The sequence below is a fragment of the Borostomias antarcticus genome (genome assembly GCF_949987555.1).
Source record: "Borostomias antarcticus genome assembly, chromosome: 25".
Classification (NCBI taxonomy): Eukaryota; Metazoa; Chordata; class Actinopteri; order Stomiiformes; family Stomiidae; genus Borostomias; species Borostomias antarcticus.
This window is the reverse complement of record NC_140258.1, coordinates 8,463,912-8,535,501: the sequence shown is the minus strand read 5'-3', so window position 1 is coordinate 8,535,501 and position 71,590 is coordinate 8,463,912. Positions and strand designations below refer to the sequence as shown.

The following is a 71,590-nucleotide window of genomic DNA, read 5'->3' as shown; positions in this document are numbered from 1 at the left end:
GGTCTCAGCACTGTTGCTGGGTTTAACTAAAGTCACATCATAAGAACGGGCCGTATATCTTCCATGTAATAGCCGATCTATGGGGACCTATAAAAGATTGCTCAGCCATGTTGCCCAAAGCGTGCATGTTGCCACTCCCATCACACACATACACACACACACGCACACACACACACACACACACACACACACACACACACACATACAGTATATGCATGGACACATGCAAGCGCACACACACACACATACAAATGCACACACATGTACATGTATACATACACACACACATATGCATGGGCGCATGCATGCACACACACACACACAGATGCAGTAGAACACATCTCACATAAAATGAAACATGACACGTAGGGACACAGAAAATCTAGAGAAAAGAGAATGAGAATTAAGATAAAATGGGAATAAGACTGAGTGACATAATGCCACTTTCGTGATGGCAGCAGGCTGGAACAATGGACCGACTCTATACTCGGTACACACTCAAGTAGACATCTATATTTATATGTTCTACATGTTGTAGTCATATTTTCAACTTGACTATAAAGGCGTAAATTCAGCTGTTCAGTCCTTATTGCGTTTGATGCAGTGTGTGTGTCGGTGTGTGTGTGTGCATACAGTGTGTGTTTTTTTTGTTTGCGGCATGCGTGTGTTAGCCGGTCCAAATGGAGCCAGCCTCTCGTGGCAGGCGGTCCATTAATGAGCAAAACTTCCCAGCGTCTGTGGACATTTCCCATCATACCAGCAACCACCACCGCCACCACACCCTCCCAGCTGGACCGGGGGGGAGGAGGAGGGCTGTCAACAGAGCTTTGCTATAGCTATAGCACCACAGACACAACAAAGAGGCAGGCAACATTCAAAAAGACAGAGTGTAAACGTATTCTCGATACCTTGAGGCACTGGGGAGACTGTACAGTGGGTTGACTACAGATTTTTGGACACATGTAAGTGCTCAGACTGGTTGTGGTATAAAAAGCCCCTAGTGTGAGATTGGGAACAATGGGACCATTTATAGAATGAATGCAATAGTCTGTAAGCACAACCGTTAACATATTAGCCATGTGACCTACTTGAGCTCAGACAAGTGTTCAGCCCCCCACACACACACACACGCACGTTCGCACGCACGCACACACACACGCATGCACGCACACACACACACACACACACACACACACACACACAGACAAACATTCACATGCTGTCAAGCACAGATGACCACAGGGCACAGACTACAGTCACTATTGCAACTACTGTTGTCTGTTTAACCTTTTCTACAGAATGTTGAATTTTCTCAGAGCTGGCTTGAGTGCTTGTGTGTGTGTGTGTGTGTGTGTGTGTGTGTGTGTGTACATGTGTTTGTCTCTACTGTATGTACAGTACTATAAACTATATACAGTTGACAACATATCCACCTCTGACTAAACCAAATGACTAATTTGTGAGGCCTATAGCCCTGACTGGCACCCCAGCAACCCGTCAAACTGTTACAGTGTGTGTCTCTACTGTGTGTGTGTGTGTGTGTGTGTGTGTGTGTGTGTGTGTGTGTGTGCGTCCGTGTGTGTGTGTGTGTGTCCAGTGACCAGGTGACCCCTGAGCTGCAGGGCCTGAGACAGGCCCCTTAGGGCCCCTGCCCCACAGAAACAGGCCATGATGTCACCCTAAGCGGAGAACAGGCAGTGCTCGAAAAAAAAAGAGTCCAGCGGAATAATGATATGAGAGAGGGAGTGAATCAGGAAATAGCTTTTGGTTTGGGAAACTTAGGGAGAGGGAGCTCTGCCATATGCTAAATGAAAACAGGATTTCAAAATGAGAGAGAGAGAGAGAGAGGGAGAGACTAGGAGAGGGAGATTGAGAGTAAGAGAGAGAGAGAGAGAGAGAGAGAGAGAGAGAGACTAGGAGAGGGAGACCGAGAGTAAGAGAGAGAGAGAGAGAGAGAGAGAGAGAGAGAGAGAGAGAGAGAGAGAGAGAGAGAGACTAGGAAGGAGAGGGAGACCGAGAGTAAGAGAGAGAGAGAGAGACACACACACACACACAGAGTGCTGGCAGGGTAAGCAATGGTCACTCCGCGAGTATCCCTCTGCTTCCTTCCTGCATTCTCTCTCTCTCTCACTCGCTCTCCTCCTCTGTGTGCAGTTGGCTGGAACGCCTGCAGCTCTTTCCTCACACTTTTTAATGGGTATCTTCCCAATCAGGTTTTATTGCAGGAAATTTCAGCACACCACATTGCGTGAGCCGGAGGAGAGCTCCATTCTTAGCTTGGCGCTGCGGAGTGCCAGGCTGAACTTACGGGGTGGGGGGGTGGAGGATTGAGGAGGAGGAGTAGCAGAGGGGGTTAGAGGGGTAGTGGTGTCGGTTTGGTGCCAGGATTACAGTTCTGGGAGACTTTTTTTCCCCTCCTCTCCTCAAGAACAATACTGCAGTCAGGGAAGAAAGCTTGCTAGACCATTGAGAAAAGCAAAACAAACATGCCAGTCACAATACCACACACACGCAGACGGGCACTATGGCGTACACCCGCATGCGCTCACGCTGCTTCGCTAATGGTTGTCCCTCTGCGCTCCCCTACTTGGTCTGGTGGTCTTCGTGAGAGACGTCCAGGCCCTTTTCCTGTCGTTCTCACCTCCTCCTCCTCTCCCCCTCTGCTGCCTCCCTGGGGCTCCTCTCAAAGATGGCCATGTGGTAGGCCTGCGGTTTCATTGAAATAATATTTGCTGTACCTCAAAGCCTACCCCGGTCCTGCTCTCCGGTTCTCCCTCAACAACGGTCATTATTTTTAGCCTCGCCGCTGAGTTCTGTCATTTCCTGTTGGAGGTTCAGCGCCTAGCTCTCTCGGTTCAGCCCACAGGCAGACTGACACGTCAGACTGCACTGAGCTTTGACTAATGGTCTTAACACAAAACACTGCTCTCTCTACAGCCTTCAAGGAAAATGCCACACAAGACCGTTAAAACAACGCGCTACTGTGTATCACACCATGAAAATGGTGACAAAACACCCATCGTAATTCAATGTGATCTATTGTGTGGTTTAGTGTATCTACAGAGAGAAAGGGGAATGGGTGTCATCTTTCTTCATTCCTGGGGAGGGGGGGGGGGGGGGGTCCAAGATGAGATTGGCTAATGTGGAATCTGCTGGATTCTTCCTACAGGGCAGCTCGTTAGATTTCTGGGAACCAAAAACAAAGTGTTACATATTCCCACTCCGACAGACTAGAAAGAGTGGCCCCTCTCACCTCTAACCTCTGAGAAGTATTCAGATGGTGGCGGAGCTGGCGGGTCCTCTGCTGACAGCTGTGTGAGTCACAAAGACCCCTGGGGTGGGGGGGGGGGGTTCAATACTCCGGGGGGTCTGGGAGCGAGAACAGAACAGAGGATGAGAGGAGCAGGCTGGGCCACTCTGTGGTTTTGTCTCTCCCTCTCTCTCTATGATTCATCCTGGCTGCTGGGAAAAGAAAACGCAAGCAGCCTGGTCTCTCTTTGTCCTCTGTCTTTGTGCTCTCTTTTCGGCGCTTCACCGCCACAGGGCTCATCAGGTCCCACCCAACAGGCACCAGCACCGCAGGGCCCATAGCACCAGCTCACGGCCTACTCTCCTGTACCGCGTCTGCTCCACCACTGGGTCCACACAGCTCCGCCACAGGGCCCATAGCTCCGGCTCAGGGCCCTCACACAGCTCCACCACAGGGCCCATAGCTCCGGCTCAGGGCCCTCACACAGCTCCACCACAGGGCCCATAGCTCCAGCTCCGGGCCCTCACACAGCTCCACCACAGGGCCCATAGCTCCACCACTGGGTCCCCACAGCTCCACCACAGGGCCCATAGCTCCAGCTCCGGGACCTCACACAGCTCCACCACAGGGCCCATAGCTCCAGCTCCAGGCCCTCACACAGCTCCACCACAGGGCCCATAGCTCCCTCTCGGGCGCCCATATTGCCGCCGGGGGCCCGTGCTATCTCAGGAAAGAGGGATTAAATACAATGCTGGCATGTTAAGTCTGCAACGCGAGGGAGACGGAGCGATCGAGGAGGGAGGAATTTTGTCCGAACTCCAAAACACATGAGCAGGACGCCGATGCCAGCTCTGAGAGAGAGAGAGAACTTTCCAGAGCCCGCGAGAGGCGATGGGGCTGAGGGGTGAGAGTTAGCAGAGCTTCTGGGCCCTGGGTTTACAGGAAGGGCAGCCAAGCAACAATGACACAGTACACTCGGCGAGGAGACGGAGAGAGACAGAGACGGAGAGAGGGAGAGTGCAAAAGTGAAAAGGAGAGAGAGCTGAGGAGTAAGAGAGAAGTAAACGTATATAGTTTGCGGTGAGCCATTCAGAGCCTCGCGATCAGAATGAGTGGTTTGGACATGAGTGGTGTAAATGCTGGACCACTGTACTTGACAGGCAACAGGCCGTTAAGGAGAGATACCGAGGTAGACGGACAGAGGGGGAGGAGGAAGGTGGGATGATTGAGGGATTAATGGAAGGATATGCCCGCTGCAATTTTCCAGTCTCTCTGCCAGAAGCAGAAGAAAAAAAGAGGTCAGTCCAGATGCTCGCTGTTCACATGTGGCCCGGCTTTCCTTAGGATGCGGAGGATAGTGGAGAGAGAGAGAAAGGGAGCAGGGAGGGAGAGAGAGAACGGGGGGGGGGGGTGTCGAGGATGAAGATGAAGGAGGCGATGTGGGAGAGAGAGGCGACGGAGAGGGAGAGGAGCTGGCCGGGGGTTTCGCTCGCCTGACTTTGAGCCATGAGCGGAGCAGACACGGCGACTAGGGAGGTTTATGGGGGGCATTCGACTGCCAGATGTTCAACAGGTGGGAACCTCCTTTTCTCTCTGGGGGTCGTTAATGTGGGGGAATGGGGGTCACGACGCTAAGCTATTACAGTAGCTCCCTCTTCACTCTCAAGGGCGAAGGCCGCTGGAATCAGAATCGGGACAGATGATTGGCTATGGTCAACCTCTGAAAGGTTACAGGAAATATCCTTGATGCACAATGTGAAGTGACAGTGGTTAATGAAGAGAAATGTCATCTTGGATGTTCATCCATGCAGTCCCTGCCCGCTCTCCTCTTCTCCAGATGACCGTGCGATCGGTCTGTTGTTCTTGGCTCGGGGCGCCTCGTTGGCCCGCAGGGGAGCCGCTTTAGGCCCTGCCCCTTGGGCTCTCTCTCAGCCACTGAGAAGTGATCTCCGGAGCGGGTGTAAAATACTGTCGGGGGGGATATATTTCTGGTATGAAATATGGATGGGAGCCTGTGTGCATGTGTGTCTGTGTGAGGTGAGCGGGAGGTCAGTGCTCACTTTGCTGCCACAGACTTGGCTGTGGTCCAACGGCGGAGAAGCAGCAGCAGGGGTAGCGTTCCTCTCTTCTCCTCTCTCTCTCTCTCCGTCGTTCTCTCCTTTCTCTTTCCCTCCCCAGTTGTGTGCAGATGACATGCAAGCAACCATGTGGTGTGTATCGGTGCCTAGCCCTGGACTTGCTGTGTTCACACCGGGCGCGAATTTTTCCGGCGGCACGACTTTCTTACATAGAAAGTCAATACAATTCGCGTTAACTGGGAGGTGCGTGTGGTGTGCTGATGGTGTGTGTGTGTGTGTGTGTGTGTGTGGGGGCAGGGGGGGTATGGGCAAGAAATGTGAAGGGAAATGAAAAGCATACACAAACTGTTGCAGCAGGGGTGGGATAGGAGTCCCACAAACCACATAGTCTTCAGATTGTAATAACACAAAAAGAACAATTTGGACAAAGCAACAGTGCAATGGTACGTGACTTGGACACCAACCACATTGGATGGACAACCTGAAATTTTGGCCGGGCAATACCCCTGCCCTGTATCCTTCCAGAGACGGCCCTCCCTCCCGAGACCAAAACGAAAACAATTTATATGACAATTATTCAGCTAGTGCAGCTGGTTGTGACTTGCAAATGGCAGGCGTCATCTGCCGTCCAAACCCCTCAATCTCCTTGATAGCTGCCCTAATGTTCCTCTTGTCTAGCTCTTGTCTTTTGATGGCGCTGCCAACAATAACTGCTTATCCAAGCACAGTGTGCTGGGGAGAGATAGAACCATGTGTACCACGGAGGGCCGATAAGGAGGTGTCTCAGACTGAACAGAACCCAGCAGGCTGACAGGGCCGTGGCTCATCTGGCCGAGCAACAGCAGCCCTGCACAACCAGGACTGCAACCAGCTCCTCCCGGGGGAGTCTGGGTCCAACTCACAATTCCACAACTTAATAGAAAAATTCCCAGAATGCCTGGGTGTACGGTGGCTGTCTGTGGCTTTGGAGTGCCTGAAGGTTTGCAAGTGAACAGGGTTGTCAAACTGTGTTTGGTGGGTGGAGGTGGGGGGTAGGCTAATTGTAAGCGCTTCTAGTGTCGACATACGGACAATAATCAAACTTTTCGTCACCAGTTCCTGCTTTTGAGATACACCAGGCGAGCCCTATAGAACGCTTCCTGTCCCTGTGTTCTCGCTCGCTCGCCCTCCCTCTCGCTCTCTCACCCTCTCTTTCTCTCTCTGGACGTGCTTCAATTATTTATAAGCCTCGGGTAGTGTCTCAGTGTGTGTGTGTGTGTGTGTGTGTGTCAGTTAACTTGAAACCGATAACCCACACGCTATTTATACTTCATTTCAAAGGAACAAATACTAAACTCCAGTTGGTCCAAAATGTGGCCGCTAGACCAAGACACGACATAGGTCACACATGACAGTGGCCACTCTACATTGGTGACCCATTGACCACAGAATTTATTTTAAAATTCACTTAATCACCTACAATAAAATACGGAAGAGCATTAGGGCCAACAGTGGAGTTTTTTTTTTTTAAGATTCTGAGTTTAGTCAGAAATTCTGACTTTTTTTCTGAGAAATTCAGAGTTTTTCTCTCTGAAATTGTGACTTTAATCTCTGAAGTTATTTCTGACTTTAAAGTCAGAAATTCTGAGTTTTTTTCTCAGAAATTGTGACTTTAATCTCAGAAATTGTGACCTTAATCTCAGAAGTTATTTCTGACTTTTTTTCTCAGAAATTCTGACTTTAAACTCAGAAGCTTAAAAAAATAATAAACTCAGTTGTTGGCCCTAATGCTCTTCCGTAATAAAAAGAACTACACGGGCTGGCCCCACTTTATTTATCTAATTATGTCCCCTGGCCAGTGAGATCACCAAGATCTCTCAGTCTTCTCGGTCCTGAAGTCTAGGCTTAAAGACATGGGTGACCCACATCCATTGTATGACTAAAACGGTGGTAGAGCAATTATCAGACTTTCTCAAAAGTGCTAGTTTTGTCAACGTTTTGATCTGAACCATTGTATATGATCATAAATAACCTTAAAACAGGGCTAAACACCCATTTTCCCTTTACTACTCCTTTAAGCTTTTTGTGTTTGCCTTGCAGTTTTAATGCCTTTATATTGTTATTTACTATTTTTAACTTTCAATTTTCTTCTTTTCTTTAGTATTTTCACTGAACAGCACCTTGTGACTATGGTTTGGAAAGGCATTTTATAAAGTTGACTACTAAACTGTGTGGTTCCAGGGAGCTCGGCCGTGCCCTCAGCTCCAGCCTGCTCCGGGCCCAGGAGAGAAGCCTGGTCTGGCCAGACGGCAGGACAGATGAAAAGCCTCTCCAATCTGGTCCAGCCAGACCATAGGCCTACATCCCATCTCTAAATCAGCCTCAATTATATTGGCAAATAAATCAAAAGGATCCTTTGCCATATAGCTTCTACCTACAGTGTAATCAGATCTGCTCGGAGTGTCAAGGCCCTGTAGAGGGAAGGCAGTTGGTACAGATTTGGAATCCTGTGATGCGGAGCTAAGTGAAGAGGGGGCGGCTGCAAATGCTTCCACTGATCTCTCCCTGACTGACCCCTGTCCACTAAGCCCCCCACCAAGCCTCAGACCAGGCCCGTTCTGACTGGAGCCAGCGCACTCTCATCAATGCAGCCCAAAATAAGTATCAATGACAATTAATTATGGATATAAAGGAACATAGTTGGACAAGAGACGAGAGTGAGACTTGGAATCAAACAGCCTGACGTGGATTACACTTAACAGTTTTTTTTTTATTTGGAATATTAAGACAATGAAGCATAAGCCAAGCACCAAGAGTGACAGCTACACGTGTCGCATCATACGGCTCTTTTCAAATGAACAGGTTATACTGGAAAGAAACAAACTGTTTTCAATGGTGAAGCAGATGCACAGAACAAAGACTGAAATGTGAACATGTTTATGTCGTCGTACAACTCTCCAAATCCTTCCTGACAGCAGTAGAAAAAAAAGAAAAAGAGAAGAGAGAAAAAACGGAACAGCGATATTCGTCTGACGGGAGTTTGGTTAGCCTGTGGCAGTGGCTGCGGCCCCGGATTTGAGGGGCTCTTGTGATTGGTCAGAACAAATAAGGCAGTCTGGGAACACAACGGCACTGTAGAAATGACAACCATTAGTCCCCATCATTGTCAAGTCCTGTTGCCACGGCACCCACATCCACACAGCAACAAATGTGCACATACAGCATTAAAGTGACAGCATTAAAGTGACAGAGGGATTGCAACCATAGCTACAGTACACTCCATTGCATATTAGGGAGAATAATGAAAAATAATAATTTTAAGTCATACATCTTTTTTTGCGGTTTGCATATAGCACTGACTCAGCTTTCCGAACAAAATATGGGAAAGATGAGGATATAACTTTTTTTTTTAAAGATTTTTTTTTTATATTCCTCTGAAGAGCTGAAACCATGACCCTAAGTTATCATCTCGACCTTGGCGAGGGCGTCTCACTAGGGTGGACAGTCGGCTGGTGGTCTGACCCGCCTGTCTCAGGATTCATAAGAGACCCAGGGGATTTCTCTCCAAATCAGAGGTTCATAGTGCAGCTACTAGTGTGTAAGTTCTACCACTGATATAGTTCAAAATAGTTTAGTTTGACTTTTTCTTCTTCTTTGAACACAGAATATAATATACATGTAAACACCTGCCTTCGTTTCCCTTCCTGGGATCCAGAGAGGTGGCGCTGGCAAATATGTGGTCCTTGTTTAGACATCCTGGTATTGGGCAGGTGAGTGTATGTTCTTAGTGTGGAGCTGTGTGTTGGTGTCTAAGTGTGCAATGTGTGTGTGTGTGTGTGTGTGTGTGTGTTCCGAACGGTTAATGCACCACAGGAAAAAAAAAATCCTTTCTCTCCCGAGACTCCACATTCATACAATAGGGGGTTTATTCTACAGGTTCTATGGCAAAAGCGCTACTGTAACGGTCACAGATATTTCCCATGGGGAAAACGGGAGCGAGACGTGGATCCTGGAACTAGCTTCACCGTGGGCCTGCCTGAGAATAGGGGAACAAGAGGCTTTGTTCATAGGGGTCGCCACTGGACACCCCTCACAGCAAACTGTACATCCCCTCCACCAGACCCCTCAGCGGGACTCCGCACGCACACACCTGGCAGTCTGCAGCTAAGCATAAAATACGTCCGCAAGCCCGAATACAAATGAAATACTCCAGGACCACAGTCTCCAAAAACATGCACGCGTTTGCACACACACACACCAACCTCATCTTTTAACAAAAACACACAAAACTACACACAATTAAAGTGCCATTACTTTCACCTTTTCACGGATCCTTACCGCCTCTCCCCCCACCCACCCTCCCCCTCTCCACCCTGTTCAGCAGGAAGCCGGGCCACTCAATGGGACATTGTGTGTGACTGGAGCAAGAGCTTTCTTTAATGCTAACTTTAGCTTAGCCTCCGGAGGGTGTGTGTGTGTGTGTGTGTGTGTGTGTGTGGGGAGGGCGGGCGGGCACAAACAACAGGTCCTAAGTCCACCTAACCCAGCATCAGCAGGGTGATGTTGAGGATGTGGTTTGAGAAGAGAGAGTGAGAGAGAGACCATGACTCACACAGCACCCATTAGAAAACACAGAGTGGCCCTTCTAGTGCCCGGTAAATTTAGACCCCGGAGAGGTAAATTTAGACCATGATTAGCGCCCGCGGGTGGGGTGGGGCAATGCCAGGAGTAGCTCGCCAGCACTAGGAGCTAGCATGACAGACAGGTGGCATGGAGGGAGACGTGCGTCTGTGTGTAAGTACATGTATGTGGAAGTGCGTGTGCGTGCGTGTGTCTGTGCGAGTCTATGTTCGAAAAGATACCCCATACAAAATGTCAGGGTGTGAGAAAGACGTGAATGTGGATGTTTAAACATAAAAGTGCACATGCAAGCAACTTGTACGTCTCTTTTTTTCTTCTTCTATTCCGACAGTCCTCCAGCCCTGCTGTCACTCCATCATGGACGCAGACGGGGGCGGTCGACATGCGATATTCAAGCTTTCCAAAGAAAACAAAGTGCAGGCCAGAGGGGGATGGGGTGTGACTCGGCGTGGGTTCGGTTTGACCGGACTCGGCAGGTGAGGGAGCTGATTTGAACCATTACAACGCCACCAAGCCTCTTTCAGGATTGACCCGTCACCATGAGGATGCTGTCACTTTTTGCCGCCTTTCGAAAAAAACAAAAAACATCTCGTTCCCTAGCACACTGTCTGTGAGAGAAGCACTAACTAGGAGCTTGGCAAAGAAGGTTGGTTAGTAAAAACACTTCCTGGCTTGCAGAGCTGAGGAGGAGGGGGACATTTTATTGTCGGCTCCTTTCTTAAACCATTTAGAACCAACTGGGCGCAGCTTTCTGACCCTCCCAAATGGCCATTATTGAAATGTTTGTTCAGTTGCTTTGAAATCGATTTTGTCACGTGAATTAGAACACACATACAAAGCTTGGAGACAGTGGCAAGCGTCACTACTACATAATGGCCTATTGTGTGCAACGCCTTCCGACGACGGAGCTTTGGTCACAGACACTCAAGAGATGCTCGTGAATGAGCTGACATATGCATTGCACATTTCCATTCATAATTCTCTCTCTCATAGAGCTGAACACAGCCTGTCCTCAACAAACACACCATACACACACGCACAAAGCTTACACTGATGGTGGGGTAGTTACAATAAACATCTCTGTAAATCAGGGACAGGATTTGAGATTATGACTTTCCAAACCAGGGTTTCATCACCATCATCATCATCATCATCATGGACATCACATTAGTTAGAGCTATATTAATAATATACATTATTCTCAGACAGGATTCTCGTACACATTATCTTTGCAAGTTCCTCCATTATCTTGTGTTAAGTGTTACATAGAGTTTCTAGATGTGAGTGTTTGTTGTCTATAGGTGTCTGACATGGCTCTGCCTCCCCTCACCACAGCAGCTCAGTCCACAGTCCATCGCCCTTAGTTCAAACAGAAAAAAACCCAAAATGATGTCCTGGACAGTAGGGAAGATTAATGCCCGCCAACCTGCAGCTGTAATCAATGTTCTTGATAACATTGATATTTGGAGAAAAAAATGGACCGGGCCATAATCTCTGAGAGAGTTAACAAGCACCATGACAACTGGACATACTTTATGTGAAGGAGGAGATTACTAGTACAAACCGACTAACAGCCATGTCCATTTTCGAGCTAAATCAATCTATGCAGATGGGAAAATAGCACCACTGCCAAACTCGCCAACAGATGTCTTTAGGATTTGAATGTGCACCTTTAATGTTAGAGAGTGAGCTCAGAGCTCTTCACCTGATCCTTCATCCTCTTTAAAGAGTTACAGAGTACAGAGGGCTGGAACATTTCATGCACCACGCTCAAGACTGAACAGAAACATGCGTTTCCTTCTCAGATACAACAGGGGGCTCTCTAAAAGGCACAGCAATGTCAGTCACTCTTTGTCATCAACTTGTTCCTGCAACCTTTCACAATGTTGGCCTAGGCTTCCCGTTGTGGACATGGCTAGCAGTCTGTTAGAGTAGCTCTACATAAGAAATCACTCGGAGGGAGGGAGGGAAGGAGGGAGGGACAGTGGTGGTTTTGTTACGCAAGTTAAGGGAAGAGGGGAGGATTTTCAGATAACGGTGTGTGAAACATCAATGGAGGGTGCTGACTATGCACACACACACGCACGAACGGACAGGTACGCACACAGTGATCAGTGTGGAGTTTTTCTTAGATGTCACTGGGTGACAATAGTCATGAATCATTTACAGTGAGCTGCATAGAAGGTGCCACAGAGAAAGATTAGCACTGGAGGGAGAGAAGGGGGGGGGGGGGGTTACAGTCTCAAGACACCATAAAGTAGGTCCATAAAAAAACAGACGGTGAGAGATAACCCAGGGAACTTAATCACACACTTGAAGCATCATGTACTGTGGACTGAGTTCATGTGTGACGTGTGTGTGTGTGTGTAGCGTGTGTGTGCGTGTGTGTGTGTGTGTGTGTAGCGTGTGTGTGCGTGTTTGTGTGTGTGTTTGTGTGTGTGGAGAGGGTTCCACAACTGCATGCACAGAATTAAAGTGCCTGCTGTCAGTTTGGACCAACTGACAGACCGCTGTGAGCACATCAACAATAAGTATGGGTAAAATGATTCATGGCCTTTTAAAACTGTACCCCAGTGCCCCAGTCGTCGGTGGTGGACAGTAATTAGCCTACGGTCAGACGGTCAGTACCGTTCCTTCAGACCTAGGTAGGTCTCCCAGTGCCATCCCTGCCATGTGACTCCAGCCGCTATCCTCTCCTCTAACACGCTTTAGCCATGGCTGGTTATGCATATTTCAAACTGATCCGATGAAAAATAGCGTTGGCTAGGTAGGCGTTTGTACGACACTGAACCATCGACCAAGCCCCCTGACTGAGGTCCACTTTTACTTTCGTCAACACCGCCGCCCCAACACCCCTCCAGGGCCGTCTCCGATCTCACTCCCCCACACCTCAAACCTTTCAGAGTGGTCTTCTAGGTGCTTGGTGAAGTAAGAGAGAGAAGAGAGCAACAGAGCTCACGAGTGGACTGTACAACATGGCTGACTCTGTGGGCCTGAGTGGACACCGGGGGTGGGGGATGGGGGGCATGCAGGCAGGTCTACAGGCAAGGGGATGCTGTGGGATCAGGCAGACACTTAGCACAAAGAACCAGAGAGAGAGAGAGACAGTGAGCGAGAGAGAAAGGGAGACCAAGTGTGGAGACTTGTGTTTGCTCTCCCTTTCCTTAAAAACCTGTTCAACACTAAAAACATGTGCTTGCCAGACAGCGTTATACTGAATATAATCATACATATGTATTCCGTGTGATGTAAGTAATAACTAAAACAATAAAGAGATTAGAATGAATCTTGTATAGCTCATTTTCACCTAAACTCCTCCTCTATGCCTGACGGAGAGCCAATGCCGGTAACGGCCTCTCCTGGTGGCTGCTGGGAGGTTTCTTAGTTTCGGACTCCCTCCCGCTCCCAAGCGTGCGCCTGAGCAGGCCGCAGGGGAAGAGGCCCCGCCTCTATTTGACCTTGAGCGGTGGCTCCCTCTCCAGCCAGCGCACACGCACTTTCTGTTTGTAGTGATACTCCTTGAGGAAGTCCTGCAGAGCGGGCGGCAGCGGCAGGGCGCCGATGCCGTCGTACGTGGTCTGGCGGCAGATGGCGGCGCGCGCCAGGTGCTGCAGGCCGAACGGGAAGGTCCGGTGGAGCGGCGCCGTGAGCAGCGGCTCGAAGAACATGCAGGCGCTGGGGTCCTTGTAGTGCTCCAGCAGGCCCGTGACGGTGGACGAGTGGAACACGCATGGGTCGTGGGCGTCGAAGCTGAAGTTGTGGTTCCACTGCTCGATGCGGGCGTGCAGCGAGCGGTTGTAGCGGCGGAAGCTGACGGAGAAGAGGTAGTCCTCTTGGGCCGAGTCGCGCAGCAGGAAGGTGCCCTCGGGCCGGCCGTCCAGCAGCGCCTCGGCCTCGTAGCGGTCCATCACGCCCCAGTAGCAGGGCAGCGCCGTGATCCGCAGCAGGTCCGGCACCAGGCAGTGGATGTAGTCGATCTGGGTGTGCACCTTCCAGGGGCCCGGCTGGCCGCGGCCCGGGTGGCCCTCGCCGGAGGCGTGCCGCTGCTTGGGCCGCCGGGCCTGCAGGCAGAGGGTGGTGGAGTCCTCCTCCGAGTCGCAGTCCTGGGACGCTGCCGCCACCACCGGCCCGCCTGGCGCAGCCTGCGCCCCCGACGCCGAGGCCCCCCCCGAGCCGCTGGCGCCGCCCCCCCGCGCCGCCTCCCCACCGGAGGCCTCCGCCGCGCAGGAGGGGGCCATCTTTGGTCCCAGTTTGTACAGGGAGGAGGCGCCCTGCGCCGAGGCCTCCAGCGTGTGGATCTGGGCGTTGGGCGGCGGGTCCACGCCCTCCTCGATGCTGAGCCGGCGCCGCTCGCGCAGGCGCTCCTCCTCGTCCTCGGGGGAGGGGTGGGCCGGGTCGAAGGCGTCCAGCAGCGCGGTGGAGGAATGCGGGCTGACGGGTGCCGTGTGCTGCTTGATCAGGTGCCACTTGTGGGCCAGGTCGGAGCCCGGCGGGAAGGGGCAGGTCTCCAGCATCAGCTCCGTCAGGTGGATCTTCCGCTTGGAGGCGACGGGGGTCTTGGAGGAACGCGAGCGCCGGCGGGGGGGCAGGGGGAGGCACAAGCCAACCGTGTCGCTCAGCCGCTGGCGCAGGGAGCGAGCACTCAGGCTACGCCCCCCGCCCCCGGAGTCGCCCATCTCCTGGACGGAGCTCACCCCGTAGCGTCGCTCCCTGCGGCCGCCCGCCCCCCGGGAGCGCCCCGACCGCCGGTCAGTCTCCAGGGAGCTCTGGGTCTTAGTGGAACACGAGTGTTTTTTCTTGCCCCCCCAAGGTGCGTGGCGAGAGTATGAGTCTCTCCGGGCCAGAGGGACCCCCCTTACATCCTCGTTCTCCTTGTCTATAGTGATCTCCAAGATCTGAGGGATGTCCGACACGCAGTTTTGACGGCGGCCGGCGGACACCAGGGGGAGCGGCAAGAGGCTCCGCGACGGGCTGAGGGCCCCGGAAGCCTGGGCCTCCCCTGGACTGCCTCCCCGACCGAGGCTCACCACACAGTGCACACTGTCCACGCCGCTCTCGCTGCTGGGTCCCGCGCCATCGCTGTGGAAGAGTGTTTGGCATCTGCTCCTCAGGTTGCTCCACATCTTGCCCACTTTCTCCATGGATAGGAGGCCAAGACCTGCCAGAGAGAGACGCACAACGTGTCAGATTAAGCCACTGGTCAAGAAGACAGTCCACAGAGTCCATGGTACGGACTTATAATCTACATACAAAACACAAATCCACATGGTGGTTACACACTTCCATTTTCTTCAGCCGTTGTGATGAACCAAGTTCTAGATGAATGTAGATTAGAGTAAAAGGGGGGTATCATTGCCAACAGAATGCATGTATAAAAGAGAGAGAGAAAGAGAGATTAGAGAGAGAAAGAGAGAGAGAGAAAGAGAGAGGGAGAGAGTTGCCAGGCAGACGTGCAGGGACACAAGGCCATGGCTAAAAATGAACCCAGGGATCTGCTCCCAGCTGATGTGCTGGTATGTACTATATCGCAGAGCCAGTCTGGGCCTGACCAAGAACCTTCCCTGTCACGACAGGGAAGCAGAAAGCCAACACTCACACACTCACTCACATTCACTGAGGGAGCTTATTCATCCACCATGCGGAGGTTAAACAAGGATTGTAGGGGTAGGGGGCCCTTAGCCTTTAAAGTCTTCAGACTTACAGTAGCAGATCTCCTTCAGCCATGCAAAATACCGTTCCCAACACTGGTTCTTAAAACAGAATCCATCCAAATCATCTCATGCTGGAACAAGTATCTGTATATCTGTCGTGTATCATGCGCCTTAATGCCTCCCTGGATAGCCCTGGTAAACGCTAGATCGCTACCAAATAAGACATTTATATTGAAGGATTTTTTCATCTCCCGTGAACTTGACTTTTTATGTATGACTGAAACATGGGTGGGTGCTGGTGAGTCAAGCTCTTTCTCTGAACTTTTACCGCCTGACTGTTCATATTTCAACTCACCAAGGACCACGGATCAAGGCGGAGGGGTGGCGACTGTGTATAAAACCAGCTTTGAATGTCGACAACTTTCGTCTGCCTCCTTCTCTAGCTTTGAAATGAACATGTTCGAGCTTGGCCGCTCTCATCGTGTTCTGTGCGCGCTGATCTACCGTCCACCTAAATATAACAGGAACTTCATCAATGACTTTTCTGAGCTCTTGGCTGATATAATGCCAAAGTATGACCGTGTTTTAATCCTGGGCGATATGAACATTCACGTATGTTGTCCCACAAAGCCGCTGGCAAGGGACTTTTTAAATCTTATTGATGCTTTCAGTCTTGTGCAGTCTGACTCATCCCACCCAAGAACATGGACATACTCTTGATCTTGTCTTATGTGGTTTGCCAGTTTTTAATGTCGAAATATGTGATGCTTTTTTCTCTTATCACATGCCTGTTTTATTTGAGATCTGTATTCCATGTCATATAGGCCTTGGCCCACAAGGTGTACCGGCTCGTATTTGTCGCATGCTTAGGCCCTCGTCTGCTGCTCAGTTCTCTGCTCTCGACATTATTGAAAATAATTGTCATAAGCCCCGCGTTCTATTTAGCACTCTTAATTCTGCTCTTAACCCCCCCCCCCATCCAGCTGTACTAAAGTTCCTGCTGAAACCTGTGAAGCATTTTTACACTTTTTTGTTGACAAGATTGCAACTATTAGAGCATGTATTTCACCTCCTTCTTATGATCCTGAAAAGCCTGGTCTGGATACCTGTTTTTTCTCATTTCAGACCCATCTCTAAGCTCCCTTTTATTTCAAAATTTTTTGAGAAAGTGGTAGCCTTGCAGCTGCAGTCTTTTTTAGATACTTACTGCATTCTGGAGGTATTCCAGTCGGGTTTTAGGGCTCTTCACAGTACAGAGTCCGCCCTTCTGAGAGTGTTTAATGATATTTAATTGGCTGCCGACTCTGGGGACTCTGTCATTCTTGTACCTTACAGCTGCTTTTGACACAGTTGACCATCCTCATCCCTCGCCTAGAGCATTATGTGGGCATTGAAGGTACTGCTCTAGAGTGGTTCAGGTCATATCTGTCTGAGAGGAGTTTTTCTGTGAGTCATGGTGAATCTCCATCATCATTTGCGTGATGAATTTGTCCCTCCCATGTGGTGCACCCCAAGGTTCCATTCTGGGGCCCCTCCTTTTTACACTCCATCTGTTCCCCCTAGGGTCTATTATTAAAAAAACATGGCATCTCGTTCCATTTTTATGCAGACGACTCACAAATATACCTGCCTCAAGCCTGAAGACTTTTCTTTTTGCCACTGCTTTCTAAGAGGAGCTATGTTTATCAGTATACTGCACTGTAACTTTTATTCCTGTATTCTATTTGTCCTGCTTTTTGTTTAAATGTCTATAATGACTTGCTTTTTGTTTTAATGCTTTTAATTTGTCCTGCCTTTTGTTTTAAATGTCTATTATGTCTTGCTTTTTGTTTTAATGCTTTTAATGTCTCATGTAAAGCACCTTGAATTGCCCTGGGGCTGAAATGTGCTATATAAATAAACTTGCCTTGCCTTGCCTTGCCTTTAAAATGTGATGACCCTAACTCTCTTAAACCGATGTTGGAATGTCTCAGGGACATCAAAGCATGGCTGGCCTTGAATTTTCTAAACTGTAATGACAGTAAAACTGAGGTTATGTTTGGTCCTAGTGGTTCTGGTACTCTACCTCCAGACCCTGGCCCCCTTGAGTCATATGTCAAGCCCATAGTAACCAACCTGGGGGTGAAAACTGACAGTGAGATTTAAATGGACAAACAGATTATTGCTTTGGTCAGGTGCATCTTTTTACATATGAAGCAACTCTCTAAAGTCAAGTCTTTTCTTTCCTTTCGTGACTTTGAGAGTTTGTGTCCACCCACCTCGATTACTGCAATGCCCTTTATGTTGGTCTCGGCCAGGCCTCGCTGTCACGTCTCCAGCTAGTGAAAAATGCTAATGCCCGGCTACTGACAGGGACACGTAAACGAGAACACATTACTCCTGTTCTTGCCTCCCTCCATTGGCTTCCTGTGCAGTTTAGGATTAATTTTAAGATTTTATAGTTTGCTTGTAAAGCTTTGAATGGTCTGGCCCCACCCTATCTCACTGACACCCTACATCTATACATCCCACTACGGTCTCTCAGGTCGGCTGACCAGTCGCTCCTCATCGTCCCTAAATCTAGGCTAAAGCACAGGGGGGACTGAGCCTTTGTCGTTGTTGCCTCCAAATTCTGGAACAAGCTGCCCCGCCCCCACATTAGTCTGGGTTGGATAAATAGTTACACCCACCGTGGCACATCATTGTCTTAAGAGATAGGGGATCTGCCGAGCGGAGGGGATCTACCGAGCGGAGAGAAGCAGAGGCAGACAAGAACACGACTGATTAAGTTGAGGCTATCAAGACCTCTCCTTTCCTCCCCCAGTAGCAATGGCTCTCTAAACCAACTCATGACATCCTGGCCAGCCCCAGCAAGACCTGCTGCCACTCGACTCTTCCTTCTTGACCAGGGGCGTCATCACTGTACACAGGTCAGGTAATGAGTGGTGGTCATCATAGCTTAAAGCTGTAGTATGTAAGATTTCATGAGTTTTAAATATTTGATTATTGCTATGAGATGGGGGATAAGTGATTGAGCTTGAACCGCGTCTTTGTAGAATGCTGCTTGGCTCTGCTACAGCAATTAGAACTAGAAAGTACATTTCCTGGAGAAAATGTGAGGTAGGCTAGTTGCAGCAGCCGGACGTATCACCTGCTGGTAATACCAGCCTACTATAACTATTACTATAAAGATAAACTACTATAAAAACTACTGATACTACTAATGTAATACAACTACTGATAGTACTACTATGACTACTAACTATATAAAAACTACTATAAATATTACAGCTTGTACTACTCTGAGCAGGGACCCCCTCATACCATACTCCTGCAGAACCCTCCACAATATCTCTCGAGGGACCTGGTCATAAGCCTTCTTCAAATCCACAAAACACATGTAGACAGGTTGGACATCCTCCTAGATCTTTGCGAGAGTGAAAAGCTGGTCGGTGGTTCGACTATCGGCCGGACCTTCCTTTTCAGCACCTTAAGAGTACACTTTCCCTGGGAGGCTGAGTAATGTGATGCCTCAGTAGTTGGCACACACCCTTTAGTCCCCTTTTTTGAATAGGATGATCAAGGATGACCAGTGTAAAAAAGGATGCACCTGAGCTCAATTTTGAGTGTCATATCAAATGGAGTGAATACTTATGTGATATATATATATATTTATTTATTACAATACAGACGTGGACAAAATTGTTGGTACCCTTCCATTAAAGAAAGAAAAACCCACAATGGTCACTGAAATAACTTAAAACTGACAAAAGTAATAATAAATTAAAAAAAGAAATGCAAATTAACTAATGAAAATTAGTTAAATTGCTTTTGAATTGTGGTTCAACAGAAAAAAAAAACTAATGAAACTGGCCTGGACAAAAATGATGGTACCCTTAACTTAATATTTTGTTGCACAACCTTTTGAGGCAATTTACTGCAATCAAGCGATTTCTGTAACTCTCAATTAGACTTCTGCGCCTGTCAACAGGTATTTTGGCCCACTCCCCATGAGCAAACTGCTCCAGCTGTCTCAGGTTTGAAGGGTGCCTTCTCCAGACTGCATGTTTCAGCTCCTTCCACAGATGTTCAATAGGATTTAGATCAGGGCTTATAGAAGGCCACTTCAGAATAGTCCATGTTTTGCTCTTAGCCATTCTTGGGTGTTTTTAGCTGTGTGTTTTGGGTCATTATCCTGATGGAGGACCCATGACCTGCGACTCAGACAAAGCTTTCTGACACTGGGAAGTCGGTACAGAAGCCCTACTGTAGTGGCAAGTTTGTGCCTGCATGGATCTTGCATTTGGAGCATGGATCTTGCGTTTGGAGCGTGTGGCACACACACACACACACACACACTCATACACACACACACACACACACACACACATACTGTATGGGCTCTACACTCATTTTTAGAGTAGTAGCACCGAGCCAACCAACTTTTTCAGTAGGTCGCACCAGCACATTTTGTCACACTGGACAGGCGAATAGAGCGCGAGCCAGGCATTTTCACCACACGCAGCGCAAAAATCTACGGAATACTGATTTGGGCTTTACTTACAGTACAGCATAGCATTCACCTCATACTGCGACCACAGGTAGGCCTTGTACCAGGTAGGCCTAGGTAGCCATTGTGGTTTAAAGTAGTAGTCTACTTTTTCTTCTTCTCAGTGGGTCTCTCCCTACCTTCACCTGCACTCTCATCATCGACCCTCTATCCTCATTTGTTGATTCACCTCTCATTTTGTCTTTTGAAATAATACGCTAAAGACCGCTCTATCTTTGTAACACATAGCTAAATGGATAACAATCAACAGCGTTGTAGCCTGACAGTATTCACGGGGGGGCTTGATGTGCACTCTACCTGCTTGCACTTTCATAGTCTCGTGAATCTAGTACTTTCATGGTCAGTAAGCTACACGCACTGGTGGTGGGGGTGCAGGTTGGACGGGAGTGCATTATGCACTCGCACGAATGTGAACCCGTGAAATTTTAACTCGCGCACACTCAACAAACTGTCGCATATTTTGTTTTTTTGGGTTCATTTTGGTCGCAGTATCGAGTCCTGATATACACATACACACAGCTCGCTATAACATCATGCACTACAGTAGACTACATCATCTGTGTGTGTCCTGTGTATGTGCATTGTGTTTTTTGGAAGAGTTCCCTCTCTCTGTGTTCCCACCCCCCTGGAGCCCCATTGGCAGCAGATCGGTCTTCTCAGTTTGTAATTGTGAACTAAGTCAATAGAACGCTGCGGAAGGTATTGTGTATCATTTTCCATGTGTGTGCTGGAGACTGAAAATGTATACAGCAAGACAAGACAATTGATCATCAATGCCTGTAAGCAATCCCACCTTCATGGCCAGCAACACAACCCTCCAACCTACTGGGGACTTTTCTTCTGGTCCAATCACCAAGGACATTAAAACCATCATCTTATCTATGACACAACCACCTCTATCAATCACACTTTTAGGTAGACACTAGCAAGGATAAGTTAGACCATCCACACCCATCCAGACTAAGAGCAACAGAATAGCTAAGCAAGTGTACCGTGTACAACAGAGCAATTAATGAGCTACTAAACATTTATCCATTTATGTGTAAGCTGATGTTATATTGGAATAGGGTTTGCAGATTTATAACATATTTAATAAGAATACAATGTTGAATACAGTGTTGATAAATAATTTATTAATGTGTGCAACCCTCAAAATGATAGGTATGATGAATTTGCAGGAACCAGATCAGTGCAAAAAATACAAGAATATTCTGAAGGGGAAATAAAGTAATACCATGACATTTTTTAATTACTTACATAACCTTACTTGTGTGATTAGCACCTCTGCAGCAAAATCATGTTTTAGGGGATCAATATTATAGGCTACTTCAAAAGCACAGTATTATGCTTCGATCTGAGCAATTTTGCAAGACCAAATTCAGGCCCATAACCTACTGTTCCCCATGAGTTCCACGGTGAGTGAGTACTACACTTGACTGTGTAGTAGCCTATGCCGCATATTTTGAGTGACTATTCTGTGTGTTTGTAAATGGTTTTAATCTATACAGAAACTCAACACAACCTCAGCCTGGCCTTTCACATGAGCATAGTGGGGGATATAAAAGACCTGTCCAGTCCACCTGCTCCCTTTTGAAACAATGCAGTGTATGGCCAACACAATATAAACTAGGCAACAGAAACGTGTGAGAAGAACTAGGCTAAAGCCTTATCATTTTCCATATGTTCACAAACGCACCACCTTTTGTCTTTCCAGTAGATGGACTGTAATATGAGGCCATATCAGGACCATCTTGGGAGGCTGTATTTTTCCATGTGGGTTGGTGCGTTTTATCCTCCTTCTGCTTGCTAATCACCTCCACAAAAAACAAACAAAAGAAAAGCTCCAGTTTACAAGAAAAGGGGGAGAAGAGGGCTAGCTGTCCAATTCGTTAAATTGTGCCCAAGAATAACTCTTATAACACACAACATGTGGTCCATGTTGTAAATAGGGGATAAGAAAATGTGTCTACAAATTCTAACATTGGGGCAGCAAAGTGAGGAATCAAGAATACAACTACTTAGTGCCTACTGCCTACATTAAAATGCATAGCCTACATTTCTAAAGAGCATTGCTATCAAATACAAAGTTGTCAGTATCTAGGTAGGTAGGAACCTCTTCAACCTACCAGGCCTGTGTGAGTTGGGCCGTCTTGTAGCTCTCCAACTATGTCCTGCTCTGAAGGAATGGACCAGGGTGAAATAACAAGCACTGCCAGCAAGCGCTGTGGGGTCAGTTAGCTAATCTACCCCCATCCTGTGTCCTCATTAGCATGGCTTCATTCTGATTAGGCATCAAAGGGACTCGGTGAACACTCCAAAAGCGGCACCCAAAATAATACAGCAGATGAGAGGCTGGCATAGAGGCCGCCCCCTAGAATATGCACATCTCTGCCTTGAATGTCAGTGCACTCAATGCACAGCTAACAAGACAAGGTACAGGCTGTAGTGCAGGGGAGAGAAAGAGAGAGAGACACTGCTGCCAAGAGCAACAAATTCAACACAGACCTACGCCTTGATACCACAACCACTATCTTTTCAGTTTTAAACTGCTGAAACTGCCAATTATAGCTATGGATGTAAAAGTGGAGCATTAGAAGTAATTGCACTCAGTACAGCTTAGTACGAGCAATGCAACGGCAATCTCAAATAGAATGATTCACCACTACGACTTACATGGCTAACAATGCCTCCCCAGCCCATTTTGAGACCTGCCTTGAAACAGAACTGTGCTACTTCTGCTCCTCAACAGCCTCACACACCCATCCTCTAGGGACCCCAGTGATCTAAGCGAGGGCTGGAGAGCGGACAAGATTAAGGGAGGAAGACTTCTCTCTGCCCAGAGTGGGCTAAATGAGATGTGTATGGTGTTTCGCTTTTAGAAAGATGTGTGCGGGATGACAGGGAGCCATAAGGCCTTCACCAAGGAACTGAGTCTTTCGTCATGTCCATCAGGCAAACGCTTTTGTCCATCATTTGAACCATATCAGCAGAACTAGTAGGCTAACTGATACCATAGACTTGTTAATAGACTTGTGATCATGCAACTTATAAGTCACCACATTAAAGCAGTGAGACAGTGGGAGACCAGGAAAATATTGCAGACACGTCTCAACATTATACAGCCTAACTTTAAGACTGGGAATTAGTTATCTACGGCGGTAAGGATGAACAATATACCCGTCTGTGGTAAACCAGTTAAGGTTATAGCCTGTTTAATGAGGTTCTGGCCTGTTTAATGAATGATAGCCCATAATACATTAATCAGGATCAAAGTAATAAATGCATAATAGAAGTTTACAAATGCGAATTACAATGTGACACATAGCAGGCATGTGCATGTGACGGGCCATCCATTCACACATTCATCTGACAACACTTTGGTCAGACAACTCTTTGCTAAATATGTTCGACCAGTACTCGTTTGTAAGACCTTTAATATCACACGCCAATATACGAGCCCGTCTACAAGGGCTATTTAAACTGATGTAGAACAGGCCTAGTGATATGATTCGAAGGCCTTATCCTCCTCGGTCAGGCTGCATGCATAGTTAGCCCATGCTAGCGTTAGCTAACTCCCACTGCACTGGACATAGTCCAGCTAGCTAGTAGCATAGTTAGCTAGCTAGTCTCGCTAGCATTACATCATGGCCGGAGAGCGAAGATCTGTCGGATCTATCGGAGAACAAAAGGTTTAGCCAGCTATGATAGTGTCTATGTATATTAAATAATAACTTGATTCGATTTAAACACTGTGAAAATATAGCTAGTTAGTGAGAAATCGGCTCTGAATCTAACGTTAGCTTGCAGGCTAGGCTACATCAGGTTCACGCGTTTTGGTTCATATGGGCGATGGACTATCATGAGGCCAGCGGTGTCCAGAGCTGCCCGCTCAGATTTGACATGTTAATGTTATATAAAATATTTTATGATGCACCTCTTGAAAGCATTTTAATTCATGTGGAGATTAATCCCATGTCAGATTCTTGCAATAACTTAATTCAGGACAGTCAAAAGCTCGGTCATTTTGTATGCCATTTACTTAAGCTAGCTAAGTTAATTTATCCATCTCTAATCTGCTAAATAGCGATCTTATTTACTACGCGCACCTTACTAGCTAACTTACGTTAATGCTACACCCATTTGCTTATCTAGGTTGCGAGTCGAGGACGTAGCAGTCACTCCGCTACTCCTCATTCGAAACAGTGACAACTCCGTGCACCGTTGGGCTGCAATGGAGTCGTAAACGAACAGCCCCATTGAGTTGGTGGTAGCATTGTAATCTATCTGGATAGCAATCTAGCCGTGGCTGACTAGCGGCAGCTAGCTAACGTTAGGTATGAGCTAGCCAGCTAGCTATCCTGAAACTAAATTACAAAGACAGTGGTACTTTACTCCTAAATAGCCATATAAAGTAGCAAACTAGAATGTAATTAATAATAAATTGATGGTGCTAAGTATTTACAGCAGCTTACCCTTTTGTCTTTTGGAACCGCTACTGAACAGCTCTCTTTCTTTGTCTGCAAAAAATGGCTATGAAGAGAAGTCAGGCACATATCCCCCTTGCGGTCCACGGTGTCAGACGAATATGCGGGTGGTTTTCAATATCATTCCGAAACTTTCTCATTTTCCAAGTCCCTAACGACAACATATACGTTTAAGTTACAGTCCTAAAAGTACCACTAGAACGAGAGTAAAGATTTCTTTCGCATGGCCGACACTTCTCCCTGCCCGTGGTCGGTCCTGTTCCTGACAGCCAATATGACGGTCGCTTAGCAAAGCCGAGAAAAGAATTGAAGAGGCGTTCGTTCGGTGGATTGCAAGCGGGTAGTGGTGGCAACATTGAAGTCCAATGGGGAAAGCAGGACGGGGGCGAATTTCTGATGTTGGATACGGATAGGGAAAGCCTGGACAAGAGGGGCATGATAGGCACCACATGTCTCCAATGACAGTAGAGAAGAAAACCAAGGTCTGTTGGCAGCTAGGCTACTTCGTGGAGAGGTTAAAATGATGCTGTCCGAGATGAGCTTTCAGTTGATCTATGTCAAGACTCACTCATTGGCCTGGTTTATGCAATGATGGATGCCCAGGCAGCATATGGCACCCTTTTTATTTTTTATTTTTACGGCCCTTCTTAATTAAACAATATGGTACTCATTGAAAGTTATGTCTAACAAAACCCAAACAAGGTCTGCATTCACACCATCCCTAGAAAGGCTGCAGGTGATTGCTTGTTAGGTTTTAAGATATAAAGTGCCATGAAGTGTCTGCAATCATGTGTGGTCTATGCAAGGTGTTGGGATGGAGATGTCATGGTCAGAGGCCATTGCTCTTGCCTAAGACAAGGCCAACTATTTTGGGTCAACAATGACTTATTACATTACCCTACAGTCATTAGCAGATGCTTATTTTATCCCAAGTGACTTAGCCTACAATAATTTATTTTAACATACAGTAGGTAGTCAGTGTAGTACTACTCACCCGAAGTCACAAGTGCATCTCCTTTCTAAACGTGACTAAAGAGCAAATAAAAGGTCAAATAAAAGGCCACACTAACCACATGTTGTATATCAATTTTAAACCTATGGAGAAACTCAATCAGCAAAGCAGAAGGTGAATATACCCAACTATTCCCTTATGGCCTCTCGGGTATAACTAGCCCACACACCACATCCTCATAGGGTTACAATCAAAGCTCTCAGTGGAGCATTCATAGCTTACTCACACCCACAGCTGATATCATCTGTTTGTGTCAGAGCATGGCAATGAGATATTGGACATATATGAACAGGAAGTGTTAGTGTTAGAAAGTTATTAAGCACAATACACATTACATTTCAGAATATAATACCACTGGTATAATTCATATATCTTCAACAAAGGAAGTGATGCACACAGCAAAGCCCCAGGAGACACTGGTCATATTAATCTGTGTGAGCCAACTGTCTTTGACAAGCTAACAATTACATGGTGTCTTGTCTTTCTCTTTCAATCCAATCTGCTTCCATATGTGGCTGTGATTCAATCAGCCCTGCATTATAAAACTAGAAATTGTGCTCAGAGAGCACAGACCTCTGCCCATGAAGGCATTTCGTGGCTCTGTGCATGCCAAAATTGAACAGGTTCTAAAGTGGTCCATGCTACACCCCTCTGGCGAATTTCATGAAAAGCTTTCGGGTAGTCTTTGTGTAATTCTAGTAAAAAAAACGAATGGAGGTGAATGGCCAGCCCGGCCATGTTTGGGAAGCTCGTGGACCCGCCCCGTGATTTAGATCTGCTCCAGGATTTAATGGGTTGTTAAGTGACCCATTAGAGTGTCCGCCCTGAGATTGGGAGGTTGGGGGTTCGATCCCTGGCACAGTCATACCAAAGACTCTAAAAAATGGTAACCAATGCCTCCCTGTTTGGCACTCAGCATCAAAGCTTCGATTGAGGGTAAGTCCCTGCGACATACTAGCGTCATGTCCAGGGGGTGTACTTGTACATCAAGCTGCCTCACGCAAAGGAATCAGGAGATAGGCTCTTGTCCTATGGGCCACAAGGATCGAGAACCGTTGGTTCAAAAGGCTACTTAGTTTACTTACTTAGGTAGGGTATGGTAAATGGACTGCACTTATATAGCGCTTTTATCCAATGCCCTCTCATTCACACACACATACCAATGGTGGCAGCTGCCTTGCAAGGTGCTAGCCTGCTCATTGGGAGCAATTTGGGGTTCAGTGTCTTGCCCAAGGACACTTACATACATGTGGACAGGAGGAGGCGGGATTGGAACCGCCGACCCTACGATCATTGGAGGACCTGCTCTACCACTGAGCCACAGCCGCCCCACTGCTACACCCCTCCTCCGAGTTACATGAAAATCAGTCTGGTAGTTTTTACGTAATCCTGGTTCAAAAAATGAATGGCAATGAATGGCCAGCTGTGTTTGGGCGGCTTGTGGACCTGCCCCGTGATTCTGATCCACTCCAAAATGTATTGGGTTCTAAGTTGGACCATGCTATACCATTCCACAGGGTTTTGTGAAAATATGTCCAGTAGTTCTTAATCCTGCTAGTGCTAACAGACAAACACGCACAAACGCCACCAAAACTTGAATTTATAGGTACCTGTACTTGTATATTGTTTGTTTGTGTGATGATGCACACGGCAGTGTGATATTTTGTGTCCAGAGGAAGGATCAGATACAAACTGTAGCTTGGCTTATGATGGCTGCAGGAACAACAGTTGAAAATTTGCCATTAAGCTAACCTTTACCCTGTGGTTGTGTACTGTTCCTGATAAATAAATAAAAAGAAGAAAAAGGCACCAGGTTATACAGTTACCTTCTCAAAACCGTTATCGAAAGTAAGATGCAATGCTATAATCATGCTATAATCAAGTCAACTAGTTGAATGAAATACAAGTTTCCACATGCGAACAACAGTACAATAGGCTTCACATAGTCACAAGAAAGCTTTTAGATACAGTTGCCTCGCTGTGCTGGGTAAGTGAATAATTAGATATTTTTTGATTCCTGCTTTGTGTACTGTAACAGTAACAACAGTATCAATCTTTCACGTGGTACACATCCTTAAGTAGAGGCCGGTGTTTGAATGTTACACAATGTCAAAACGTTATGCAGTATGTCTTGTTTTAAAGGATTTTATATACTGTAGTACAGTAGATCCCTTATTACAAGTTTTGTACACTGATGTTCTGTTTAGTTACTTTTTCACTTAAATTTGCAATCTTTACAAACAGCCACATGTCCACATATTTTGTCATTTTATCTTTGCTTTTTAATATCCTTAGCAAATACAGAATGAGATGAATGGTTATCATTGCATTAGTACCGTAGATGTGCATAGTGCTTTCAATCAAAGACGGCCAACAGAGACTGGATTTGCACGTCAGCCTCTCTGTGGTGGAAGCCCCCCTCCATTAACTGTAATAAGTTGGAGGTATAGCTCAGTTGTGTATTACTGATCTACAAGAAGGCTGTGTTGAGCTTCCTACTCTCCAATTTGTTCAGGCTTTGATTTGTTCCCATGTTTGTGGTTGCTGTGCATGTGCTCAGCCCCAAGAGAACCCGGGAAAAGAGGGGAGGTTGCCATCTTGTGGGATTAAAACAAAAGTACATTAGAACCCAGAATTTTATTTCCCAAAACTGCTTTCAACACCATCCTCCCACCCACTCTGGAGGGCGTGCTCTCTCAGCTGCACGTGCCCACCACCACCTGCAGGTGGATCACAGACTTCCTGTCTGACAGGAAGCAACACGTGAAACTGGGCGAGCACGTCTCTGAGTCCAGGACCATCAGCACAGGCTCCCCCCCAGGGCTGTGTTCTTTCCTCTCTACTCTTCTCCCTGTACACCAACAGCTGCACCTCCAACCACTAGTCTGTCAAGCCCCTGAAGTTTATGGGCAACACCACCCTCATCGGTCTCATCTCTGAGGGCGACAAGTCCGCCAGATGAATGTTCTGGGAGGATGTTTTCTTGGCATTTAGCTGAAGGCCAACCTTGGCACACTCTGTCTCCACTCTGAATTACATGCTGTCTTACTTGTGAATGATGAACAGTGAAAACTGTCCTCACCTAAAATCACACTCTACATCCAGAATAGAAACCTTCAATGCCATTTTTATTATATGCTCATAACAGCAAAAACATGTAATAATATGTGAAGCTATATTAGCCGACAGTATTTTTATAGACTATAATTTAAGTGAACATAGGCCTAAAGTAGCCTATACAATAATATGGTAGTAGTAGGCCCTCTACTGGTGTGGGCGTATTGGTGTAGGCCTCAAAATCAACAAGAATACTGACATCAAGCATATTTTGAACTAGCATTATAACATTTTATATTTATGGCAAATTGTGGTTGATGTACTAGTGTAATTACACCTTTATTGGCATTTATTTCCTCCCACTGATTATCTAATCCGTTTATGGGCACAGTACTTGTGGCGGACAATAACCTACCTTTTTTTCCTCCATAATGAACTGACTTCACACTAACGGGTCAACAAATGGAAATATCAAGTTTAACTGCATTACAAGGATCTTACTTATCCAATTGATAAGTTATCTATGCTGCTGTTTAACTAATTGATAAATGGTAAATGGTTGGAAAATGGTAAATGGTAAAATAGTAATGGTAAAAATAATTCCTAATATAATCTATAACTACCACTAAAACTGATCATAATGATATTTCTGACATCAATATAAAACGACATTTCTCTATGTTCTTAAAGATGGGTTGCTGAGTTCAGTATGTGCCCTGGCTGGGAGCCAGACAGCTGAGGGGCATGCTTGATCACTGTATATTATACTATCAGAGTCTGACACTCATGTGATCCACTCAGTAGAGATAAAAGATTTCCACTAGCCCCCACCCCAGCTATGGCAAGATGCACATCGTCAAAGAGGAGACCTTTGTTAATCCCCCTCCTGACTCTAAATCCAGAAAAAAACATTTTTCACATTTTTACAAAACAAAAGATAATCTTGGCAGAAACATACAAGGAGATTCTGTTACAGGATAGCCATCTAATTCTAGCCCAAAATATCCAGGACTTCCCTTTGGTATGCGTGATGATCTAGGTTACACATTCAGCACCAGAACACTGGAACAAACGGTGAGACTTCTCTGATAAGGATCGTCCACATCAGACCCTGCTTAACTCACTGGAGTTAGGATCAGTCTGCCTGGTGGGGACTGCCAAGCTTTCAGTCTTGACCTGCACGCTCTTTAAATTGTATATGTTTCTGTACTGTATGACCCCGGGCCCTCCAGACCAGTGGTGTCACATCCTTATGTGTTTGAGTAATGTTTCTATCCCTGTATCGACTGTATGTGTATGAGTGCATGACACATCCCTGTGAGTGTATGTCACATGAGTGGGTATGAGTGTGTATGTAATTTTTCTATCCCGCAGTGTCTGAGTGTATGTAATGTGTCTATGTTTATGAGTGTATCAGTCACATCCATACATGTCTGAGTACATTGTGTCTGAGTACATTATGTCTCAGTGTAATGTTTCTATCAGTTTTGTCGATCCTACCTATGCTGCCATAGGCAACCCATCGGGACAAATTCTGTGTTTACATGATACAGTTTATCAGAGATCCCTTGCTGGCCTTTGGTCTTTCATTTGGGTAAATTGGTGTGTGTGTGTGTGTGTGTGAGAGAGAGAGAGAGAGAGAGAGAGAGAGAGAGAGAGAGAGAGAGAGAGAGAGAGAGAGAGAGAAAGAGGGAGAGAGAAAGAAAGATAGAGAGAGAAAGAGAGAAAACCCTGCAGCCCAATCATGTTAAAAATAAAAGATGAGAAAGGTAGGGGATAATGGGTGATGAGCCATACGTAGATCGGTTTGATTGGTTTGGTCTATTAGTACTGTAGATGATGTCAAGAGCCTTTGTAATCAGTGGAATTAAGCCCCCATTATTCATAGCCACAAATGGTTCCTAGATTTGTAGATTTACTCTCGGTTAAGTAGACAAAGAAATTATGTGTTACTGTTTCAGGCTAGGAGGACATCAGAGGTTGAGGAAGTTCACATTACAAGACCTCATTTAAAGTTCAGTGAAGGGTCACACATTACCCCCCCACCCCCTCACAGAACTGATCCTGATCTCAAACCTTTGGTGCTGATGAGAAGATATCATATTGTATTTGTGACTAGGAAAGACTCATTGCACAGTGCATTGTCCATCATGTTCAGGTGAGTTTTAAAGGAGTAGTAAATGGAAAATTCATGTTTAGCCCTGTATTAAGGTTACTTATGATAATATACAATGGTTCAGATCAAAACGTTGACAAAACTAACACTTTTGAGAATGTCTGATAATTGCCCTACCACCATTTAGGTCATACAATGGATGTGGGTGGGCACCTTGAAAAATCATTCAAAAACATGTTAAAATCTCGATTTCAAAGATAAGAAGCTCACCGAGGGGATAATTGGTGTCCTTTGGTGTTCTGACATCAAATTCGCCGCAAAGTATGAATCCTGTAGGGTTTTATTGATCATTTTATGAAATCCATTGACTTGTATTGAAGCGACCATTGTAGATGTGTAGATCAATCCGCAAAGGGGATTCAGGAAGCGGAACTACTTACGGTAGCTATTGTTATTGTTTATGTTCCTAGGCTACCTACTTTGTGGAAGTTTACACACGTATGTGCTGCGACTAAATAGTTCTATACTAAATATTTAAAAAAGCCTTGCCAGATGAACTAGAACCTTACTTTATGGCGAATTATATGTCAGAAGGCCAACTAACACCTCTGTGAGTTTCTTGTCTTTGAAATTGAGAGTTTAACATGTTATTTTTTTAATGATTTTTCACGGTGCCCACCCACATCCATTGTATGACCAAAACGGTGGTAGAGCAATTATCAGACTTTCTCAAAAGTGCTAGTTTTGTCAACGTTTTGATCTGAACCATTGTATATGATCATAAGTAACCTTAAAACAGGGCTAAACATGCATTTTCCCTTTACTATTCCTTTAAGAAGTTTCTTGAAGCAGTCCAGAGTTGGGGCGTTGCGGAGTTCTACAGGGAGGGAGTTCCAGAGGGTGGGAGATGCCACGCTAAAAGCTCTGTCCCCAAAGGTCCGCAGTCTGGTTTGGGGGATGGAGAGCTGACCGGTGTCTGAGGATCACAGGGACCGTGACTGAGTGTAGGGGTGGAGGAGGTCGGTGAGGTACTGAGGTGCCAGAGCATGGAGGGACTTGTAAGTGATGAGGAGGGTTTTGTAGGTGATGCGGGATTTGATGGGGAGCCAGTGAAGGTGGATGAGGTGGGGGTGATGTGCTGCCAGCGTTTGGTGCCTGTTGAGCTGTGCCTGTTACTATGGAATACCCTTATCCTTTCATGAATGAACTGAAAGAGGACGGGAAGATATAGTAGCATACATAACGCAATGCTAAATGTGCAGGAATCCTCATCTGTGCCAGGTAAAATAAGGTGTATGAGCTAACAGAGAGCTATAATGTATGTAGTCTAGGTATTAGTTATGGTCGAACTTGTATCATGTGCATGTGTAACTGAATCGTGAGTCCTCATTAGCCCTTGTGGAGTGAGTCCGAGGTAGTGAGTAGTAGCCTAAACTCACTCCTCAAACGAGCGCTGACAGTCCCTCCAAGAGGGATGTACCTATTGGCGCAACTGCCAGCGTGTCCGCCTCGTAACTGGAAGAGCGTGAATTCGAATCCTGCCTTGGGCAAGCCCTTAACATGGGTCGAACTGTAAGAACACAACGCAGACCTACCTAGTACTACCGTTACACATACAGTAGGCTATGTTTGTTATTAGCTGTTACAAAACGATTTTTTTCAGTTCTCGAGATAGGTATTCTAAAAATCGATTATATGTGATTAGCCTATGCCTCAATTGGTGCCGCATTCCCTAGGAACCTTTCTAGCGAGCGAACTGAGGGAAAAGTCACTCTATCCTGAGAAACTAGGCACGGGCCAACTGCGTGACAACGTGGTTAGAGCTGATATGCTATGGCTATGGTCAATGGTGGAAGGTAGCCTACTCCCATAAATAGGGCCCTTAGATAAGTCCAGGCCAAGAGTCTGTCTGTCAGTGAAAACCATTTCATTTTTCCGGCAAATATCAGCAGCGTGCTCGCACATCTTTCCATCACTCAACTGAGAAGAAGTGACTTTAGATATACTCCGTTTCAGTAAGATGGAGTACCAGAAGGCTAAAGAAACCAACGGTGACTGCAATGGAAAAACTGTCACTGAATATCTCAAAGGTTTTGGTGAAATGCGCATTGAGTCAAAGAAAGCAGAACTGCGCAAACCAGAGAAATCCCACAAGGAGTCAGGGAAGGTGTCAACGCTCTCTGCCATTGAAGGGGCTTACAGGACCGTCCTCAGAGAGCTGGGCCAGGACACCGAGCGTGAGGGCCTTTTACGCACACCACTGCGCGCGGCCAGGGCTATGCAGTACTTTACCAAAGGCTACAACGAGACAGTACAAGGTGAGAACAATTCAATTTAGCCAATATAATAAGCTATGTCAATAGATGGGTTATTGTCCCTCGCCCAATGAAATCGAGGGGGACGTTAGATTGACCTGTGTACATTAGTGCGTGTGGGACTGTGTGTGCGTTCGTTCGTACCAGAGCCCACCACCTGGGGGTGCTTGCCACAATTCATTTTCCCATTGCCAAGTAAATTTTGTTTTGTACATTAAAAAAAAAAGAAGCCACCCAGGTGGTGAAGTAAGAGGTGCAGGTTTATGAGCAATCTCTACTGCCCTCTGCTGTTATGCAACAGTATTGGCTACTTTTAATTGGTCTAAATCTCATGTTACCGACACACATGTCACGAAAAATCACATCCAGGTGGTTAAGTAAGTGGTGCTGGTTTATGAGCCACCTCTACTGCCCTCTGCTGGTATGCAACGGTATTGGCTACTCCTGATTGGTCTAAATCTCATGCTATGAATGGACACACAGACAGATGGACAAAATGTCACGTATAGAAGCGGCTGCACTGCTTAAAAACTATGCTTGGTGTCTCAGTAAAAGTATAGTCTACTCAGGAGCCCGCTACTTTCTAAATCCAGAGTTCAGTGCTTGAGGTGTTTAGCTCTTTTGGTGTTTCTTTTAAATGTTAGGATCCTCATAGTTTAGTATCGGTACAAGGTTCAGAGGAGAAATGAAACACATCGGGTATAAACCACCAGTTCATTACTGTTCACCTAGTCCCCCCAGTCTCAATTGAATGGCTATCAATGGGAGGTGATTCTCTGTGCTAACCTAAGCTAACGTGTTATCATACTATAACGGAAGGAGTCTCTGTATATTTGTCTGTTTCCATTTTCTCAAGAACCAGACACTGTATTAAATTGAAATTTGTCAGGCATATTGCTCAGGACCCAAGGAAGTGTAGTGTCGGGTGTGAAGTTGTTGGAACAGGTACTGCACTAGTAAAATCAATTAACACTAAAATAGTTTTATATATTTTCATGAAGAAAATGTCACATTTCTACTCCTTTACCATAAAGGAACATGCATCATGGGTGGGGACAACATGTTTACTGTTGCATCTGGCTTGTTTCAATCACGCTGTCTTGCCTGTGTACTTTTGCCTGTTACATCTATCATTTTCATTATCAGGCAGTAGTCTAGTTTTCACATGTACCACAGCTTTGCTGTGAACGTTAATTCTGTACACTTTCAAAATCATTGTAAACATTAATACTGTTTGCTTTCTGCGAAGCAAGATTCCATCTGAGATCAGTGAGCTTCAGTCAAATTTCAGTCTACAAACTAATTATTTTCTTAAAAGAAAATAGTTATTCACACACTCAAGCTGTCAGGAATAGATAGACCCCCTTGGGCCACATTAGACTATATGAGTCATGTTCAACATACCTTATCTCTCCTCTCAGACATCCTGAATGATGCCATCTTTGATGAGAACCACAATGAGATGGTAATTGTGAAGGACATCGAAATCTTCTCCCTGTGTGAACATCACCTGGTGCCCTTCTTTGGCAAAGTAAAACTATATTTATTTTATTTTTTATAAATATTAGACATTCTTCAGCACAAAACCTTGCATGAATGCAATGACTTTGAAAGTGCATGAAACGGCAAATGTTAATAAATAGTGATATTTGATCATGAATGAAGTCTTTTGAAAATAGGCTGCCAATAACCAATCCATTTTATTGGAACTGAAAAGTATGCTTTTTCACTATATCAGGTTCACATAGGATACATTCCAAACAATAAAGTGGTCGGTCTCAGTAAGTTGGCAAGAATTGTTGAGATCTTCAGCAGAAGACTTCAAGGTGAGTTTGCTCTTGCGCCATGTTCCATAAAACTTTTTGTGCCCATATGTGAAATGATTCCTTTCAGTTATATATCTACATTTGTTTTTGTTTAATTGTTGACTTTACAGTTCAGGAGCGTCTAACTAAGCAGATTGCCACTGCCATCTCAGAGGCCTTGGAACCAGCAGGAGTGGCAGTGGTGATTGAGGCAGCGTAGGTTCCTATTACAGTACACCAGATGGAAACATATTTCTGTACAGCTACAGTGTGAGCCCTTGATGGAAGATGATCGCTTGACCTCCTCACTTGTGTATTTCAGTCATATGTGCATGATGATGAGAGGCGTTCAGAAGATGAACAGCCAGACTGTGACCAGCGCCATGATCGGCCTGTTCCAAGAGGACCCCAAGACCCGAGAGGAGTTCCTGTCCCTGACCAGGAAGAACTGATGCTGGAGGACAAGAAAACATCACCTCTGTGGGGGTTTCTAAGCAATGCAGTAGATTTTTCTTCACTACTTCCCTACTATCTCAGTGACAGTCTTCAGTCGATCGCAAGTATTTTCTTGATCATATACAGTATTGAGACAGTCCTCTTGCCCAAAAGAATTAATTATAAAGCACTTTTCATTAATGAGACAACTGTGAGACAAACTCAAAGTGTCTAGACTCGGCTGGTTGCTCGGCTGCATTTAGGGAGTTTTTCTCCTGATTAGTGAAACTGCAGCAAAAATGAACAGGGACTAAATGAACAGGGACTAAATGAACAGGGACTAAATGAACAGGGACTAAATGAACAGGGACCAAACGAACAGGGACCAATCACCATACTTGTGTGTATGGCTACTGTATGCTGTCCTGGGATTGTGTTGTGTTGATACTGTTGTCATATAAACTTACGTCATGAAGTATTTGCTTGTATTGTACATTACTTTCACAAATTAATAAATATATTTAACCTGATTTGACATTAAACTTTTGATTAGCCACTTGTACTAGGCTATTACTAATTACTGCTACTCGGCTTAAATGTACAAAATCAATATATTGTTTGTCGCTTTCACTAGTGACACCGTGTTCAGTTATAAGCAAACCTGCTGGCCCTATAGTCAGTGTTTTTGGTAGACCGCTGGCACATTTACTGTATGTCTCGCTATCTATGGAATTTACAATTCAGGCGTAGTTTACAGGATGTACAGTACATCATCAGTCATTGTCAAGAAAACGAACTAGCTAGCACTTTTTAGCTAGCACATTTTATAGTAGCTAGCAAGAGTCCTTCTGTTTTCATTTCATTTGGGTAAGGAGTGAATGCCACAAATAGGAATTCATAGAAAATGCATATGAATTGTATAGCTTTTAACATTTTAACTTCTTTATCAGAGGAAAACTGAAAATCTTGCAGGAGGCTTGCGACATCACAAGTTACACAAGACACACTGTTCTTGCAAAGACCTCATGATCTTGGTTCTGAGACTACTCAAAACCCCATTGACGCACACATGGATACCCATTCATATTATAAGTGGAAAGAATAAGGGATCCCATTGTAATTACAATAATATATAACACAGTTTATGTAGTAAATTGATTTATGTAAATTTAATTCACAGAATGAATGCAATAGTTTATTTTACAGTATTTGTTGTTTTTTTTGGGGGGGGGGCCTGCAGAGGGTGCTCAAGCACCAGAAATAGATATTTCAGCAGGACACAGTGATAAGAGCTGATTAGGTGCTCTGTTCCAAGTGCAGTCTAATGTTTTCTCTCAGTGGTAGACCTGTTCATCTCCAAATAAGATCCCAAAGCAAAACTCATTAAGACAGTAAACACATTTATTCAGAAGAGAGGAGGAGCGGGAGGAGGCTACACTGTTGTCTGTTAAGTACAAGAGAACCCGTAGCTGTGCCTCCACAGCCTGTGTTCAGGTTCAACCTCCCTGTTAGAGAGAGAACGTTAGTTCTGTACTGTCCACTCTGCTCCTCTGGGAAATAAAGGGGTCAAACGCAGGCTTGGACTGAGAAGAGAGGAGCACCGTTTGTTTACAGTAAAGCTTTGATAAAGACGTCTGATCAAACGAAAACTAAAGACCTGCAAGATCAGTCGCTTAGCAAGGAGTTGGCACATTCCATAATTCAAGATGAATAAATGCAGGGGGGAAAAACCTGGCAGGAATAAAGAACAAGGATCATCCTGATAGCTGACATACATTTTTGTTTGGCTGGCAAATATTCCACGTTTTCCTTCAAACTTGGATTGGAGGTGCCTGCAGGGCTTGTAGGAGAGGGATTGCGTGGTGATTGGGGTTGGGGAGTTGTGCTTAGGGGGTGCAATGAGACAGGCTTCCATATTTGTGGAAAGGGAACTGTGCTCAAGCTTATACTCTGTGCTCCAACCCATGGCATTACAGGCCAGAGTGAGTGGGGAGGTTGTATAGAGACTGTGCTTGAATGGGGAATGGGGATTGGAAATGTTCTGTGCTTCATGATGTGCACATTGTTGTCTCACACAATATCAATTTCCTTCAAGATTCACATGTATTTTATCCTGCAACTGGCCTAAAACCAGGTTGGACACAGCTACTCTACTGTGTCTCACACCCACCCATACCCCCTTGCGCTCCATACAGACATGGGCATTCAATTCCTTGGACATCAATTATGAATTCCTGACTTACATAAGCCCCAGTCATGTTATATTAGCACTGCAAGTCAAACTATACAGAGTGTATAGGGTTTTCTTAGTAAAGGATAGGTAGACAAAGAATTCTCAAGGCATAAAAATATGACATACTAAAGGAATTGGTTTCCAAAACAGTAACTACATTTTTTGGGATGAGTTGCATGTCCCAACACAAGAAATGTCAAGCGCTTGGATCTCAGAATGCAATTTAAACACAATTCATCTATCCATTGCAATTACAAAATAATCTTACCAGAACACAAAGTATACCTCCATTTGGGCTTTCTTACAGTTTACATTGTAAGTTTGCACAGGTAAAATGATTAAAAAACGGTTTAAAAAGAAGGTACTTTTGGGAGGCATATATAGTCTACTGAAGAGATCGAGTTGGGTTTGTGCTGCTTTGGTTGTAAAACTGCATCCTAACCTCACAGGTAGACGCAGGAGAGAAACCGAGCCATCGAGGAGCCCAAATCTAAAATGGCCCCCTCTTTTGTCCATTTCCGTCCATCAGTCACTCTCTCCTCTGTCTATGACTTCTGTCTCCGCCCTCGGACCAGGTGTGTATTCTGGTTGGTTGTTAGGATGTTTTTGCGCCTCCCATCACGTTATGAGGCAGCAGTTGATGCAGCGCGGCCCCAGTCTTCTCTTTAGGGCTCCTTTCTTCCTCTTGGGGGTGAGGATGGCGATGATGGCCTCGTCAAACACAGTCTTCAGTCCCTTCTGCGTCAGGGCCGAGCACTCCACGTAACAACATGCTCCAATCTGGAAAGAGATAAGAACGAGATAGATGGGATATGCCGTCAATCAAAACAATACACCAATGATCGATCGGCAGAGGAATTAATCCAAATGCTAACTTGACAGAAGGGAAAATTGACATTATTTGTCAGTTATCCGCTACGCCCCTCGGCCACCCACTCTTTACCTCTTTGGCCAGCTTCTGGCCCTGCTCATTGGTGATTGGCTTCTCCTTCATGTCATTCAGTTTGGCTATGGTCTTTGGGTCATCACGGAGGTCAATCTGAAAGAGATGGAGATAAAAGCTTCCTGTCAGCAGTAGCCTAGCCTACAACTTACAGTTTCATGTAACTGTGACGGAACAAAGATAAGCTGCATCTTTAAGCAATGCACTCTAGTACTTTCAGTAGTTCTTGACACATGTGTCATGGTGGCCTGCTTGCTGTGTGTTTCTTTAATCCCAAAAATCAACCACCTTTAGCTTTCTAATATTCCTCCCCTTTGTTCTCATGTAATCTAACTATAGCTAGCCTGCTACTACTAGGCACTAGCTAGACATGAGTTCATGTGGCGGCACATTGGTTTGACCAGCTACGCCTCCCTGCTCCAGGCTACTTGGTGATGCCAATATTGAGCCATTAACTGTCACATTTATTTGCACATGAAACATCTGCCAGGAACTGGACTACACAGCTGGCAGAAGTACAGTAACATTCGGCGCAAAAGTTAGGCCTACGTCAGCTAGCTAACCAGCTAACATTAGCTAACCTAGGTTAACGTATTATCATACTATAGCCTAATGGAAGGTAGCCTGTAGCCTACTGTATGTCTATCTGTATTTCAATTTTCTCGAGAACCCGGCAATGTATTAAGTTGAAATTCGTCAGACTTCATCTATGTTCATTTGAATGCAAAGCACACGCATGCGGCACATGCACAGCGCCTCACTGTATCACTAAAACCCAATTAAAGCACAGACCCTGCTTCCCTGACTAAAATGCATGGTAACACATGCTAGCAACTCGCAATGAGGCTAGCACTTTAACTTCCGTCCATCTATGAATTGATTGATCCCACATTAGCATGCAGCTCAGAGAGGAGATTGATATATCGGCAGACTGATGAAAGAGTAGTAAATATCAGCGGACAGGACAGTAAATCAAACGCCTACTCCGGTACGCTCACCACCACTGTGCCCATGCTCGACGGGTGATTTCCAGGGAATACAGACAGAAGAACACCTATGAGGAAGTGTGTGGTTTCGAAGTGTAGACTGGTCAATGCTCAGTTCAGAGTCATTCAATCTTAACATACAGTATCTTGAAGCTTTAATTAACAATGGTATTGTCAGCACTGCGCCATAGTGTCCCAAGATGTCCAGCAGATGGCGGCAGAGTGCACCGTACTTGGATTTTGTGGACTGATTTGGGCTTGGCTCACCCTAAGTGGGTTCACCTGTTTGGTTGCTGATTGCATGCACCTGTATTTAAGACGTGTCTGTGTTTTGCCATGCATTCGAGCCTCATATGTTTCTAGGATACACCTGTACCTTTGTTACCCTTTGTGGGACCTTCTTTTGGATTAAAGCAAGTTTGTTTTTGGCTCCTATGCTCAGCGTCCTGTACTTAAACTCAGTACTTTTAAGTTAGCATCGTGACAGTAGGCTCGAATCATCAACATGAGTTTAACAGGCGCTGAAGGAGCGGACATCAGCCTATCCCAAGTGCTCGGAGCTTTGAAGACCCAAGGATCCTCAATCCAGCAGATCCAGACCTGGATAACACAGCAAATGCATCAACAGAACCCCCCAGGCGGCAAGACATTCCTTCAGAAACCGGAGCGGTATGATGGCATCCCAGAGACCTGTCAGGGATTTTTGACTCAATGTGACCTGTTTTTTGTTATGCAGCCAGATCAGTTCCCCTCAGAAAGAGCTAAGGTCGCTTTTATGATTTCTCTGCTCTCAGGTAAAGCTCTAGTGTGGGCTACTGCCCTGTGGGAGGCTAGTTCCCCACTTTGTGCTAATGCAGCAGAGTTCTCTAAAGCACTACGCCAGGTTTTCAACCATCCTGTGAGTGGCAGAGAAGCAGCACGCCGCATCAGCACGCTCCGCCAAGGGGCCAGAGCCGTTTCTGAGTATGCTATAGAATTCCGCACCTTGGCAGCTGAGAGTAAATGGAACAATGAAGCACTTTTGACCACTTTTTATAACGGCCTGTCTGAGGCGGTCAAAGATGATTTGGCTAGTCGGGAGTGGGGTGCCACTTTAGATGAGCTCATTACCACCTCTATCTGCCTCGATCAGCGCATACGCGAAAGGAGGCGTGAGCGCAGGCTTCCCAACTCCGCACAGCCCCAAGTGTGTTCGCCACAGAGCGCGTCAGCTCCCGCTGCTCAGCCCACTCAAGCGGAGGCTATGGAGATAGGCAGGTACCGCATCACACCTGCTGAAAGAGAGCGTCGCCGCAGAGAGAGATGCTGTCTTTACTGCGGTGAGGCTGGTCATTACAGAGACCGATGCCCCCAGCTGCAGGGAAACGAAAACGCTCATTAGGGGAAGGGGACAGCTTAGTGAGCAGTTTGGTCCGATCTCAGTCCCCCAACCCAGCTAAGCGCCTATCCCTGAGTGCTCAACTCACCTGGACCCCAGAGAACCCTGAGAACATCCCAATCACTGTGCTGATCGATTCCGGTTCAGAGGAGAATCTGATGAACTCTGCTCTGGTCACACGCCTCGGTCTACCGGTCATGGCTCTTCCCAATCCTGTGAGAATACAGGCACTCGACGGACGACCCCTAGGCTCCGGTAAGATCAACTACATGACGCGCCCCTTATCGCTACAGATTGGTTCACATAAAGAGACTATCTCTTTGGCTTTAGTCGAATCCCACCATGACATGGTGGTACTAGGGTTTCCCTGGCTCCGGAAGCACAACCCCCTAATCAATTGGTCCACTGGGGCAATTTTGTCATGGAGCTCAGAGTGTGTTTCGGCCAATCATTTTACACCTGTGATGGAGTGTTCCGCTGCCTGTTCATCTCCTGAGCTCACTTCAGTCCCTGCCGAGTATCATGACTTAGCTGAAGTGTTTAGTAAGACTAGAGCTACAGAACTACCCCCTCACAGATCTTATGACTGTGCCATTGACCTGTTGCCTAACACTATTCCCCCCCGGGGACGACTGTACCCTCTCTCCGTCCCAGAGACTCAGGCCATGGAGGATTACATTAGTGAGTCCCTTACCAATGGGCTTATTAAGCCCTCGACATCACCCGTGTCAGCAGGATTCTTCTTTGTACCCAAGAAAGATGGTGGTCTACGACCATGCATAGACTACCGAGCACTGAACAACATCACAGTGAAAAACAAATATCCGTTGCCACTCATGTCTTCTGCTTTTGACCTCCTTGGAGGAGCTACAGTGTTCACCAAACTAGACCTGCGGAACGCTTACCATTTGGTCCGCATCAGAGAGAATGATGAGTGGAAGACTGCATTTAGCACCCCTAGTGGACATTATGAATACTATGTGATGCCGTTTGGTCTGACTAATGCACCCGCTGTGTTCCAAGCCTTTTTAAACGACGTGCTCAGAGACTTCCTCAACCGCAGTGTGTTTGTTTACCTCGATGATGTGCTCATCTTCTCCAAGTCCCTTACAGAACATCGTCAGCACGTCCGGCAGGTCCTACAGCGGTTACTGGACAATCAGCTGTTTGTCAAACTAGAGAAGTGTGAGTTCCATGTTACACGCACCTCCTTTTTGGGGTATGTCATCTCCCCTGACGGTGTGATCATGGACCAATCCAGGGTGCAAGCAGTACTGGACTGGCCGGTTCCTACCACTCTCAAACAGGTACAACGTTTTGTGGGATTTGCTAACTTCTATCGTCGTTTCATCCGAGGTTTCAGCTCCATTGTAGCACCCATCACAGCAGTGACCCGTGGAGCACCGACCAGACTCAGATGGACCCCAGAGGCACAAGCGGCATTCGAGCACCTCAAGGCTCAGTTCACGTCGGCTCCCCTGCTGAGGCATCCTGACCCTACCCTACCGTTTGTATTGGAGGTGGACGCGTCCGGTTCTGGAGTTGGAGCCGTGCTTTCCCAGAAGTCAGGTATGGACAATAAGACTCACCCGTGTGCCTTTTTCTCTCGCAAGCTCAGTGACGCTGAAAGGAACTACGACGCCGGTGACAGGGAGCTGTTGGCCATCCTACGGGCGCTTGAGGAATGGAGACACTGGCTAGAAGGAGCACGCCACCCATTCACTGTCATCACGGATCATAAAAACCTCCAGTACATCCGTGGAGCCAAACGCCTGAACCCCCGACAAGCCAGGTGGGCTCTGTTTTTCACCCGATTCAGGTTTATCATCACGTTTCGCCCCGGAACCAAGAACGCCAAGGCTGATGCCTTATCACGACAGTATGACATTGATGTTACTGACCCTGTCCCCGAGTGCATCATTCCCCCCAGCTGTGTGGTGGGACAGGTGACGCTTGCCCTGGAGGACGCCATCCGGCGTGCGCAAGAGGAGGATCCGGGTCCTGGTGGAGTACCCCTGGGCCATCTGTATGTCCCACTCAACGCCCGCTCTGATGTTCTACAGTGGGGGCATGACTCACCAGTGACGGGGCATCCGGGGACTGCCCGCACGGTAGAGCTAGTTAGCCGCCACTTTTGGTGGCCGCGCATGAGAAGCGACATTGAGGAATATGTCCACGCATGTACAGTCTGTGCTACACAGAAGTCAGGGAACCAAGCCCCGGCAGGCCTGCTTCACCCCCTGCCGGTCCCATATCGACCATGGTCCCACATTTCGATGGATTTCATCACAGGCCTACCACCTTCTGATGGCAACACTGTGATTTTTGTAATCGTGGACCGGTTCTCTAAAGCTGCCCACTTTGTCCCTTTACCTAAGCTGCCTTCAGCGAAGGAAACCGCCGATGTGGTGGTCCGGGAGGTGGTGCGTTACCATGGCATCCCAAGTGACATTGTCTCTGATAGAGGCCCCCAATTCATGTCCAAGTATTGGTGTGCATTTTGGTCCTTGTTTGAAACATCTGTCAGTCTTTCTTCAGGCTATCATCCCGAGAGTAATGGACAGACGGAACGTGTGAACCAGGAACTGGAGAAATACTTGCGCTGTATGGTCTCATCCAATCCGGGTGCCTGGAGTCGGAAGCTGGTGTGGGCTGAAATCGCCCACAACCAACTGAGTGGGTCATCCACCGGTATGTCCCCTTTTGAGGTTCAGTATGGATTTGTCCCACCGTTTTTTCCCTCTCAACAGTCCGAGTCTGCGGTCCCCTCTGCGGATGCTGCTGTGGCCAGGTGCCGCCAGGCCTGGAAAAAGGCCCGTGCTGCGCTTACGCGCACCACCGAACGCCATCGAATCCAGGCCAATCGCAGGAGACGGCCTACCCCGACGTTCCGCCCTGGACAGAAAGTGTGGCTCTCCACCAAGAACCTGCCTCTGCGCACAGCCACCAAGTTCACTCCCCGGTTCATCGGCCCGTTTCCTGTGGAGAGGAGGGTTAACCCGGTGGCTTACAAACTCAAACTTCCTAGGACTCTCCGGGTGAGACCGGTGTTCCATGTCTCCTTATTGAAACCTCTATTCTCCTCACCCTTGTCCAGGCCTGCCCCGCTGCCGCCCCCTCCGCGGGTCATCGCTGGTGGCCCGGTCTACACCGTCCGGAGGCTGCTGGATTCCCGGCGGTGGGGGCGGGGCCTCCAGTACCTGATAGACTGGGAGGGCTACGGCCCGGAGGAGCGCTCATGGGTGCCCTCCCGGCACGTCCTGGATCCTGGCCTCATCCGCGCCTTTCACCGCGCCCACCCTCTCAAACCTGGCCCACCTGGAGGTGGTCGTCGGGAGGGGGGCACTGTCAGCACTGCGCCATAGTGTCCCAAGATGTCCAGCAGATGGCGGCAGAGTGCACCGTACTTGGATTTTGTGGACTGATTTGGGCTTGGCTCACCCTAAGTGGGTTCACCTGTTTGGTTGCTGATTGCATGCACCTGTATTTAAGACGTGTCTGTGTTTTGCCATGCATTCGAGCCTCATATGTTTCTAGGATACACCTGTACCTTTGTTACCCTTTGTGGGACCTTCTTTTGGATTAAAGCAAGTTTGTTTTTGGCTCCTATGCTCAGCGTCCTGTACTTAAACTCAGTACTTTTAAGTTAGCATCGTGACAGGTATAGGCTAAAGAGTAAAAAAGTTGAAAGTTGGTGTGAAAGGTTGGTGGTGGTACAGTTTTACACCCACCAGTGGTATCAAACAGGTTGACTAGTATGAATGCACCACATATTTGGCTGGCCAGGCTCACCCGATGAGTATGTAGGGTACTACACACACCTGGGTGCCTACGAGGAGGTAGGGAACACTCACCTGGGTGCCTGAGGAGGTAGGGAACACTGGGTGCATACTACACTCACCTGGGTGCCTATGAGGAGCTAGGGAACACTGGGTGCTTACTGCACTCATCTGGGTGCCTATGAGGAGGCAGGGAACACCGAGTGCATACTACACTCACTGGGGTGCCTTAAAGCAGACAGGGAACATTGGATACATACTACTGTACACTCACCTGAGTACTTTAGAACAGATAGGGACACTGGGTGCATACTACACCTACCTGGGTGCCTATGAGTATGTACTGTAGGGAACACTGGATGCATACTACACTCACCTGGGTGCCTATGAGTATGTAGGGAATACTGAATGCATACTACACTCACCTGGGTGCCTATGAGGAGGTAGGGGACACTGGGTGCATACTCCTGCAGTTCCGGCACCCACTCCTCCCTAACGTTCTGGAAGCTGGCCGGGTTGACCACAGAGAAGCAGATGAGGAAGACATCGGTCATGGGGTACGACAGCGGACGCAGGCGGTCATAGTCCTCCTGGAAAGGGGTGGCGAGAGAAAGGAACAGACTTGATCATAGTGCAGCTTCCCTCCATCACATCCACCAAGAACTATGATTCATGAATTATTAAAACCATATGAAAAATGAGCCTGGTGAGTGTGCAGCCATCCTTTTACTCCTCCTCCTCATTGGTGAGGAGACAGAGAGACAGAGAGAGAGAGAGAGCGGCAGAGGAGGGCTAACTAACATTACTATGCTTTCAGTATCTACTGGGTTCATCTGTGCACACAGTGCACACACCATAAAGCTACAAGGCTGTTTTATGAGAATAATGAACTGTTTTATGATAATAAGCATTAAAAACTAAACAGATTCTACCCGATGACCTTCATCTGAGTTACTCGTCTTTCTTTCCCTCTCTCCCTCTCTGTCTGTCTGTCACAACTAGCCTCTGGAGACTACTTCATATTTGCAGTACATTACACAATCCATGGAGAAAGCATCACCGCAAGACGTTTGAAACCATAACTGCCATCTCAACTGCCATGACTCAGCCTATTGTGTGGCGTTAATGGAAAATTCACATAACACCAGATCGTCCTTTGTAACCGAGATCAAGCATCCCCTTGCCTCTCCCTGATGAACATGTCTGACAGGCTATTCTGTGTCATCATTCCCACTTATGAATATTCATAACCTGGCCGTCCCATGTTTTTTTTCAGGGGGAACATCCACACTGGCCGAATAATCGGGGTGTGAAAGTGATGCATGCGCACACACCAGGGTTAGGTTGAGATGGAGGACTTGGAGGCATGAAGAGATCAATGGGTCAACCAAGTCATGGAAGGTGACTCATTTGATCAACCTAACTTAATCAACCTCCCTGCAATATCCAGGAAATCAAACTAAATCCAATGCTGTGGCAGATCAACCTGGGCTGGGACAACCGTTGGAACTCAGTCTGTATCATCCCTGTCCTCTCTCACTCTCACTCTCCAGTGTTGGTACTGGCATGTGTGTGTGGAGAGGCATCTCGGACTCATTCCCATACAAATCCAATGAGGGACATGTGTATGAATGCTAACGTAGTTATACAATTTATATAGAGAGGTTTATATTGTGTGTATTAGATTAGGGTGTCAAGGGTATCTCATCTTCTTTAGCTGGCCTCACGTGTACAAGTATACATTGCTAGCACTAGCTAGGATCGGTGTATATTTGTCAGTGTATTCATCCCATGTTTATGCTGTTGTGAGCACATCAACCTCTCTGTTCTGTGATTTGAGCGGCAGACTGTTCGTGACGGAGCGAAGCTCCGCAAATGGCCGTCATGGAAACTTTACCAAATCAAGGAGAAAATACGCTGAAACTTCTACTTTACAGCTCATTTCAAGATAGAGCGTGTAAGCATACGTGCAGTGAGAAAGTGTGTGTGTGTGTGTGGCAGGGGGGGTCTGTGAGAGTTGTGTATTTGTGATGCATGCGTGTGTGACCTGTTCCCAAAGTGAACAGGAGAAACATTCATTCCCCAACGTACCATACAGGACTGCACAGTCCTGTAGTACACTCAGTAGTTTACTATAAACACAGTCCTGTAGTACACTACTGTGTTTAAAGTAGTTTACTGTAAAAACAGCACAGCTCTGAGCTTCTGCTATACAGGTAACATGAAGGTGGCTGATCATCTATGCTGATTCCTAGACTACCTAGTCTCTTCAGTACATCTTCACCACATACCTGCTTGTACACTAAATATAATGAAGGAGAGATAAGGAGAGAGACAGGGTTGGAATGCCAGAGAGAAGCCAGTAGATCAGCATGACAAAGAGGGAGAAGAAAGTTAGAGAGAAAGAGAGAGCGCTGAGGGTGTGTATGGTATGGGGTGCTAATAGGCAGAGCATGCACACCCCCTCCTCTCTCCATACGTGTCCATACATTTCCTTAAGGGTGAGGCTCTGCATGGCATTTCCACTTGGTCTGGTGTGTGTGTGTTTGTGTGTGTGTGATCTCAGCTGTGAGTGTGTGCTGTTGAGTCAGTGACATACGAGAGCTTTGATATCAGTGAGTCACCCCTCCTCCTCCTCCTCCTCCTCTTCCCAGAGACACAGACGCCTGTTCAAACATGGCCGCCGGCTAGGAAAACAAGCGCGAGGAGATGCTTCCAGTTGCCATCGAGGAATGATAATTAAAGACAATGCCTTGGGGGGGGGGGTCTACAACAAGGACGCTGTTCGATGTTCCGAGGAAATTCATGTACTTTCTTCTGTTTGCTGTAATGGTCCGTGGCGAACAAGCTCCAGCGCTCGTCAACAGCCTGCAGGGTTTAAAAGGGACATAACTCGTGCTCTTATTGCTCCAGCAGCTCCAGAAGGCTACAGATCAGTGGAGTCGGACCCAGTGGTAGAGTAAAACCCCGTTTATGCCCCCCACCCTGCTGGGATGTCTGGGGGTCACTGGGTAAAATAAAAAATAGGAATGGGTTGCACACTCTGATACTCCAAAACTTGAACATTTTATTAAGCCAACGTTTCAGACAAACCTTCTTCAGGGCTTTGCAAATTCATCTTAAAAACAAACAGGGGATGAGCTATTGATGAGTCGTAATCATAACTATAACCAGCTGATCACTATTGACAATAACCATTTCAATCAGTAGGCTATTTACAATAATCAAGTCAACATGCATCAGAAACTGATTAGGTAGGACTTGATTCTTGTAAATAGCCTACTGATTGAAATGGTTATTGTCAATAGTGATCAGCTGGTTGTACTTATGATTACGACAGGTGTAGCTCATCCCCTGTTTGTTTTTAGCTGTTGAAACAGATGAATTTGCAAAGCCCTGAAGAAGGTTTGTCTCAAACATTGGCTTAATACAATTTTCAAGTTTTGGAGTATCAGAGTGTGCGACCCATACCTATTTTTTATTTAAGCTATCTCTCCCGGATCAGCACCTCACCAAACAGGTGTGCGTTATCCTTTTGGTTTTTGGTCGTCACTGGGATCCCATTAGGGCGGTGAGCGTCAAGGACTGTACCAAGCACAAAATGGGGAGGGAGGGTGCTGAAGAGTGAGGAAGGGATGTCTTACTGAGTGTGAGTATGAGAGAGAGAGAGAGATAGGGGGGAGAGTAAATGAGGAACTCAGTAAAAGAGGTGAGACGGCAGCGAAGAAAGAAATGAGTAAGAGACGTATCCCAAGGGGTGCAGTATGGAGCCCCGTGTTGCCATGGGTACAGTAGCACTTAACATCCACTTCCTGTTTCCTCCTCCAGAGCACTGATGCTGCTAGATTTCCATGAGAGCGACTTCGTCCCTGTCCCTCTTCTATAGAGTCAAGAGCTAATAAAATAGGCTATGTCTGGCTACATATAGAATTCTTATGTGTCGAATTACAGTAGGTACAGATTGGGGCAATAGGAAAACGCAATCGGAGCACAATCACATACTGTATGCCTCTGTTGTGATCAGGTGACCCCAGCATGTTGTACTGATGTCATCACTACCATGAGTCACATGTAGGAGGCATGGTCACTCTCCCTCCCTCTTGAGCGTGTTCCATTATGAAACAGGCAAAGGATTGTGGGAGCCCCCCTGGCCCAAGCCCCCAGGGATATAAATATGAAAGGGTCCTTGGAGCCAATATAACATGTGTAGCACAGAGCCAGAGATGGGGACTGTGTGGAGGGGCGGGGTGGGGAGGGGAGGGGGGGAGTGAGCGCTGTGGGTGGGTGACTTTGAGAGAAAGGGGGGGGGTATTAGGATTTGATTTACCCACATTTCTGGGCCACTGCAATGGGTAGAATAAGCACCTTCAAAAAGGAGATTTGCTGCTTTCGTTCTCGCGCTCCTCACCCTCTGTAAACCCCCCCCCACCGACCACCTCTCTGTCTTCCTCTTCCCCTCATCTCTCCTTCTTCCTCTCCCTCTCTCGGTCTCTCCGGTGCTCGCTCTTTGATCAGATGCTGAAGCTATAAACATTACCAGCTGGCCTTGCGCTCCGTATAAAGAGGTCAGACGAGGCGGGGGCGGAGGGGGCCGCAGCGCCGGGAGAGAAGTAACTCTACTCTCTGTGGCCTCGGCGCCCACACTCGACATCTGGGAAGCTTCTCCATTTCACTCAGACGCTCTGAATCAGCTATAAACAAAACGCGCCGACTCTCTTGGCACACATTCGCGAGCTGTGCGCGCAGGAATAAACACAAGGGTTGTACGGCCGCACTGGGGCAGGCCTCCTATCGCCCCACAGGGCCTCGAACCACATGTCTGATGGTTGGAGGTGGTGATTCAGCGCTGATCCAGTGGGGGTCCGAGGTTTGTTTTTCAAGAAATTCCATTTTCCAGCCGTGAATGAACAATGGGGCCGCCTGAAATATTTCAGAGCCGACCTCTCGGTGCTTGTCAACTTTCCAGCCAGCGGGTCGTGTTTCGGCTCAGCACACATTTGGACTTCGCGCGGTTAAATCTGGTTGTGAGCAAAGTGCTAACTGTTCCTCGCCAGGCGCCGCGTGTGACTTGATACAGTCTTAGGTCGTGGAGAAAGCGACCGTGTTTATGCGCGAGCCGTGCGCACCAAGTGAGAAACATTATTGAGATGTACACATTCCACTGTGGGAGTGTGTGCACGGCGGGAGCTGGACTGTACTCCTGAAACTGAATGCTACATTGTAAAGGAGTGGACATTGGCCAGTCGCATTAACAAGACGTGACATCACTACTGGACATAGAACCCCTGTTCTCCACATAATAGACCTATTGAGACCCCTCACTACCAGCACTGTCTATCACATACACCAGGCCCTGGCCCTAAACTAATGTGTGAAAAACATCACCTGTTGCAGCTTAGAGTCCAAACTGAATTGGAAGCCTGAGGGTGTGTGGAGAGCACCATTGGTTGCTTACCAGTCCCTGAAGCCATGGGGGAACAGGCAGGGAGAGAGAGAGAGAGAGAGAGAGAGAGAGAGAAAGAGAGACAGAGAGAAAGAGAGGGGGGGGTTGTCCTTGGACGTGGCATGCCTGGAACTCAGCCAGGGAGTTATAATAAACTGTACCTGACCAGCTGTGTCGTACAGTCCCAATAAGTACTGCTTCCCGCCAACGTTGACACTCACTGCAAAGCAATCACAAAGGCTTGTTGAGAGAGAGAGAGAGAGAGAGAGAGAGAGAGAGAGAGAGAGAGAATGTGTGTAGGTGTGTGTCTGTGTGTGAGTGAGTGAAAAAGAAAGAATGTGTGTGTGAGTGTGTGTGTGAGAGAGAGAGAGAGAGAGAGAAAGAGAAAGAGAGAGAGATGTTGGGAGGGAGGGGGTTGTGTAATCCTGTCCTCCCCTAATAAGAGGAAGACTAACAAGTGGTTTTGATAAAAAGCAAGCCACTGCAATTTATGAAAGAGAAAGGAACTAGCCCTCTATTCAAGTCAAACTATTAGACTATACATCAGACATGGTTCTAGTACTGCTAAAGCATTTTAACAACTTTTTTTTGACAATTTATCATCACGCAATCTGAATACTAATATTGGAGGCATGTGAATGGTGATGGTCATACATGAAAAAATAGATGAACATGTCGATTAAAAGTAAAAACGACTCATACCTGCATAATGGTCAAACACAGTGGGGACATACTCCTCGGGAAAGGCGTCATTGGCATAGCTCATCAACAGACACGTTTTGCCCACAGCGCCGTCTCCAACCACAACGCATTTCAACATAATAGTACCGGTTCCGTTTGCCATGATCCCGGCACAACCATCATCCTCCGACGCCCTGTTTTCCTGAGCTGCACGGTGATCCCCAAACGACAGGCATCACCAGAGTCCGAGTCCGACTGCGCGACGCACCGAGACCAACTGGAATTGCATATCTCTCTCTCTCCTCCACACAACACACACACACACACACACACACACACACACAGTCCACGGTTTCCAAATTTGGCCGGGAAGGGGTTTCCTCTCGCCCCGCACACACAGTGCAGGTTTCGCTACCTGTGACTCAGCAAGTCGATCAACTCTCTCGGCGATGAGGCGAGCTTTCCTCCAAAATCCCCCGCCCAGATCTGTACTGTATGAAGCCTACAGTCTCGGGTAGACGCGTGTGGAGGAAGCCTGTTCCCCAGCTCGACCCTTGGCTCTCGGTCCCACTCCCTACCTCGCTGATTTACTAGGCTGTACGGACAAGGCGGGTTCGCTTGCTGGAGAGGCGGGGCTATAGGATTTGAGACCAAGGGGCTTTGGTTAAACTCCACAAGTAGTGTCATTGTTGCTATATTGAGTACATTTCCATATGTGTGGACGGGTTATGTAAAATGTTTCCATTCACTCTTGATCACATTTTCACTAATCTCATAATCTACACTGGGCCTACTTGCTTAGGAGTTGCAGGCAGCATTACTTAAAAAAACAAACAAACAAAAAAACATTCTTTACAGTGTAGATCTGCAGTTAATTTTACAAGGATAATAATGTGAACTTTAAGTTTCAAATGCATAAGGGCAGTTGTTTACCACTCCGTTGGTGGTCGTTATGCCAGCAGATGGATGAGGGCTGAGTGGAGAGCAGTGTGAAGACCTGCAGATGGAAGCACCACAGGAGAGGATAGATGCTGAGACGAGTAGCCTACGACTGAATCTGACCTCTGGATTGCACTTGAGCAGGTGTGAGCTGTCTCCTCGAATTAGCTGTTCTCTTAAGAGGAACCAGGCAAACACACAGAGAGCAAGAGAACGAGAGAGAGGGAGAATACCAGGATTGTCTCAGAGTTTTCGTTGACATTTCTAGCTGAGGTAGAGGTGGTTGGAGCCCGGTTGTGATGAGGTACTTAAGACTTTTAAACCCCAATTTCACCTTCAGACCACAAGGATGGCCTCTGGGTCTAATTGGAGACCAGGGTTCAATTCCGGTGCCAGTCACCCATGTCTATCACCCCCAAAGTCACTCCCATCATCTCATATCTGCCTTTGATGCAATACTCCAAGCCAATGGGAATTAAGCAAGATTAACTTACTTATTACTGCTGCCTATTGCCTATTCTGTACATTTTTGTAGATTGTATTGTATCTCTTCACTATTGTAGTTTGCACTGTCCTGTCTTATTTATTGTCATGCACCAACAGACCAAGTCACATTCCTCGTAGGTGCAAGCCAACTTGGCGGGATAAAAATCTGAATCTGTACATTGAGCTGTTAGACCCACTTTGTTGATGGTCCCTAGCCAGATGTTGGTGGTCCAATCAGCTCAAAGGGGTGGGGACCTGCTGGAAGATGCGCCTCGTGCAGCGCTATCACCACACTGACAGTTGCTGCAGCTGTCACGTGACCAAACAATTACCTCATACTTATACTGTCAAAATCATAGGCTACTAGGTGTTACCTATTACAGAGGAGCTATGCGGTAACAGCAACAAGCAGTTTTACAAGACACATTTGGGATATCCTAGACGTAGACAGTTTGGCTTTTGTTTGTGTGATCGCCAATGAACTGTTGATATTCACTGTAGCCTACGCCTCTTCTCTTCTCAGAGTGTGTATCCGTGTATCACTATTGCCAGTTAGGTACTGTCAGCTGCATGAGTTCATTAGTGAGCTAGCCTACTGAGCCTTATTTCCCAGTGGAGGACATTTAATATCAGCTGTCTATTTCTGTAACCAGACTAGTTTAAAGGTGACGCCGTGCAGTAAATCACAATTGTTTTTAAAGGAGAAATTGAATCTGAATATATATATATATATATATATATATATATGTAGACATGTGGTTTGTATAAATATACTTTTCTCTGTGTTTTTCCAGTTGTTTGATTGGACATGTGTTTTTGTGTGCTCCACCCACGTTAATATTTGCTGACTGTCACTGGTTGGTGACAGTCAGCCAACCAGTCTGCCAAAGAAACGCCTGTGTAAGTGCAGCAGAGAAAAAAAAAAAAAAAGGTTGACGCAGGCGGCCGGCGGGAAGAGAGAGGATGATGGTGATCGTTCAGGACAGACTGTGGCTGACGTTTCTGTGGAGCTTGACACGGCCTGTATTGGAGAGAGTCCTCTGAACCTCAAAAAGATCTGCGAGTAGGCTAGTGAACTGTAAATTAATTAAGTGCTAAGTTAGGCTCCAGTGGCGTTCAAGAAGAGGACGTTTAAGATCAAGACCTTCGATGTGTAGAAGTGAATTAGCTAGCGTTAGGTTAGCTAGGTTAGCTAGTTGCAGTGATGTGAGCTCTAGCTTTTTAATGTGACTAGTTTGCGTTTTGTCGGCACACTTTCTGGAGAGGGACACACAAGACTCCTGCACTCTGCATCCCCCACTACGGCTTGGCTCCTGCTGGTCAACCCCCTGATCAACATCACAACCTGTCTTCTGGGACGCAGGTGAATTCTGTCCTTTAGCCCACTAGTGGGCACTTCTCCTCTCACTAGCCAGGCAGTGCACATTCTAGACGGAAACCGTTCTTGTGAACTTTCCAGTGAACTTTCCAGTGAACTTTCCAGAAAATTCCTGTTGAGTTGTCGCGGGACCATTCAGCAACGTTCGCATTGCTGAATGGAACTGAACTGTTTGGATAGTTTAGAATTCCAGTGACTTTTTCTGTATGCGTGTGCATCGCGGGACCATACAGCAACGCTCTCATAGGGAGGGAAAGTGAATACATGCGCCCCTAGTGGATTCCTATCGGAGAGGAGTTTCAATGTAAACTCCCATAGACCGGATTTATAATATTTACTACGAAACCATTTCGGCGAAGTTATCAAAACAAAAACTTGTGAGTGTTTTTACATGAATAATCTACCAACTGTGAGAATTTCAAACAGTATTTCGCCTTCTTTAAAAATTTTGAAATTGCTCCATTCCTCCAGTCAAAGTCAATGGAATTTAAGAAAAATATTTTCATAATTCGGATTGTGATTGATAATCAACTATGATCACCAGAATCAATAAAGTTTGCCTCCAAGTATTTGCCGTTTAAGGCATTCTACTAACTTTTTGGTGTCGACCAAGATATAATTTTTCAAAAGACGTGTCTATGAGAAATCCCATTAGGAACGCTACCACTAGGGGGCGATGAGATTACTTTCCCTCCCTATTGGAACTGAACTGTTTGGATCGTTTAGAATTCCAGTGACTTTTTCTGTACGTGTGTGCATCGCGGGACTATTGAGTCGTGTTCGTATGGAAAGTGTGGGTTATTATTACTGAATTTCACTGAAGTGCTGTGTGTATGGGTATATCTCTCATTGACTGTTGATGTCTTTTGTATGCTGCAAATGGTTTTCTTGTAAACTAAGTGCTGGTCCCACCTTGTGGTTATAACATTTTAGGATCAAGTGTGTAACGTGCTCCAAGGTTCTTTGAATTCATTCACTGTTTTACTACTGAGGTTGATTTAGTGTGGCATGTCACAGTAGTTCTTTTGGCTGGACCAGTCCTGATAGGGTTAAGAGGATCATTATCATCAAACTCTAACATTAGTATTTTTTTCTGTTCCTTCAATGGTATTCATTTGTAAACCAATTTAATTTTGTTCTAATAAATAGTATTAATTGTAATAAATAGCTAGCAGCGGGGGAATTCTTTCTTTTTTTTATATGAGGGTGGGCATTAGAGGCCTGGGTCACTAAGTAATTGGTCTATAAGGCTCACTGGGTGTGGGGGTGTATTCTTATTATAGCCTGGTGGTTCAGTGTGGAAAGGAACAGTTGGGTCAGCTTATGCTGCTCACACACCTCAGGTTAGACTGAGTTTAGCAGAAAATCCTAGGGCTCCTCATAAATCATCCCCACCCAAAGTGCAATAGTGAAGAGATATTAAAGGCTGAGGACACAGAGAGCTGGATTCTGCAGTCACCCGGTGAGTCCTGCAGTCACACCCCACTACGCGGGCAAGGCCTGTCCGCTACATATATATATATATATATAGTTATGCTTCCGCCCTTTTCTCCATTTAGGTTCTGCGAGGAAGTGATTACTGGATGCACCACACCTGGGGCTGGACTAATTGGTGCAATGGTGATCCTGTCCTGCTCTCCCAAACCTACAAAGAGGCTTCAGACTCTGGAGAGGGGAGATGCCCCTTCAACACTGCCTCCACACATGTAGTTTCTGGTCTCTCTTTGCCTCCCTATCCCCTAGCAAACAGCATTTTCTGTTTAGTTTACATATTATTTTCCCGTTAGCATTTATTCCTCAGGTTTTTTTTATTATGTTTATTATCTCCCCTGCCGTCCAGCCATAGTTTAGTTATCAGTTAATAATGGTTTCTGTTTTCGTGAGGGACATGTTTTTGTTGTTTAGGTTATTTAGTTTGATATGCACCTATCTTGTCTTATTTTTGGGGAGCAAACACATCTCCCCCATGTAATAAAATGAATGCATACAGTGAATTTGTAACCCTATATCCAATTTGTGATAGCAGTGGCACAACTTTTTCTCAGTGACTATAGGTCTAGGCTATTTCACAAAAAAGATACCGGGTTATGAATTCTACAATACATGTGTGTGGTAACAAAATGACACACACACACACACACACACACACACACACACACACACACACATTCCATCTTTCCTTAACAACATTGCTCATCAGTTGGACACCCAAAGTGAAGATGTGCAGCAATCAGACAGGAGGGAGCGGAGCAGAGCAGACAATCACCCAGCTCTGAGATGAGCTCGTAAATTAGAGTGCGCTTTGGCTTTGGTTGAATTACAGACCATATCTGCAATGAAGGGGCTCTTCCCCTGGCCCACAGCAGATGAGGACTATCACTCATATGCCTGTCATATGCATGTTAAACACTGGATAATTTAACATTGTGTGTGTGTGTGTGTGTGTGTGTGTGTGTGTGCGTGTGTGTGTGTGCGTGCGTGCGCTATCTCTCTCTAGGTCTACATGGAAGATGCCATTATTAGCTTACAGGCAGAAAGATATTGACTCTGTAGCCTACGTGTAATTAACCTTTGCATGCACACGTTTTCATCTGCGGGTGTTGGCCGGTGTCATGTAAATGAATGATGCTCCTGCATGAAAAGAACACCCATGTCTGTCTTTATCTTCGTTGTGCCAGAACATCACTACAGGTGAGGACCTCTGATGGAGCAAGTGTATGGGGGGTGATTTATGCCATGTCTACCTCACGGAGTGAACTGAGCTGCTAACTGAGCTGACTAACGTACGCCACGTAGGCTACGTGAGCAAAACACATTCGATTCCCATTTTATTTGATAGGGAACTGGCGGGACACGTGACGTTATGACCTAGCGGCGGCATGTGTGCTCAGGCAGCCGCAGGAAACCGTTGGTCATGTTGATACTCGTGGCCCCTCAGCTGATGAACTGGAGGAAGAGAGCAGACATGCAGCGAGGTCATGTGTAGAAAGGAGTGATCTGCTACGGTCATAAGCCATGGGGACACAGGCTACTAAACAGCTTGTAAAAACTAGCGACTGTAACTCATTTTCAATTTGGAAAGGTCTGGATTCGTACACTGAAAATAAATTGAACCTTTGTTTCGTCAGGAATTCTCAATGTAAACCAAGCTATTTTGAAAGGCTGCGAATGATTAATTGAAGGGGCATGGCTATCTGTATTCATGACATTATACATGAAGCATAAATAGCAACTTAGCGGCAGTTGTTGAAACATTCATAGTTTATGTATTAATACTATGGAGAAAGGCCTACATAATAGCCTACATATCCCCTTCAGAGAGTACAACCAAAACGATACCTAAATGGTTGAATGGTGACATCTAGTGATAAGGTAGGGTAACTGCAGCTTTACGTTACAGTAGCCTACACTCAGCCCTTCTAGCCCCATGTGTCTTATATATGATAAAATATTCAAAGTATATTGAAATATGAAAATAAATATTCTCTTAACATAACTATTTCTTAACTTCTGTTCGTGAAGGGTTTGTCCTCCCTGTGTGACCAACTTGTCAACTGCAGTCAACAGTCACATCCGGAGCTAACCTACGCTATCTTTAGAGAGAGCACAAAACAAGAAAGCACGTTCTTTGCCTTATTACCTGTTTGCATTGGAGAGGAACCTAGTAAACAAAGGTAATTTACATCCTGGCTTGACAAGACCAAAGGATATTGGCTGGAAACCAATAGGCCTAGGCCTACAACACAAACAGTGGGTCGGTCCATCCTGAGATCTGTGGACGAACCCCCCCCCCCCCCCCCCCCCCCGGGTGCTTAATTCCTAAATAGTATATGAATGAAGATTGAGAACAGCACTGCTGATCTATTGAGAACAGCACTGCTGATATCTATTTTAGAGAAATTATGACACTTGGTGTATACAATTAATTTATTAGAATACAAGTGCAAAAAATAATAAATAGATAAATTAGATCACTGCTGATGAATTAGAGTGGATTTAAATTACCAGAGCAGTATTTCAATATTAAGGGGTCAACAGGGGTACAATACTAAGGGGTCACAACATTCTACACATAACTCCTATTCTGTATGTTCCTCCTACAAATTAATCTAAAAGTATACATACAAGGCAATGCTGAGATTACCAAAATAGTCCATTGTCAGTGACATCCTTAGTAAACCAGGTTGTTGTCACAGGTAATATGGCTGTCCAGCCCATCTCCCCACCCCAACTCTCCCTCCAGGTCCCCCAGGATCTCCTGCAGGGACTGGGCAGGGAGCTCAGGGAGGGGGGCATGCTGGTGCTGGGGCGGCCAGTAGGACTCTGGAACAGCCCCACTCCAGGAGCCCTCCAGCTGGCAGTTGGAGGCCTCCATGGGGGGGGTGTTCTCCTTGCCTACCTCCCAGCACCCAAAGTCAGGGGTGGCCGGGGCCTGGGTCTGGGACATGAAGAAGGGCTGCTGTTGCTCTGGGTAGAGAAAGCCCTGGCTGGAGCCTGAGCTGTAGTTCCTCACCTCCAGGGGAGAGGGGCTCCACAGGGACTGCACTGATGGGGGTGGCAGGTCCCCAGTCTGGGGCCATCTGCCCGGGACCATCTGGTGGCCAGGGCTCCTAACGGTCGGGCTGGAGGTGGTGCCCAGAAACCTGCCCTGGTGAAGGCCGAACATGGAGCTGTGGCGGCCGGTCTCCTCCAGTGTGGAGTAGGCTGGAGGGCAGCTGCCATAGAAGCGGTCCTCCTCCAGCTCCTCCTTCACCTGGGCTGGGTAGGGGGGTGGTGGGCACTGAGCAGACAAAGGGGCCATGCCAGGCTGGGGGCCACCTTCTGTGTCCATGGGGAGTGAGTCCTCCTGGGTAGGGGAATCTGACTTGGCACCCTTACACTTCAGAGTCCGAGCTCGCCTGTTCTGGAACCACACCTGAGCCGGAGAGAAAGAGGAATTCTGTATTACACATTTGCAAGCCCACAGTGTTGCAGTTAACTAAGATAATCTGCTTTGTGTTTTGTTAATCATTTGCCAAGTCTGCCAACACCTGTAGAATATAGTGAGAGCACTGGGTCTTATCATGTTGATGTCAGCTCTGTTTACGGTAAGGGTTTGACAGTCTCCCAGTCAATACAAATAAAACCAGCAGATAAAAAACGTCTTACATCGTCTTACTGATAAAACAAATACACAGAAACCCCTGACAGCAGTATCAACAGTCCTGACTTAGAGGCAGGATTTGAACACAGAGCCCTTTTTTATCACAGCCAACACAATACGGCCTGGGTGTGAGTAAAAGTCCCATCTTGTCCTTGCACCTTGTCTAATGTTGTCTCCATCTGTGTTGTGCACCATCAACCAAAACAAATTCCTAGTATGTGTGAACTACCATGGCAATTAAACTGATTCTGATTCTGAAGATGTGTATGTCATTTTGTGTGTTATGTTGTACTTGTTATGCATGTGCAGGTCTGTGTTTGTGTCTTTTTATCTGCTTTTCCGTGAGTATTAATAGCCTGGCAAGCTGACGTAAACAACGTTGATGTGACCCTCTGTTATCTCCAGGCCTCACATACCTGTATGCGAGATTCGGGCAGGCCGGTGGTCTGGGACAGGCTCTCCCTCAGGCTGATTCCTGGGTAGCGGTCCGTCTCAAAGGTGGTGCGCAGGAGCTCCACGTGCTCCTTGGAGAAGCTGGTCCTCTTCCTGCGGCTGGTGCTGCGGGCCACGGCAGCGGGGGCCACCTGTCTGGGCCCCTCTGAGGAGAGAACACAGGGGCATGGGTCAGACCAGCAGCCCGAGGCAGGATAGAGGCTGAGGAGGAGTTCCCTGTCCTGCATGTCGATCACTGACAGTTTGCTCACTCATAGGGCCATGTCTCAAGGCGCTTGGGTTTGGTGGAATTGGTTACAATACAAACCCGTGTGAGAAACACACACAAGTACGGATTTATACCGAAACCAACACAACACTGATGCAGCGTTACAGTAAAATGAGCGGTAAAATCACATAAATTGAGAAAGCAAGGAGCTTGAGCATCAGGGCATCTATAGGAAGAAACATTCCACATCTGACATTGAGCCACAAAGCTTGACATGGCATTCATGGCATGTCAGCCAGCAGCAACATCTTACCGATGCTCGTGTCCTTCCACATGATGCTTCTTGGCAGTTGGTCTCAGTAGCTGTGGGTATTCTGAATGCAGGTGGGTGTAGATGCTCCTTCACTAGGACTCTCTAGAACTGTTTCCTGAAGGTATGGGGGGCCTTATTTATTCTCCTTTGACCCCTCCTCTTAGAAGTGCTGAGTGTGCTGTGTCATCTTATTTGACTTGAAGGAGGAAGTGTGGGCGTGTGTCCTGAGTTTAAAATCCTCAGCCCCCCCCCCGCCACACACACACACACACACACCACATTCCCTATCAAAGTGCATGCACTCAACATTGGCACATAATGATGCATCACTTGCAAAACTTGCTCAGAAGATTTTATTCCCAAATATGCAGTTTGTTTATTTTACACACATTCATTTGATTGTTTCAGTAAATGTATTCTTTGGATTTTGGTACCAGTCTTGCTTTTGTGTAAAACAAAATGTTAAAACATAATATCTACAGTATATGACTCATACAGTATTTCTACAAGAGATGCTTGGTTTATTTGAATGGCCACAATGTAAACTTACTTAGAGGTGGGTTCCTCTGAATGTCCTATGATAAAAGCTTTTTAAAAGAGCAGAGTTGGGCATTAATCAACTAAACAATACACCTGAAGACATATTAACTCACATGACTCAAGTCGTATGCAAATTTCCATTGATTTGTTTCTTCTTTTCAGATAATGCAAAACAGCTGCCGTCTAATACGGTACTTAGTAAAAACACGGATGGCTAATTGTTTAGTGATTAATTGCACTGTTATCAACTGCTGCCTCATACCCCATTTAGTTACAGTAGAGCCATTACGTGAATGGTCAGGGCTGTGGCCACTACCAAGCTCATCAGGCAACTGACATGTCCAGGCCTTGACCTAGCTAGTGACAGGGTGACTTTTACATTTTACATTTTTAAATGAAAGCAAAGGAAGGGCAAACAGACCCATATTATGCTGTATGGACCTAGCTAGCCCCTCTAGCCCACACATATGTTTTGGGGAAAGTGGAAACCCATGCAGCCTCAACAATGTTATCTCAAAATAAAATGACTTTCAATATCAGCATGTGCTCTTGGGAGCACCATTCCTTGTCTTTTCACCTCTTATCTGGCTGGGTCTCCGTGCCTATCGGCTCCCAAGAGTCCCACACATTCAGGGGCCCCGAGCGAAGAGCAATTTTGCTTATCCAAATCCTATCACACTTTATGGATAGCACCTCGCACCTCACACACAGAGATAGCTGAAGACACCTGTTTACATTTAACATTTACATTTTGTGCATGATGACAAAGTGAATTCCTCAACAACGTTATACATGCGATAGTTTTAGTCAAATGGGCTTTTAAACCTGTGTATTTTAACATCTGCAAAAAAAAAATCATTCATTCATCCATTCCTTCATTCCTTCATTCATTCTGTCAAACTCATGATGATCATATTTGAGGACACAATATTAAATGCTTGATCATGAAGCATATGACAGTTCATAAATGTTTTATTTATCTATTTATTTATTTATTTATTTATTTTTTACATACATTCATGATCAGTAAGTGTGATTAAAGATACTTAATGGCTAGTTTGAGCAAGTGGGGCCATTCAGCTAATGGATCACAATAAAAGTGGTCCCTGATAATCCTCATTCAGATGGATATCCTGGCCTCTGACCACTTTACAGGACCGTTCAGAACAGGCCTACTCCATATCAATCAACAACTTTGTTTTAGTGCATCTAGCTAGATAAAAAAAAAAAAAAAGAAGGCAATTTAGAATATTCATCTAAATAATATTACTAATAATAATAGTAGTAAGACTAATAATAATAATAGTAAAATGATTGTGTTACTTTCTTAGTATAATAGTATTAACGTTCGATTAACTAGTATTAACGTTCGATATCAACATTTGATAGTAGCCAACTTCAAACTAAAAGGACCAAACGTTCATACTGACAGTTGTGTTACTTTAGGATATACGTCCCCTTATTACTATGGGAAATAACTAGTACTGTAGTAAGATTATTCAACAACACAGTCTCAGTAAGTTTCATTCTGTCAGCAGTGGACCTACAGAACCTACTGTAGTTCCATTCGTCTTGTTATTGCACGTACGGATTTAAAAGGGGGACCAGCGACGTAACCATGGCAAAAAGTGATGGGTGTGATTATTTTAAGAGAACCAGCCTGTTTTGGATCACCGCAGTGACACTTTCAATGGGATACTTCACAGTAGGTTAACATTTAACTTGTGTAAAATGCTTGCGTGAAAAAGGTATCGTTGTACGGCGAACTATGTTTGATTTTGTGCCACAGTGTCACGAAAACATGTTTAGCGTGTCACCTCCAATAGATTCCGGGTAGCTAGCCTAATGTTAGTCCAAAATTCAAGGCCGTGACCGGGATGAATCCTCTACACAGACAATATTATTCCATATATATATATTTGTATTAGCTGATTATGTTTTGTGTAGAACGCATAACACAATATCGTTGAGTATTATACAAATCATTGCATATATAGTTCGTTTTAAAGTTAGTAGTGCTAGATAACAGTTACGTACAACTTAGTTCCATTCAGTTCATCCAGGTTGGTTATCATGATGATCTTGGTTTAAATATTAACAAGACAGTGCATACTCAGTAAACATGTCCCCCGCCAGTGATGCGTGTGTCTTTGTGGCAATGAAGGAGTGGAAACATGATATTTTCTTCATGAATATATGAAATGTTTTAAGTGTTTTTCCTTCGTTCTATGTGCATGCATGTACAACAACGCAAATGACTCGGGATTCAGTGTGATTCGTAATTCAGAAGTAACGTTAGGTCTTCACTACAGGCGAAGCTAAGAGCTGGACTTTGTCCGTGTGGTTTCATCGAGTGGGGCACAACTAAGCAACCTATCTGGGGAAAAAGTAAACTCCATGACTTTCTTGTAACTAGCGCATAGACGTAGGTTCTCATTGACATTTTGATTTCCCCATATCTTGCTCAAACAGGCTGCTCCCACTCAGAAATCTATGTCCGAGCGAGGTGTTAGCGATCTCATGCTGTCTGCTCAGTAGCACTGTCACCTCCAAACAAAGACACAAATGTTTTTGGTTACTAACATAAGGGGTCAAGGGGTAGGATTAGTGTACAATAGCCCCAGTTCACATGCCGAGGGCCTGCAGGCTGGGGCCCCAGTAGAGTTAAAATAATACACTTTTTTGTCATAGTCATTTGTCATGCATACCAGAGGTGCCCATGTGATGAAAAGCTCAATGTTTATACTTATTACTGTTGACTTGCATGCCGAGGTATAACTACAGACATTCTGAAAGAATTGGATTGATCTGATTCTGCAAACAATATGGTCTCCTGGCCAAGTGGAAAATCCTCTATAGAATACCTGTACTTAAAATGTTCTTGATCTGTTTTTTTATGAGCTGTCTCCATGTCTCTGTCTTTCAGTGCACAGTGTTCCTGCCAGAACAGGTTCCTTATGACAACCTGGGCCCACTTGGTACCTTTTCCAAATACATGGTAGACAGCCACCCTGGCCTCATGGTGAAAGGGTAAGTAATGCTGTACCTACGAGACAGTGTCCACTTACTGACATGGGCCAGAAACTTCAGACTTGAGTAAGCAGAAGACCAAAGAAATGCATCAGGATGATCGATACAACTAAAATAATGCTGGATAGATTCCCCCTTGAGGTGCGAAGTACCCACAGAATGCAGAGAATTAGTCTGCTTAATCAACTCCATCCCTGGGATGGGCACCATTTTCACCCTCTTAACACTGTTTGTCAAAAGAGCTTGTAACTAGTACTCTTAATCAATCAATCACATGACCCATTTGGAAAATGGAAACGCATGGAGAGAAGTATAACATTCATATCCCTCTGCTCTGTTTCAGCTACTGGGCAGCCTGGGCCATCCATGTGATTGAAGCCCTGATTGCCATGCGGGTCTGTAGGTGAGCTCAATTCCCTAATGTTTCCACTAGGGGGCTCTGTAAGTCTTTTATTCCTGTGCACACCCACTGCAATCATGTACACATGCTGTTCAAGCAGACTTACTGTGGAGTCAGAGTGCTGGAGATGTTTTGAAACCACGGACTAGCTCTATTGTAGCGCCATCTCTTTAGGGGGAGTGGGACAGGAAACCTAAATTACAGGCTACGATCGTGTTTTGGATTGCTGCATTTTTGCAACTAAACTAAATTTTCTGTGTCTTTGCAGAGAGAAAGGGGTGGATGATACACTGACTCGCTGCCTCTGGTTTGTTCAGACGGTGCTTTTTGGCTTCGCCTCCCTGGGCCTGCTCATCAAGTACGAACCTGACCGACCCAAACAACAGTGACTCCCACAATACCACCCCGTTGGACAGGTCCCATAATGCAACACTAGTAGTATGAGCGCAGATGGATATAGAGACAACACCCTTCAACTCATCCACTGAGCCAATACTGAGTGATGTTCTGTGTGTTGTGACCTTTCATCTTTTATGGGTGAGGGATAGGGTAAGATTGATAAATGATAACTATAATTTCTTGAGTTCAGAGGTCTAGATACTTGGCAGTAGTTTTTTAAACGTTTATTGTTAATTCTAGCACCATGAGCTAATATTAATAGTAACTTATGATTAGTGTTTCAACACTACATTGAGAGGCCTTCTGATCAACATTGAGTAGCAATATTGTAACAGCTTTCTGAGCTGAGTATAGCCCTTACATTCCTGCTTTGATTCAGAGTGGATATTTGGAATTGGTCTTATGAACCACCTTCATCAGAGAAATCGTGAAAAATGACAAGACATTGTCGGGTTTTACAATGAAGGAATCAGCATTTATTTCAGTTTTATATTCTCTTTTCATTATATTTCTGCTGCTGCAATTTCAGTGCATATAAAATTATTTTTGAGGATTGGCAATATGTTTACAGAGGAGGCATTAAAAATTATTGATTTCTTAATGTAATTAATATAATGTGATTACCTTGACTACTGTTGTAATAAGGATTTTCTGGAAATTCTTTGTACTAATTTTATCTTGACAAACAGTTAACAAAAATATATTAGTGCTTTTGATTTGTGAGAAATAAGAGTGCTTAATAAACAAAACTTTGTATTGTTAAATTATTTCCTGATAATCTGAGTGATATTTTCAGCAAAAATATTCAGATATGTCCAGACCCCAGAGACCTATATTAACTTGTTGAAAAGGAGCATAATAGGGTACCTATAAGGTTCAAAATAGGTTTAAAACACAACCTGTCCGCTGGCTCATGGCTCAGACTAGACACTAGACACATTTACCAATCTGGAGGGGGAAAAAAACAAAACACTAAATCATATGTCCAGAGCCTCCAGTTTGCAAGTATTCTCACCCCAACTCCAAAGAAACACTGCAGCCTTTTGGACATTGGATTTGTTATGAAGGCTCAGCCATTAGTATAATTTGGCAGGATTAGAGACATTAAATTAGCACAGAATAAATTAGATAAGATTAGTAGAATAATTTCAGTATCAGTCCCCGGCCCAATATAGTTTATCATTCGAACGTGTTTTAGATACACCCCCCCCCCCCCCCATTTGTATTGGTTCGTTATTTTCTTTTCTTTGTTTGTTGTGAAGCAAGATGTCATCTTCAGATGCCGCTGCAAAAATACTACAGTATATACTGTAGTTATGAACATTAGCTCTCTTTCTCACAGACTCCAGAAGTGATAGGTGGACGTATGCAGCATTGCCTACATGAAGAGACATCCAGAGTGCATCCAGAAAGTACTCATACCCCTTAACTTTTTATGTTACAGCTTTTATGTTATTAAAATTGATTAATTAATTAATAAATTAAATTTATTAATTTTTCCCTAAAATGTACACACAATACACCATAATGACAAAGTTCTTTTTAGACATTTCTGAAAATGTATAAAACAAACATAACCTTTGTGAAGTTTCTACAACTTGATTGGAGTCCACCTGTGGTAAATCCAATCTATTGGACATTATTTGGAAAGGCACATACCTGTCTATATAAGGTCTTATAGTTAACAGTGTATGTCAGAGCAGAAACCAAGCCATGATGTCAAAGGAATTGTCTGTAGACCTCTGAGACAGGATTGTATTGAAGCACAGATCTGGGGAAGGGCACAAAACAAATTCTGCAGCATTGAAGTTCACAAAGAGCACAGTGGTCTTCATCATTCATAAATGGAAGAAGTTTGGAACTACCAGGACTTCCTAGAGCTGGCTGTCCGGCCAAACTGAATAGGGTTGCAAAATTCTGGGAATATTCAAAGTTGGAAACTTTCCATGGGAATTAATGTACCCTTATTGTAAAGTGTTACCTCAATAGGTTATGCTCTGCTGTGCTTTACTCTAAGTTAGAGTTGGGTTCATTTAGAGTCCAGTAGGCAATGCCTCTGTCATAGTGGATGAGTTGTGATAACGTAGGGAAGGCCAATGTGCCTCAATGTCTCTGTGCATCGCAGTGTGTTACAGGAGGCCATCTACTACTATGGACAGAGCCCAAAGGTAGCACACCGCGGTCAGAATGTCCTCTGCTAACGAACTTAGAGAATTAGACATTCCTAATCTTCTCTCTCCTCTGGTACTGTCTCTCGTCGTTAATCAAGGAGACGTCATCTGCTGAGCGATGAGTAACAATTTTTGCAGCCATCTCTGTCTCTCTGGAAGGAAGACTAGTTATATAAAAAAGGAACGTTTGGCCCATTTCCTTTGTTTAAGTGGACAAGTGAATGCACCAGCCAGCTCTGGCCAGTCCAGTATTTTGCTAGCTGTGAAAGACACTTTCTAACCCAGGTGTCTCATTGCCCATTTTCACAACCTCACCTCACTTGATCCTAGCTTGAGTGAGGAGTGTTTCAAAGATTACACTCACGATTCAGTCTCTAAACTATTCAAAGATATGCTGACAAACTGTGTAATGCACACAATTTTTTATTTCACAGGATATTTTCTTTAGTCTACCAGCTCAGATATTATTCATTATAAATACAATATATATATATATATATATATATACACACACAACCCATCAATATGCATTGAAAAATAGTTTTTCTCCTTGGTGGAACATTATAGTGGCTAGATGTTTGCAAAGGAACCATTACAACATATTGTACTAGTTTCTATGGGCTAACCACAATATGAGGAGTAGCAGAAATGTGAGACTTAAGCGTTGTTATCAAAGTCAAAATGTCACAGTAGGGTAAGCCTTCAGCTCCATAACTGAAGAACTGTTGGGTGAAATGAGTTTTTTCCCTCAGTACTGTTCCCATTTATTGAAGTCTATCTGACTCTGTGTCCTCAACTGAAATGCTTTTCTGTACTCACTGATAATGCTGGAACAGCAGCAGCTATTGTTTGCCTTCACATATTGTTGCAGTAATGTACAATCGATCATCATGTAAATGTGTCTGTCCAAAATTGACAGTGCGTTTGTAATATATGTGTGTGTGTGTTTTTTCTGAGTGGTATATGCTTTTTGTAATACAGTACACATGTGGTGTATACGTTTTTTATGTGTATGGTATTTGTGTCTGTGTGTGTGTGCGCGTGCATGCGTGCGTGAGTGCGTACGTGTGTGTGTACATGCTGTGTGTGTGTGTGTTAAAGGTTTGTAGAGCAGCAGAGAGAGTGTGTGTCCTCCAGATCATCGGTCCAGCCAGCGCAGTGTGGGGTAATGCTCCAACAGTGTCCTACGGAGCTGAGAGCTCTGTGTCTTATCCCTGGTCTCCACCACACACTCCACCTGCCAACCCACGGCCCACGACACATGGTTAACCCCCAACAGCCATGACATCATCACTCACATGTACTGCACTCACTCACCGGACTAAGCTCATTATACTGTACATGAAGACTGACCCTCACTAGAGTGCAGTTACTGGATATAGCCTACAGTGTAACAACTGTTACCACAGCACTTCATTCACCGTAGCTGCCGCCACATCCCCTCTGCCTCCCATAGTGTACATACACAATGCAAACAGTTCAGTTTACAATGCAAATAGATCAGGCAAAGCTAAAACCCAGGCAACCTGGGTCATGTCAGGTCTTGGAGAAGGGGCCCTGAGACGTCTATACAGTTGATTAAGCAGGATCCAGAATGCACCACTCATCCTCACACTACCCTGCCCTGCCAACCCCAGTGGTGCCTGCGCCAAGGTTTCCATGGTGATGCCGGTGCATGGAGGAGCATCTGAGTGGATTGGGAAGGGTGGGGAGGGGGGCGGGGCGTACCTGAGCCTTGAAGAGATCTGCTCTGCCACAGTGTCTCCGCTGGCACACGTCCAACAGCCTGAGAGAGAGTCAGAAACAGAGGGAGACAGAGACGAAGAGTGAGAAAGAGAACACAGGCTGACAGTATAACAGCGAGGCGACGCGGGGGAGAAAAACATAGGCACAGCGGAAGACGGAGAAAGTGATGGGGAAGAGGAACGACAGGGGCGACAGGAGAACTCTAATTTGGCGTCCTCTCCTCCACGCGCGCGGAGAGCTGTCATGCTAGAGCCTCCGACGGCTCGTCCTGCTGCGCTGGCGAGATCGGGGTCAGCCGAGCAGATTCGGAACGGCGGTGTTTCCGTCACCGAGGCACTGCGAGTGTCCTAACTACACACACTCGTCTCTCCAGCCACATCAAGTGCACTTATCAAGACAGGCCATTAATACGCTCTGGCAGTACTGGGTTATGTTGCAACCTCAGCCTGCCAACTCACCCTTGGAGGCTCAGTGTGTTTCTGTGTGTTTCCGTGTGTGTATTTCTATGTATGTGTGGTTTTGTGTTCATAATGACCTCATCTATTTCTCTACAGTCCTCCCAGGATGCACCTCACCTGACGCCCTCCCGGGCCAATGTGTCCAGAAGTTTGGCCATGTCTCCGGGGACGTCTCCCAGCTGCACTTTAAACCTGCTGACCCGGTTGTCCAGGACCAGCGCACGGTCCACACACTGTCTAACCAGGTCCAGCTCCATGTTAGCGCTGCTCACCACCACTGCAACCCTAAAGAGACAAAAACAGCAATGGTTACATACAAACAGCAAAATATATAATGACGAAACACTGTATTGAAGCTGGTCAGTGCGTTACAAGACACTTTAGCCAGTTTAAAAAACATTATTGTTTTATCCCTATGTTTGGCTGTCACCTTTTGCCCTTCAGCTCAGGTAGTTGGCCAGACAAGATGGCCGCCAGTCCCATGGCTCCCTCTATGTCCACGGTGGAACGCTCAAACTCCTGGAACCGTAACATAGCCACCAGAGAGTCTTCCTCCCTGTGGAGAGATAGAGGTTATAGGGATCATCTTCCAGAGTCTGTTTTAGTGAAGAGCATCCTTTATGACAGTAGATGCTAGGGGTGTAACAATATATCGTGCCACAATATATCGCGATAGAGAAACGTCACAATACGTATCGTCAAGGTGAAAACAATATCGTGATATGTTTATTGTATATCAGTGAACGCTGGCTACGCAACGGTGGTAACAAACACATCTTTTGTCTCTAGGCCTCCATGATATTACAACAGTTAAGCTCTAAATTCAAAAAAGTGTAGTGGAGTAGAAATGTGGAGAAATGCACTATTGGTGTGAACAGCAGCACTACTGCAACGCTTCACACCTGCCCTTAGTGTATCATATCGTATTGTTATCGTCAACCCAATATCGTGTATCGTATCGTGAGATTAGTGTATCGTTACACCCCTAGTAGATGCAGTTCTTGTATCAAACGGATGGAGTACCTGACAGAGATGACTTTATCCACTAGTCTCTTAGCGAGCTCGAAGGTCTCGATGCTCAGTGTGTGCTCCACCAGGTCTGTGAGAGAGAGAGAGAGGGAGGGAGAGAGGGCTACATATCAGAGTCGTAGCAAGGGAACAATGAACGCGCTAGAGTGTGTGTGTGGGGGGAGGGCATTTTTAACTATACTTTTGTGGACCAAATATCCCGACAAGAATAGGTAAACCAGAACAATGTTCACTTGTGGGGACACACGGATGGGTTTTTTTTTGGGGGGGGGAAATAATGGTTAGAGTGTGTGTGTGTGTGTGTGTGTGCATGCGTGCATGTGTATTAGCGCAGCCAAGTGCACAAAAACCCGTTACCTCCATAGAGCTTCTGGTTTTGAGTGCTGTGCATGTCTTTGACTGGGCTGTCTATTTTGACGGACTGCAGTAGAAGAGGATAGCCTTCTGGTTCGACACCCTGACAAAGAGACATTCGGAATCAGCTGCTTCACTCACTTATCGTTGTATAATCCAGTTATGTATTTTGGAGACATTAGAAGTCCTGTGCTCACTTACTATGACCGTGATGTGTGAGTTGAGGTATTTGATGGCAGCCGCTGTGCCCACCAGTAAGCCACACTGCCCACCAGCGGGCACGACAATGGCATCTAGTTTGGGCACCTGCTCATGGATCTCTATGCCAACTGTGCCCAGGCCTGCCAGGTACATAGCGCTATCATGCCTGAGAGAGAGAGAGAGAGAGAGACAGAGAGACAGAGAGACTGCTCTTAACATCATTTATGTGGCAGTACATTGCTATTGAACTGAAAAATACTCATTCTATTTCCTCCCCATTGTAATGAAAAAGACATTCCGCCTAGTTGGGTTAGGATCGATTAAAGTCCCAGAACTGACTCACTCTTCCAGACAAAGGTATCCGTTTTCCTGGGCCAGGTGGCGGGCGTGCCTGAGCGAATCCCTGGCCGTGCTGCCGTAGGAGATGACCATGGCGCCGTAGTCGCGGTAGGTCCTGAGGCGTGGCGGCGAGCAGCTGGCCGGCATGATGACCAACACGGGGATGTTGAGCTCCACGGCGTGGTGGGCCACCGCCATGGAGAAGCTACAGTCTGTGGCCACGATCACCCCCTTCTTCTGCTGCTCCTGGGGAGGGAGGGGGGGGGGCAGCAAGTATGACGGTCACACAAGTGCTTGAGTGCACACACACACACACACACACCCGCACACGGATGTAGGGAAACAGGGATGCATCGATATGTGGACACATACAGTACACACACGCACGCTGACACACAGTGATGTAATGCATGGATGTAGAGATGGCCGTTACCAGTGGGAGGGAGGTGAGCAGGTACTGCACCCCTCTCTCCTTGGCTGAGCCTGTGTATTGGAGGTGCTCCTTCTTCAGGTAGATCTCCATGCCGTACTGTTTGGATAGTCTGGAGTACTGGGAACACAAACACGCAATACTCAGTCTGGAGTACTGGGAACACAAACATGCAATACTCAGTCTGGAGTACTGGGAACACAAACACGCAATACTCAGTCTGGAGTACTGGGAACACAAACACGCAATACTCAGTCTGGAGTACTGGGAACACAAACATGCAATACTCTTTCTATGCCTGATGTCGCCGGAACCGAAAATATAATATAGCATTAAAGAGGGTCTGGAATACTGCAGTGAAGGAGTTTATCTCTCTATAGGGCGGGGAGCTAGCGTACCGTGCAGGGGGTCTTCTGTATCCCCGACTGTATTTTGAAGGCTGCAGCACTGATGTCCTCAAAGCGGAGGTACTGGGGCGGCGGCTTGGGGGCCGCGGCCTTGCTGACGCGGCGGCCGCGCTTCCTGCGGGCCTCGGGGACGTCCGTCGGCTTGGTCTCGGGCGGCCGGGGCTCCACCGCCTTGCCGTCGCAGGCCTTCGCATCCCCGTTGGGGAGATCCTCCTTCGTCTCCTCCCAGGCCTTTGCATCTCCGTTGGGGAGATCCTCCTTCGTCTCCTCCCAGGCCTTTGCTTCTCCGTTGGGGAGATCCTCCTTCGTCTCCTCCCAGGCCTTTGCATCTCTGTTGGGGAGATCCTCCTT

The 71,590-nt window shown here is 46.2% G+C and overlaps 5 protein-coding genes across 5 annotated transcripts in view; 2 read left to right on the top strand and 3 right to left on the bottom strand.

The window, feature by feature from the left end:
- Positions 1–13,397: 13,397 nt before the first annotated feature.
- On the bottom strand, positions 13,398–24,762 carry socs5b (suppressor of cytokine signaling 5b; the record flags this gene model as incomplete). The annotated part of the gene is made up of 2 exons (XM_084458597.1): positions 24,621–24,762; positions 13,398–15,106 (listed from the first exon to the last, which is right to left on the bottom strand). Exon 2 carries the CDS (start codon positions 15,087–15,089, stop codon positions 13,398–13,400), a length of 1,692 nt encoding a protein of 563 aa, XP_084314723.1. The 5' UTR covers positions 15,090–15,106; positions 24,621–24,762.
- An 8,075-nt stretch (positions 24,763–32,837) lies between these two features.
- LOC311325773 (GTP cyclohydrolase 1-like) lies at positions 32,838–35,389 on the top strand (the record flags this gene model as incomplete). Its single annotated transcript, XM_084458538.1, has 5 exons — positions 32,838–33,135; positions 34,554–34,663; positions 34,871–34,958; positions 35,069–35,153; positions 35,260–35,389. The coding sequence occupies 5 exons, from the start codon at positions 32,838–32,840 to the stop codon at positions 35,387–35,389; spliced, it is 711 nt and encodes a 236-aa protein (XP_084314664.1).
- A 2,834-nt stretch (positions 35,390–38,223) lies between these two features.
- Positions 38,224–50,978, bottom strand: rhoq (ras homolog family member Q; the record flags this gene model as incomplete). The annotated part of the gene is made up of 5 exons (XM_084458623.1): positions 38,224–38,385; positions 38,549–38,644; positions 45,117–45,281; positions 50,296–50,354; positions 50,837–50,978. 5 exons carry the CDS (start codon positions 50,976–50,978, stop codon positions 38,224–38,226), a joined length of 624 nt encoding a protein of 207 aa, XP_084314749.1.
- A 10,890-nt stretch (positions 50,979–61,868) lies between these two features.
- tmem254 (transmembrane protein 254) lies at positions 61,869–64,965 on the top strand. Its single transcript, XM_084458565.1, has 4 exons — positions 61,869–61,980; positions 63,202–63,305; positions 63,649–63,708; positions 63,974–64,965. Exons 1-4 carry the CDS (start codon positions 61,894–61,896, stop codon positions 64,092–64,094), a joined length of 372 nt encoding a protein of 123 aa, XP_084314691.1. The 5' UTR covers positions 61,869–61,893; the 3' UTR covers positions 64,095–64,965.
- A 2,448-nt stretch (positions 64,966–67,413) lies between these two features.
- LOC311325965 (L-threonine ammonia-lyase) overlaps positions 67,414–71,590 on the bottom strand; it is a gene marked incomplete at both ends in the record, with an annotated part of 7,015 nt that continues 2,838 nt past the window's right edge. The window contains 10 exons of the mRNA XM_084458782.1: positions 67,414–67,512; positions 68,004–68,061; positions 68,597–68,764; positions 68,910–69,035; positions 69,503–69,578; positions 69,866–69,965; positions 70,064–70,229; positions 70,407–70,648; positions 70,836–70,952; positions 71,231–71,590. The exon at positions 71,231–71,590 is cut by the window's right edge and continues 97 nt beyond it. Coding sequence (XP_084314908.1) covers positions 67,414–67,512; positions 68,004–68,061; positions 68,597–68,764; positions 68,910–69,035; positions 69,503–69,578; positions 69,866–69,965; positions 70,064–70,229; positions 70,407–70,648; positions 70,836–70,952; positions 71,231–71,590 — 1,512 coding nt within the window. The remainder of the gene's footprint in view (positions 67,513–68,003; positions 68,062–68,596; positions 68,765–68,909; positions 69,036–69,502; positions 69,579–69,865; positions 69,966–70,063; positions 70,230–70,406; positions 70,649–70,835; positions 70,953–71,230) is intronic.

What these genes read in the sequence shown, in the direction of transcription:
- tmem254 (XM_084458565.1), top strand. Translation starts at nt 61,894, where the DNA reads ATGGCAAAAAGTGATGGGTGTGATTATTTTAAGAGAACCAGCCTGTTT. An exon ending in CCTGGCCTCATGGTGAAAGG is followed by an intron (nt 63,306 to 63,648) that starts GTAAGTAATGCT and finishes GCTCTGTTTCAG; the next exon opens with CTACTGGGCAGCCTGGGCCA. An exon ending in ATTGCCATGCGGGTCTGTAG is followed by an intron (nt 63,709 to 63,973) that starts GTGAGCTCAATT and finishes GTGTCTTTGCAG; the next exon opens with AGAGAAAGGGGTGGATGATA.